Here is a 71,574-nt window from a genome sequence, read left to right as displayed (position 1 = left end):
AGTGCACCAACATATCGAGAAATATTGAATTTTGAAGTATTAAGAAACAATTTAAATCCAGGTTTCCAGAAAATATAAATTAGTTGACAACTAAATTTTAAGGGCGAATGTTAGTTGAAGACCATAAAGACCATAGAGTGAGGTTTCAAGTGTGCTAACACCCCTGCAGGCTTATTTGCAAGCTGTGAGGTTCTTGAGAAATTAGTCGACCAAACTTAGCTCCAAACACCAATGGCTTCAAAGTGCACGCTTAGCAAACTTTGGAAACGTGAAACATGCATCAAATTATATCAGATACCAACTCAAGTGATAACCCACGTGAAATATTTTTTTTTTTTAAAAAAAATAGACCATTCACGTAATTTTTGTATGAATATTTCTAAAACAATCAAAAAATAAAATATCCTTAAAGGACCGTGGGGCTGACCTTTGATCCATCTACGAAGTATCCTCGAATGTTCAACTACAAATTCAGCCATCCAATCTACACAATATTCGTCTTTCGAAAGATGTGACTTCTGATTAGGACTGTGCACCCAACAAATAGATTCATAATATTCTGAAAGAGAAGATAGAAAGCATGCCATCTTACACACCCATGAAGCTAAGATATTACAATTATGAAGTCATTATCTATGATTAGTTGATCAGCTCACAGAATATGCCGTATATACATAATTTCAGTTTAAATCATCTGAAAACTCAGAACTTTGGGCCGCAGAGATAGCCATGGCTCTAAATCCAAATCTATAAATTATAAATTCAGGGCTCTCATTAGTTTTTTTTAGTACCATCATCAAAATTAATTTTAAGATATATTTGTTCTGTCATTTCATGCGCGGCACCACCATCATCCACTGGACATATCACCATGCATAGGATCATGCCAACTGTACGAACAGACCGCACGCTTACGGTGTTTTATAAAGTAGCAACGAAACAAGCACCTAACAATTAGTACCATTACAGTCTCTCCTCCATATTTAAGCTTAAAAGGTACGCTTTATAGCACCCAAACAGTAGACCTCGGGGGCTCTCCTCCCTTTTTTTTTTTTTTTTTTGGGGTAATAGACCTCGAGGTCTCTCTTTACTCGCCGTTCCTTTTGCTACCTACCCTCTGGCGTGAACCTAAAGATCATGCCCTAGTGACAATAGTATATATTATAGGTGCTCTTGAACTATTTTTTGGCAGATCTTCTTCTTTTTTTGGTAAGTTTTTTTTTTTTTGATAAGGTGCAGATCTTCTTCTCCAAGCACTTAAGATTCGGCAGGGTTTAATATCATGGCATGTGTACTTGTACAATATTCTATCTCCTATTTTATGTTGTAACTCCTTGCTTTGTGCATTCTGTAGGGTGCAGCGCCACCATTGGTATTGGACTCTGGGGAATCAAATCCCCAAAAAACTTTCTTGCAACCCCAGGCATCATAAGATTGGGTGAGATTAACATGGGTCGGCCAGGAGTCACAGAGCCAGTGCGAGTCTGATACACTGAAAATTGATGTGCTGTTTGTGATATTAGGATACTGCTTTTTGAGTCAAATGTGATGGAAGAAAAAAAACAGCGTAATGACTTAATCCAACAAGTATAGTCTAAGGGTTCATTTTTCCCATGTTTTTGAGAGTTAAAAAGCCTCCACATGCGAAGAGATTCTCCGAACTTTTCTTTGCCACCAAATGTGATCGTAAAGCTATATTTTTGGATTCATGTATGCTCCATATTGAAGATGAAATATATATCAGTAACTCAATCAAACGTCACGATTGATTCTAAGTATGCCAAGCACTGTGCATCTACATGCAGTAGAAATTAGAAATATTATTTTTTTTCTGGTAAACTCTAGAAATATAATTTTCATTGCAAAGCAGACATGAGCCGTGCCCTTTTTTCAAGATTAATTTTTCACTCTTAGGAGGTGTAAAGTATGGAAGAACTAATATCATCTATGTTATATAATGAAAGATACAGGTGATGTGTAACATAGAATTATTATTTAGGTTATTATTGTATTTCTGAGGGTTTTTTTTTTCAAAAGGAAAGAAAAAAATCGTATTAATTAAGACATAAGTAATAGTTGAGCTAGTTTAACGTGACAAATTAAACTAATAATATTTGAGTAATTCTAAACTTGAACGAAACAAATGGTACCTTCTAATCGACTCGAGGGAATTGAAGTGAAAAGTTCACAGATTTTGACATTTTAGGTGGAGGATCTTCAATAAATCATTGAGAGAGATGGTATGGACTCCGGTATAAATTATTGTTTTTTTTTTTTTTCCTCGTTCCTTATTAACTATTAAGAAGGGATAACTCACCAGTGTGATGCAAGCTCTGATAAAAGCATTTTGCTGTGTGTGGAAGCAAGGGAAACTAGAAGGCCAAGGAGTTGATATGAATTCATCCATAGGCGAAAGAGCATCCCACTGCAGGGACAAAAGGACACAAGGAAAAAAAGGATATGCTGAGGAGGGATGGAGCACAATCCTCATGCACCGAGATGGCATTAAGCTCTCTATATGTTATTGGTTCATAACATTCAATCAGCATCAACTCTCTTTATATAGTTGCTGTTGGTGGAAAAATCCATCTGCGTCGAAGAAGTTGGAGTCGAGGGAGTCGCGGTCGCCACCGAGACCTGCAAAAGAAGTCTAAACCGGAGTTGGGGGTGCTCCGACAAGACCCTCCGATGCTCAAGTCAGTTCTCTACCTCAACAGGAATGGAGTGCTCGAACGAAAATTTTAGTAGAGTTTTGAGATAGAAATTAGAGCTTAGAGAATAACGTATCTGGGATCCTCCTTTTATAGGCGGAGGGTGCAACAGACTGATAGCGACGTTTGTAACCGTTTGGCAGTGGGCCGCTCGGGGCCAGGAGGAGTTTGTTACGAAGAGTAGTGGAGTGAAAATCTGGTCATCACCGTGGCCTGCCACGCGGAACCTGCCACGGAGAGTGGAGCGGCGTCCGTTGTCGCGACTTACCGGAGAGTGGAGGAGCCGCGCGGAATCCGTTGCAGGAAGTGGAGCAGAGTCGTGGCCATTACTGTGGCCTGCCAGGGAGTGATGGAGCCGTGCGGTATCCATCGCAGGAAGTGGAGCAGAATTGTGGCCATTACTGTGGCCTGTCAGGGAGTCCAGGCCTGTCGACCGAAGCTCGGTTGAAGCGTCTGGCGGAGAGGGGTAGCTGTCCCTCTGAGAGGAGCTCGGCTGTAGCTGGCGAGCCTTCTATCGTTGGGTGCTGTTGGGCGTTAATACTATAGGCGAGGGCCATCCGCTGTAGGAGCTCAGTCAGAGGCTTTCTGTAGACGAAGTTCGGTTTCCGTAGGAGTCCGGACGAAGACTTCCTGCAGTCGGAGTCAGGGACGAAGTCCGGTTCCCGTAGGAGTCCGGATGAAGTCTTCCTGCAGTTGGAGTCGGGGACGAAGTCCGGCTCCCGTAGGAGTCCGAGTGAAGTCTTCCTGCAGCCAGAGTCGGGGACGAAGTCCGGCTCCCGTAGGAGTCCAGACGAGGTCTTCCTACAGTTGGAGTCGGGGACGAAGTCCGGCTCACATAGGAGTCCGGACGAAATCTTCCTGCAGTCGGAGTCGGGGATGAAGTCCGGCTTCCGTAGGAGTCCGGACGAGGTTTTCCTGCAGTTGGAGTCGGGGACGAAGTCTGGCTCCTGTAGGAGTCCGGACGAAGTCTTCCTGCAGTTGGAGTCGGGGATGAAGTCCGGCTCCCGTAAGAGTCCGGACGAGGTCTTCCTGCAGTCGGAGTCGGGGACGAAGTCTGGCTCCCATAGGAGTCCGGACAAGGTCTTCCTGCAGTTAAAGTCGGGGACGAAGTCCGGCTCCCATAGGAGTCCGGACGAAGTCTTCCTGCAGTCGGAGTCGGAGACGAAGTCCGGCTCCCATAGGAGTCCGGACGAGGTCTTCCTGCAGTCGGAGTCGGGGACGAAGTCCGGCTCCCGTAGGAGTACGGACGAAGTCTACCTGCAGCCGGAGTCGGGGACGAAGTCCGGCTCCCGTAGGAGTCCGGACGAAGTCTTCCTGCAGTCGGAGTCGGGGACGAAGTCCGACTCCCGTAGGAGTCTGGACGAGGTCTTCCTACAGTCGGAGTCAGGGATGAAGTCCGGCTCTCGTAGGAGTCCGGATGGAGTCTACCTGCAACCGGAGTCGGGGACGAAGTTCGGCTCTCGTAGGAGTCCGGATGGAGTCTTCCTGCAGCCAGAGTCGGGGATGAAGTCCGACTCCCGTAGGAGTCCGGACGAGGTCTTCCTGCAGTCAGAGTCGGGGATGAAGTCTAGCTCCCATAGGAGTCCGGACGAAGTCTACCTGCAGCCGAAGTCGGAGACGAAGTCTGGCTCCCATAGGAGTCCGAATGAAGTCTTCCTGCAGTCGGAGTCGGGGACGAAGTCCGGCTCCCGTAGGAGTCCGGATGAAGTCTTCCTGCAGTTGGAGTCGGGGACGAAGTCCGGCTCCCGAAGGAGTCCGGATGAGGTCTTCCTGCAGTTGGAGTCAGGGATGAAGTTCGGCTCCCGTAGGAGTTCGGACGAAGTCTACCTGCAGCCGGAGTCAGGGATGAAGTCCGGCTCCCGTAGGAGTTCGGATGAAGTCTTCCTGCAATTGGAGTCGGGGACGAAGTCCGGCTCTCGTAGGAGTCTGGACGAAGTCTACCTGCAGCTGGAGTCGGGGATGAAGTCCAGCTCCCGTAGGAGTCCGGATGAAGTCTTCCTGCAGTTGGAGTCGGGGACGAAGTCCGGCTCCTGTAGGAGTCCGGACAAAGTCTTCCTGCAGTCGGAGTCGGGGACGAAGTCCGGCTCCCGTAGAAGTCCGGACGAAGTTTAGAAGGTGGTCGATCGTCGTGGAAACTTGGGTGGAGTCCGTCCATCGTGAAGAATCTGGTCGACGCTGGTGGGGGTTTATCCGTCGGCAGAACTTGGGAATGTTGCGGAGGCTCGACCGTCAGAGAGGTTCGGAAAGATGTCGCCGAAGGTCGGAAGTCGGTAGAATCCCTAAGGGGTCACTCCTGACACGAACTTCGGCTGGGAGGGTATTTTATACCCAACACCAGTCTCCCTACTTCCGAATTCGAGTTTCGAATGAAGGAAGTACAGAGAGAGTTTCACAGCCAAAGTTGTCCCCTTGAATCCCGTGCACGATCGCCCTCAGATATTCTGGCATTTAATGCACGCGTGCTGGAGTCTTTTCAAATCGGAGCGATCCGAAGGGACCTTTCGGAATTTCCGCTGGAGCGCTGGCCCAGGTACGACACAGTAATGGCTTTGTCAGCTGTCAGCCACTTTTAGCCGCCTGCCGTGGCGAGTGGGACATGTGGCGAGCGTGGGTCAGTCTGGGGAGATTCGCGATCATTATAGCGTCAGATCTCAGGGTCTATTTAAACCCATCTTTCCGCCTTCAGGAGTCTCATTCCGCCTGAAAGTTCTATCGGTGTCTGCCTTCTCTCCGAGAGCTCTGACCCTCCTCGACGTCTACCTTGGCCCTAAGCGTTCTTCGAGTCATCCCTGTCCTCGCACCTCTGCATCCTTCGGAGCGACTTAGGTTAGTCCCGGAACTTTCGTTCCTTTTCTTGCCATTTAGGTGCCCCTTCTCCTCCATTTTTCTTCTGCCGCATTCCTCTGGTTTGGTCCCCCGCAAACCTTTCGCCTCTTGTTCCGCCTGATTTCTCCAAAATTTTTAGGGTCCTTGTTTGAAATGTCTTCCGGCACCTTCGCCTCTAGTGGTTCCAGGAGTTCGTCCGCCTCAGCCCCCCAGAACCCCCACACTGTAGACGAACCCACATCTAGGGCTGGGCCTCGTCCAATTTTTGCGTCGGGTGTCATTCCCTATTTTCTGACTCCGGATGAACTTTTACTGATAAGGGTTCAGTATGGAGTTCCTCCGGAGTACGATCTGGAGCTCCCTGATCCCACCGACCGAGCTAGCACCCCCCCACCTGGCCGTTTCTGCCTGTACCAGGAGGCCTTTCGTGCCGGACTCCGACTTCCGCTTCCGCCCTTCGTCGTCGTCCTTTTTCATTTTTTAGATATTTCTTTAGCTTCAGTCGTGCCGAATTCTTTTAGGTTTTTGATAGGGTTCCTCTCCCTTTGTCACGTAGTCGAAGTTCAGCCATCTCTTTCTTTGTTTAGATATTTTTATACCTTCAAGCGCCACCCCTCGACGAAGGACTGGTGGTATTTCTTCTCCCAGTTTGGCAAGAAGGGGTTGCTGAAAGATGCTCCCTCTTCAATCCACAATTGGAAGGGGAAGTACCTCTTCTTCCAATGCTCGACCTTGAGGCTGGGATTGCCCCCTTGGGGCTCCCTAAGGGACTCTGTCCGTCAGGCTCCTAGCTTGGGGGAGGATGACCTTCAGGCTATCCGAAAACTTCTTAGTTACTCAACTCCTTCCCTTCCCAACCTTCTGAAGGAGTAGTTTTTGTTCAACATCGGCTTGAGCCCCCTGGATCCTGCGAGTATCCCATCTTTCCTTTCCTTTTCTTTCCTCTTACTCTTCTTCTCTCTCTTTTTTTTTTTTTTTTACGTGTCACTTCTTCCTTTTTCACTCTATTACTGATCTCTTTTCCTCTCTCTTCTTTTTTTTTCTTTTTCCCTTCTCTCTTTTTTTTTTTTAGGAATGGACGCCGAAGCAGCACGGATGCTCGCCAGGGGCCTCAAGGCTCACAAAAGAAGAGGCGCCGCGGCCTCCGGATCGGCAAAGAAGGTCTGAACGGAGGAGACGAGCTCGGCCACATCTGCCCAGGCAGCCCTCGCGGTCGACGTTCCTTCAGACGCTGAGCCTCCGGCTCCCCGGGCCTCTTCAAGGAGTTCTCCCGCTGAGGTTCCCATCTCAGGGGCCCGTTTCGAGGAGGTGCAAGGGGTTGAGAGGGGGAGGAGAAGGAAGACGGTGGCTCGCAGGGTGAGTAGCCGCCGAGCCACCATCGAAGAGTCCCACGATTTCGAAGAAGAGCCGGAGGAGAATCCCTTTAATGACAGGGACCTGATAAAGCGGCTAGTCGACGGCTGCGTCCTGCCCGAAGTCGTCCAGAGGATCGTTCGCGCCGATCCCGAATAGCGGGTTTGGGACTCTCTAGGGTCCTTTCTCGAGGTAAACAGATTCACTTTCCTCCTTTCGCACCTGCATTTAATTAGCTTCTCGACTTTCATTCTGACCTCCTAGCCGCCCTTGCAGATCGGGCACCAGCTTCTTGCCAACATCGAGGCGACGAACCGGGCGATGAGGGACGCCATCCAGGTGGAGGAGGGTCGCCGGGCCGAAGCCGCCCGCCTCAAAGAAAAGGCTGCCGAAGTAGCCAACCTCCAAGAGGCCCTTGAGAAAGAAAAGCAGACCTCGGAGGAGGTGGTGAGGAAGGCAGAGGCCGAGGTCGCGAATTTGATGGAGCAGATTCTGGTTCTGATCTCGGAGGCCAGGATCCTAGCAGTGGAGGAGTTCAAGGCCTCTGCGGAGATGAGGGACCTGAACGTCAAGTTCGGCCAAGAAGCATTCATCAAAGGATTCGAGCTCTGTCAAGAGAAGGTGGTCAAGAAATTTTTCGAGCTCGACCTCAGCTTCTTGGATGAGGTGTTTGAAGATGAAGTCGGGCCCTCTCCCACTGCCACTGCCACCGCAGCCCCCCTTCCAAGAACGTCGAGCTCCCCAACTCCCATTTCAGAGGTCTGAGACCTCTGACTTTGTATTTTTCTTTTATTGCACTTTTTCTTTTTCCTTTTGTCTTTAAAAAATATTCAATCAATAAAATTGGGTTTCTCCTTATGGAGGGCTTCTCCACTCTTCTCCCCCTTTCTTCTTTTTTTTTTCTGCGATGAGACGCGCCTTGACGCTTTTGTCTCCCGATGGCAGTGTCCTGCCGAAGCACTTCCCTTGCCACAAGAAATTTCGCTGAAGTCCACGATCCAACGTCTGAAGAAGAAAGTTCATCATTTAACAAAAAGGTCGAAGGAGATGGATGGCGAACTTCGCGGGTTGAGGGAGAGCCATTCTGAGGCCACTGCGGAGGCCACCTACTTTCGAAACCTCCATGTGAAGGGGATCATGGAGTACAGTCGGAGAAAAGCGAACTTCGAGAAGAAGCTCGAGGAACATAAGAAGCACGCCAGCGATCGATCTTGGGCTCAAGCTTCCAAGATCAGCTCTCTCAGAGCGGAGCTGTCGGCTGCACAGGAGAGGATCAGCCAGCTGGAAGGAAGCTCGTCTTGACTTTCGACTCGGACCGACTACGATCGAGAATGGTCGAAGAAGGTCTCCGACCTTCAGCAACAGCTCCAGGAGGTCAAGGCGAACTATAACGCGATCGGGCCGGCTGGTGCAAGCAGGTGGACGACTACAGGGGGAAGCTTAGGATGGCGACCGACGAGGTTGCCCGCCTTCAAAGGCAGTTATCTGAAGGAGCTCCGTTTGCTTCCGCTCGGGATCCCAACGAACTCCAATCCTTGGGAGAGACCGTAGAAGAGCTATCTGTCGCCCTCGGGGAGGGGAAGGCCGAGCTGTCGTAATTGAAGATCCAGCTGGTATACGAGCAGCAGGCAGTCAAGGATGCGAAGGAAGAATCCGAGGTCCTGAGAAAGAGGCACCGAGAGGCGGAGAACGAAAGCCAGCGGCTTCATCAGAGGTATGTGGAGATGCTAATAAGGGAGAAAGAATTGGAAGAAGAAGTTGAGAGCTTAAAGCGCTCCCTGATGAGGATCGAAGCCGAAAGTTCGAAGTCGGAGGAAGCCGGGCGCCCTTAGGGCTCTTTTGTCTTTTGTCCTTCTATATGTCTTCTTTTGCCGTCTGTTTGTTTGTTGTTGATTTTTTTTTTTGCCTTCCGGGCTCTGTAATGCATACTTTGCTAATGAAATGAAAAGAAGGTCTTTGTTATCTTACCCGTGCATCGTGTCGAATTGTCGTCTGCCGGACTTCTTTCATTTTTGTCCCGTGCGATGTCGATGTTGTTCGAAGGTTCTTTGTTCATCTTTGTATTAGGTCGTCATCACCGAGTTTCTTATATTTTTTGATTGGTTCGGCATCAACACCGTTTGGAGGTTCCTAACCATTGCCGTGTTGATTCGCCTTTTTGTTCGTGACCGTAGATCTCACTTTCTCTTCCTCCTTCTTCATGGAGACGAGGTCCTTTGTGCCTTTAGTGTAGTTTGACCTCCATTTTTCGTTGGGATAGCCCATCGCTGTTCCTTCACATCTCCCTCCTTTTTTTAGGCAAGGGTTCTCCCTAGCTCTTCACGGAGTCGCGGTAGCGTAGAAGGGCCGTCGAGAAGGTTTTCTTCTTTCCTGCCGGATCTCGAATGGCCAGACCTTAATTGGTGTCAGGACGAGATTCTTTTCCTATTTCTGATGTGATCGATTTTAGCTCAGATTAGGATGAGGTTCTCCTTCTGTTCCTAACAGGGCTGCGGGGGCACATATGGGCGCTGTATGGCCTCTCCCTCCATCCGGTCTACAGATAATCGGACCTTCGATTTTGCTCATGTTAGGGCGAGATTCCCCTCCTGTCCCTAACATAGCTGTGGGGGCGCATATGGGCGCTGCATGGCCTCTCCCCCCATCCGATCTACAAATGATCGGGCCTTCGATCTTGCTCATGTTAGGGCGAGGTTCTCCTCCTGTCCTTAACATGGATGTGAGGATGCATATGGGCGCTGCATGGCCTCTCCCCCCATCCGATCTACAAATAATCGGGTCTTCGACCTTGCTCATGTTAGGACGAGGTTCTCCTTCTGTCCCTAACATGACTGTGGGGACGCATATGGGCGCTGCATGGCCTCTCCCCCCATCTGGTCTACAAATAACCGGGTCTTCGACCTTGCTCATGTTAGGACGAGGTTCTCCTCCTGTCCCTAACATGGCTGTGGGGGTGCATGTGGGCGCTGCATGGCCTCTCCCCCCGTCCGATCTAAAAATAGTCAGACTTTCAACTCTGCCCACATTAGGGTTCGTTTTCGTTGTCCGAAGGGGTCATCCCCTGTCGTTACAAGTCCATGCCAAAAAGAGAAAGATGTGCAAATCTGAAAGGAATCTTGATTTAAAGCAGGGTCATTCGTAATACATTTACAAGTTTTTCAAATTCCAGGACTGTAGAAGGTCTGCTTCCTGTCAAGATCCTCCAGAGATGGAGTTGATGATCCCAATTGGAGACCGATCTCCGGGCTGCTCTTCCCTCCTTGGTGGATCAGACTGCGGTAGGGCCCTTGGTCGATCCTCTCTACCCTCAGGCCGGCGTCGAATGAACCTATCGAGCCGACCTCATCTGATGAGCTCCTCGATCTCGTCTCGGAGCTGAATGCATTCCTCCGTGTCGTGGCCGTGGTCACGATGGTAGAGGCAGAATTTTTTAGGGTTGCACTTCCCGGGGTGCGTGCGCATCCTTTCTGACCTTGGGAGCTGCCCTCTGACTTCTATCAGCACCTGGGTTTTCGACGCGTTGAGGGGGGCATAGCTGCAGAATCTTTTCGGGGGAGAGCCCCGCCAAACCCGACGCTCCGGGCTTCTCTGCCTGCGTGCTCGGGGTGGAGTCTGGACACGCTTGTGCCTGGGAGGAGTTCGAGAACGTGGCCGAGCTTCTCTCGGCCCTTTTTCGACTGCGGGCTTACTCGAGTCTCCCGCCTGCTGCTCTCTCGCGGTCTCCTCATCCTTCATTTTGAAGGCTTCTTCTGCTCGGGCGTACCCTTCGACTCGAGCCAGTAGATCAGCAAAATCTCTGGGGTACTTCTTTTTCAGGGAGAATAGAAGGTCATTCTTCTGAAGGCTGCCTTTCAGAGCAGCCATCACGATCGATTGATCCAAGTTTCGGACCTCCAACGCGGCGACATTGAAATGGTTGACGTAAGCCCGAATGGACTCCCCCTCCCTTTGCTTGATGCTGATGAGGGACTCCGAACCCCTCCGGAGACGCCGGCTGCTAACAAAATGAGCCGCAAACTGGTGGCTCATCTGATCAAAGGAAAAGATGGTACCCGACTTCAGCGTCGAGTATCAGTTTCTCGCTGCTCCCTTCAAGGTGGATGGAAAAGTTCGGCACAGAATGGCATCTGGTGCGCCATGGAGCAGCATCATTGTCCGGAATGCCTCTAGGTGGTCAACTGGGTCCGAAGTCCCGTCGTGGCTTTCAAATTGAGGGAGCTTGAAGTTTGGTGGGATCGGTTCTTGCATGATCATTTGAGAGAAGGGATGGTCAGTACAAATGTCCTCGCCATAAGCAGGGGGAGCGTGGCGGAGTTCCTCGATCCGCTGGTTCATCTCCCGGAGCCTTTGATCCAGGAAATCCTCTCGACTGTGGGTCTCGAGGGTCTTCTGGTAGAATGGAGGTAGAGATCTTCTAGGAATAGAATCGTGATCTGACTGAGGGCTTTCCACCCTCGGATTCGTCCTTCCGGGAAAGACGGGGCGGCTGGCCCAAGTGGCCCATCCTACCGTCGGATTTTGGAGTTCCGACGACGTTCTTTCCAATCGCACTGATGCCTACACCACTTCAGTGAGGCCTCTGACCTGCTGAACCAGTAGGTCGAATTGCTCTGCACCAACCGTCATTGTCGGAGGAGGAGGAGGAGCTTGGAAAATTGGAGATGAGGTCGGAGCTTGAGATCTGGCCGCGGAGGCCGTGGATCGTCGAGTGGATGCTCTACAGGGAGGCATCGGGCGAAGATCTAGCGGAGGGAGGGGAAGAGGATGTCGGAGAAGATAACCGGAGGCGGTCCCGTTGAGCGCTCCTTTAAGAACAAGGGTACTGCGAAGACACAGCCCCTTCCTCTAGCGCCAATCCTGTTGGTACAAAAATCCGTCTGTGTCGGAGAAGCTGGAGTCGAGGGAGTCACGGTCGCCGCCGGGACCTGCAAAAGAAGTCTAAACCGAAGTTGGGGGTGCTCCAGTAAGATCCTCCGACGCTCAAGTCAGTTCTCTGCCTCAACAGGAATGGAGTACTCGAACGAAAATTTTAGTAGAGTTTTGAGATAAAAATTAGAGCTTAGAGAATAACGTATCTGGGGTCCCCCTTTTATAGGCGGAGAGTGCAACAGACTGATAGCGACATTTGTAACCGTCTGGCAGTGAGCCGCTCGGAGCCAGGAGGAGTTTGTTACGAAGAGTAGTGGAGTGAAATCGTAGTCATCACTGTGGCCTGCCACGTGGAACCTGCCGCGGGGAGTGGAGCGACGTCCGTTGTCGCTACTTGTCGGTGAGTGGAGGAGCCGCACGGAATCCGTTGCAGGAAGTGGAGCAGAGTCGTGGCCATTACTGTGGCCTGTCAGGGAGTGGTGGAGCCGTGCGGTATCCATCGCAGGAAGTGGAGCAGAATTGTGGCCATTACTGTGGCCTGTCATGGAGTCCAGGCCTGTCGATCGAAGCTCGGTTGAAGCGTTTGGCGGAGAGGGGTAGCTGTCCCTCTGAGAGGAGCTCGGTTGTAGCTGGCGAGCCTTCTATCGTTGGGTGCTGTTGGGCATTAATACTATAGGCGAGGGCCATCCGCTGTAGGAGCTCAGTCAGAGGCTTTCTGTAGATGAAGTTCGATTTCCATAGGAGTCTGGATGAAGACTTCCTGCAGCCGGAGTCGGGGACGAAGTCCGGCTCCCGTAGGAGTCCGGATGAAGTCTTCCTGCAGTTGGAGTCGGAGATGAAGTCCGGCTCCCGTAGGAGTCCGGGTGAAGTCTTCCTGCAGTCAGAGTCGGAGACGAAGTCCGGCTCCCATAGGAGTCCGGACGAGGTCTTCCTGCAGTCGGAGTCGGGGATGAAGTCCGGCTCCCGTAGGAGTCCGGATGAGGTCTTCCTGCAGTCGGAGTCGGGGATGAAGTCCGGCTCCCATAGGAGTCCGGACGAAGTCTTCCTGCAGTCAGAGTCGGGGACGAAGTCTGGCTCCCGTAGGAGTCCGGACGAGGTCTTCCTGCAGTTGGAGTCGGGGACGAAATCCGGCTCCCGTAGAAGTCCGGACGAAGTCTACCTACAGTCGGAGTCGGAGACGAAGTCTAGCTCCCGTAGGAGTCCGGACGAAGTCTTCCTGCAATCGGAGTCGGGGATGAAGTCCGGCTCCCATAGGAGTCCGGACGAGGTCTTCCTGCAGTCGGAGTCGGGGACGAAGTCCGGCTCCCGTAGGAGTCCAGATGGAGTCTACCTGCAGTCGGAGTCGGGGATGAAGTCCGGCTCCCGTAGGAGTCCGGATGGAGTCTTCCTGCAGTTGGAGTCGGGGACGAAATTCGGCTCCCGTAGGAGTCCGGATGAGGTCTTCCTGCAGTCGGAGTCGGGGACGAAGTTCGGCTCCCGTAGAAGTCCGGACGAAGTCTACCTGCAGCCGGAGTCGGGGACGAAGTCCGACTCCCGTAGGAGTCCGGATGAAGTCTTCCTGCAGTTGGAGTCGGGGACGAAGTCCGGCTCCCGTAGGAGTCCGGACGAAGTCTTCCTGCAGTCGGAGTCGGGGACGAAGTCCGGCTCCCGTAGGAGTCCGGATGAAGTCTTCCTGCAGTTGGAGTCGGGGACGAAGTCCGGCTCCAGTAGGAGTCCGTCTCCAGTAGGAGTCTGGACGAAGTTCTGCTCCATTAGGAGTCCGGACGAGGTCTTCCTGCAGTCAGAGTCGGGGATGAAGTCCGACTCCCGTAGGAGTCCGGACGAAGTCTACCTGTAGCCGGAGTCGGGGATGAAGTCCGGCTCCCGTAGGAGTCCGGATGATGTCTTCCTGTAGTTGGAGTCGGGGACGAAGTCCGGCTTCTGTAGGAGTCCGGACGAAGTCTTCCTGCAGTCGGAGTCGGGAACGAAGTCCGGCTCCCGTAGGAGTCCGGATGAAGTCTTCCTGCAGTTGGAGTTGGGGATGAAGTCCGGCTCCCGTAAGAGTCCGGACGAGGTCTTCCTGCAGTCGGAGTCGGGGACGAAGTCCGGCTCCCGTAGGAGTCCGGACGAAGTCTACCTGCAGCCGGAGTCGGGGACGAAGTCCGGCTCCCGTAGGAGTCCGGATGAAGTCTTCCTGCAGTTGGAGTCGGGGACGAAGTCCGGCTCCCGTAGGAGTCCGGACGAAGTCTTCCTGCAGTCGGAGTCGGGGACGAAGTCCGGCTCCCGTAGGAGTCCGGACGAAGTTTAGAAGGTGGTCGATCGTCGTGGAAACTTGGGTGGAATCCGTCCGTCGTGAAGAATCTGGTCGATGCTGGTGGGGGTTTATCTGTCGGCAGAACTTTGGAATGTTGCGGAGGCTCGGCCGTTGGAGAGGTTCGGAAAGATGTCGCCGAAAGTCGGAAGTCAGTAGAATTCTTGAGGGGTCACTCCTGACACGAACTTCGACTGGGAGTATTTTATACCCAACAGTTGCTAAGACTATGTTACCGTTAACACATGAATTCTAGTTTCTACTTGATGAAACTAAGCCAACTTTTACCCTTATATTAGTAAATCTTCCATATGGCTTCAATTGTTATAAATCTAGTATTTTCAATTTATCTATTCAATATTATATTCGATACTGCTGATTTGAGTTTTTGTAATTAATTGAGATTTGAGTACGTACGCTAGTTTGTCTAAAAATTTGATGAAAATTTACTGGAAGGGAAAAGGTTGGCCGTCAAATAATCTTATCCAAAGTCCCCGTTCAATTAATTGTTAAGCCTCTGAAAAGATGTTTAAGGATGTTCATTATGGCGTTCCTCATTATACTTTAATTCATATAGAGTAACTGGCTAGGAATTAATTATATAGACATTTGCAAGATTTCTTATACCAATAGCCATATACTTCTTGCATTTTACAAGAAATATTATTTTGTAGCTTAGAAAGTTATGATGCATGAATTAATTAGTATGTTCATTGAATTATTTTAATAAAAATCTTTTTAGTTGGTTATCTGTTGAAATATATAAAAAAAAAAAAGCCACATAGGATGAAAGTGTATTCATTAGTTTTTGTTATCTTAAAAGTGGAGCCAGAGGATGCAAGTGGATTGGATAAATACCGACTTGGTTTGGTTTTCACCGGACCTCTTTGCACTCATGACGAGGGTGTTGACCAAACTTTGAATTGAAATCGATGACACATGATCCTTGTAAAGGTTGGATCTAATGAATCTAGACATGTGTCAGCTTGATTTTATTGAAAAAAAAATTTTCATTTCAATACTCCAAGTGGGCTCGCCTAATGCAGTTGTCTAAAGAACAGGAATCTCAAACCTAAACTAGTCTCGAAAGAACATTGGTCCAGTTAGATTCAAATATCATTCAATTAAGTTGCACTGCAATAACACCATCATTCACATTATTGATGAAAGGTTTTCATCTAGGCCCAAGTATATATTAATTGCAGTCACGTATTCTCATCAACCCTCCAGCGTGGCGGACACACACATAACCCTTGCCGCATCCCGTGGGTAGTATGGGCATAAAAAGATCGAATGCTTGCATTTCCGCGAGGGAGATTCGCCTCCTCCCGACCGCCTCCACCAAACCCCATAAAATAACCCACGGGTCCGAACACGCCTTCCCTCCGGTCAACACGGTATTTGACCGCACCCCATCTACTAACTTAAAGCACGAGGGGCAATTTGTCAAAATTTACATCTCAGAACCACTGAACCATTAGTAAAATGATTCAACGGGTAGGGGGATATTCGTCCAGGTGAACCGATAAAATGCACGCTGCTCTCTACCCGCCTCCTGATCGTCTCCACCGGGTGGTCTCGTTCCGGTTTTTCCTCTTTAGCGGCCTTGCTCCCCTGCTTCTCGATCTCGTCTCCCGATCCGCGCGTGGGATTGGGTCTTGGGTTCTCTCGATCCGTTTAGGGCGAAACGATCCGAGGATTTCCCGAGGAATTCGTTTTTTTCGCTTGGTTTTTCCGGTGTAAGTTGATGGATGTTCGAAACCTTTCGATCTCTGCCAAAGGAGTCGGTTCTTTTCTTGTGATTTATGCTCGAATCTCTGGTTTTATTGGTTTTTTCTAGGGATTTTCAACTAAAAATTGAATTTCTTCGTGCATGTGCTAACGAATTTTGGGTTGTTTTCTGATTTTTTTTTTCCCTCTCTGAGTTGATGGATCTGTGAAGCTTTTAGACGGAAGGTTAATAAATTGGTTCCTTTCATGAGGTCTGTGCTTGGTTATTTGAATTTTGTCGGTATTCTAGGGGAAGTTCCGCTCAAAATTGGAGCTTTTTAGGGGATTAGGGTTTAGAAGTGGTTTGATTTCTCGTTTATGAATAAAGTTTTGGTCTTTTTCTGATGTGGATTTCGGCGCTGCAAGGATCTAAGAGTGGTTGAAGAGTTTGAACAGCATGCGTCGGCTGAGCCTTTCCGTCGATGTTCTCCGGAAAGTTATTTCCTTGAACTTGTATTGTAGGGTTATTCTTTAACTCTGCTTCCGTTTCCCCTGCTTGTCTCTTTCTACTGCTTTCCTTCCTTTCTCTTGGTGCATGGCATCGAAGCCATATTCCCTTCCAACTCATTGAAACCTCGTAACGAAAAAGACGAGAAGAAGGGGACTTCTTCTTTTTCTTCTTCTGGTCTACTAGACTCGTCTAAATCGCCTTCTGTGAAGAGTTGCTGAGTTGTCTTGTCTTCCCATTTCTTTTGGTTTCTTTCCGTTTTCTGGTGGACTGGTTCGAGTTCGAGGGACAGAAGAGTAGTAATGGTGTGCCAAGCGGCGACGCAGACGAGATTCCGAGCATTGAAACATGAGAATGGGATCGCCGGTAGCGCCACCATAATCGTTAGGATCATAGCTTGCTTCCAGCCATTACAGGATTGCCAGGTAAAAGATAAGAACAAGAAGAAGGAAAAAAAAGGATAAAAGACGATTTCTGAGTTCAAAATATCAAAGCTGAAGTCTTTTGGCCTTCCTTAATTTCATAAGAATCTAATCCTTCCATTTTTGTCAGGCCCAGTACTTCCGCCACCTCCTGAAGCCCGTTACGTAGATTAGCTTCTTTTCGTCCGCTTCATCAAATAAAGTTGGAAATTTTACGGTTTCTGGAAGAGATTATTGTGGATAAGACATTCAATCTTTGCTGATTTCTGCCTGGTAATTCATGCTTTCTTCAGTTCACTAAGTTTAATCGTTGTGTTGTTTTATATACTCTTCTGATTGATTGGTGTTTATATCCAAAGTGGTGTTTTAGGTGATTGCTTTGTTCATTTTTGTCGATGGGGAAGGACTTTGATCCTTGGATCCACTTGCTGCACTCACCCTGGCGATTTGGTAACTCGAACTGTGTGAGTACTCACCGGCAACCCGATGTGAACACCAATTCTGCGGTGTTTCCAACTTACTTCAACCCTTATGGGTGTGCCTTCTCTGGCAATGCTGCCACCCCCTTCTCTGGGTTTCAAGCGCACAAATCCCTTGAGAAGACACCAGCATTGATCCCGCCCTCGATCCATGCTTTTGGACTGCCGGAATTCACTAATCCTGAGAAGAGATTCCTTGTTTTCGATCACTCGGGGAATCAAACGAACTTAATCTTCAGCTCATCGGGCGCTCTGTTTATGAGTCCAGGTCCCCTGAATCCAGGACTGGACCAGCAGGGGAGCAAAGAAACCAATGTTTCCGATGGGGATGGCGGCGAGGAGATGCACGAAGACACTGAAGAGATCGATGCACTTCTGTACTCGGACTCCGACGATGACCACAAGGAAGAAGAAGCTAGCACGGGGCACTTCCCGGTCGAGATGACGGCGGTGAGTGCCGAGGAGGTTGCTAGCTCTACCGTCCCTGCCAAGAGAAGAAGAGTTGATGTGGAACTCGACGCATCGCTCGTGGACACCGCAAGCTCCGCGGTGGCAGTAGCTGACCACTACCATGACTTGCACGCAGACGGTAGGAACAAGGATACCAGAGACGATGCCGAGTCGAGCTGCGTGAGGGGTGGCGAGAAAAGGGAACTGATAGAAGAAGAGCTAGAAACACGCCATGACTCGAAGGATGGAAACAAGCGGCTGAAGAGGGCGAGGATACAAGAGACAGTCGGCGTGCTGCGAAGAATTATTCCAGGCGGAAAGAGCAAAGACGTGGCTACCATCCTCGACGAAGCCATTCGCTATCTCATGACCCTCAAGCTGAAAACCAAGGCTCTGGGTGCTACTCTACCGTAGCACCAGCACCAGCAGTAGCCCCACCTTTAGCGGTGGCTAGCGCTGTGTATGTATGTGGTTGTGTTTGTGTGTGTTATTAGCAGAAGTAGAAACAGTAGGATGGGCTTTTTTCTCTCCTCATGCATAATGAGGGAGAGAGACGGGCAAATGGGGAGGTATGGATTGCACCCGTTGGGGTCCAAACGGAAAGAGAGAGAAGCCAACGGGTTTTCTCCACACGTCTCCAATGATTGAAGGTGGGAATCAGCACTCCAGAGCACTTATTTGCGGGGATGTGAGTCTGCTCTCTGTGTGTGTCCACGGGCTTTTGATGGTGGGGGAAGACCCGGAGAAGGGAGGATGATGGTCCAATAAAGCAGTCGTATAGTGTCTTTGTGTGCTCGTGCGTGTGCTGGGTCTATGAGTGACGGAAGGAGAGTGGGAGCAGTTCCTTTTGACCGAAAGGCCATGATGGAGGCCTTCAGGCAGTCCGCGCGCGTGTGGCGGTGGCTTCCGGAAGGGCGGGCGGGTGCGCGCGTGCGCGGGGGCCGCAGCCTGTCTTTTATGCCCTCTAGAGCTTGTGATTTACCTTGAATCTCGTTCATGATTTCCTGGGAACATGGTGATCTCTTTTCTGTTTCTTTTTTGACGTGGAGACTGTATCATTTGCCTTTGTTGGAGGCCGTTCTAGATGAAGAATGGATGCATGGGTGGTCTGGGTGGCGATCCGATGGGGATGGTTCTGTTTTTGAGCTAGTGCGAGGTGGGATGATTGGACCCTGCTGGAAGGCCCGCTGGATATTTGTGGAGTGAATGACCAAGGGCTTGAACTACTGAAATTGGGTTCCCATGCATTGTTCCATAAAGACTTTTGGATGAGTACCACTTTTGCTTCCACGATTGCATCTGCTGTGATCTATTTCGATGATCTATCTGTGCCTACCGTCAATTGTCATGTCTTGTTATATCATGGTGATATGTAAGGCAAGAAATTGGTGTTCTCGCATGGTCCGCAGCATATCCCCTCTGTGGTGTTGGCCTTGAGTGGTTCCGCGGTTTGATCGATGTTGCTGGTTTGCACTGGCAATTTGATCAATAGATACTGCTTCAAGTTTGAATGAAGATCTTGTTTTAATATCGCTTTTGATTCATAAGGAATAGCGAATTATGATTAAGTGTGATCTTGGCATGATTCATGAATATTTTCCAGAAATTCTTGTTTCTTTTCGATTGTTCTTGTGTCTGACAAGATCCAAGATGTTCTGTGTTTGATTAGCTGTTTGGTTGAAACACTGACTCAATGCTAACTTTGGATTTGAAATAGTACTTGCTCTTTTATTAAATCTCCAAGACTGTGTTCAAGGGAATTGAGGCGTGAGATTCTGAGTGCGGATCCTCTATGCTCAAAACTCATTTGGAGGTGCAGGGACGCCGCAGGTTGGGCCGCCAGCTGTTCGTAGGGACTTCTGCATTACTTGAAAGTGAAATTTTTTGTGCACTATGGGTGATGTAGAAAATCTAATGTAGAATATACCATCTCGTCTGATTGATACATATAATAATCATTTTTTAATGCATATTTAATGTCTGCTAATTGATTTTATCATTTAAAAATTTTGTATGGCAAAAATACTTACGTCTTTTGAAAAAATTATGATATTTTATATTCATATTATATCATTTTATATTTATAATATATATAGGATGTCATAATTTTTTCTAAAAAATAGGGATATCTTCGTCATTCAAAATTTTCAAGCGAAAAAGTCGACCAGCACACATTAAATGTACATTGAAAAGTAGTTGAACAAAAATACTTCTCTCATATTATGATATTTTAGATCATATTATAATATTTTGAGCTATATTACGTTACAGAATGTAATAATTTTTTTCAAAAGACAGGAGTATTTTTGTTATACAAAATTTTTAAATAAAAAATTGACTTGCAGGCATTAGGTACCCATTGAAAAGTAGTGATTATATGGATCAATCGAACAAGATGGTATACTCTATATCGGATTTTTTATATTATCTGCAGTGCATAAAGAATTTCTCTTATTTGAAATCTGTAGTTCAAATAAATGAAATTTTATAAAACCCATTGGATCTACCATTCGATGTGCAGGGTATCTGATGTGCATTGTGGTTGTGTCAGATCTAGATCATATCTTGTCCCCATACAGATATCATTAATTATTTTTTATGTTAGGCTATTTATCATGTGGTAAATTACACTTTTATCTATTGCGGCCTTTCTTCGATTTTGGTGGTCGGCTTCAAACCGACTAGCTGCTACATCTGGATGTGTTACACTGAGACGCTGGAAGATTATGTGCCATCATTGAAGAAGGTACATACAGTCAAGACCCAAGACGAGAGCGAGGGGTTATCGGTGTACGGTGGAGCTGGTCTTCGCTCAGCACCAGGGAAGGCGAAAATCCACAAAGAAAGTTTCATCGGAGGTGGCTCTGACAAAGACCCTTCGATGCTCAAGTCAGTGAGATGGCTTGAAGGGAAAGAGCAATAGAGTCTCTGGATTGCAAATAGTATGTGTACTTGGAGGGATCCCCGCTTACCTCTATTTATACAGAGAACAAAGTAGATGGTGAAAAGATAGGTGATCTTATCAATCATATCCTGTCATACGATGCCGCACGGTGTCGTGTGGATGTCTTTAAATACTGACGGCGGACGTGCCTTCTATTCAGTGCGTACATAGCGACTGACGCTATCGCGCGTGGATTGTAATAAATGATCTTGTGGGCACATTTAATGAATTCATAGCATCCCATCACGACGCATAGCTAACCAGTCAAAATATATCGTCTGAGTGACATGATCTTGATGTAGCCTGTCAGAATGGTATGACTGTCATGTTCCATACTCAGCTAGTCGGTAGGGGTTCGTGTTATCAAAGTCGGCAAGATAAAGCCGTGGGGGGTGGTATCCCACTGTCCAATGGTATAGTCAGCCATACATAGAGTATGAAGTCGGTTACAGACCGAGCATTATTCGACGTAGTGGACCGTGGATGGCATATTAAACCTAGTCGGCTTTGTACCAACTAGGAGTATGCTGCTCTTAGTCGGTCGGGCGTCCATGATAGTAATCGACGTCGACCCTGCTGGGTAGGATTCATCAATTTGAGTCGGATCGAGTGGCAGTAGCTTAGTCAGTGTAGTTCCTTTAATCGGCTTGGAGACGAGAAGACTTGGTAGTCGGCTAAGTGATGGAGATCTACCTCAACAGTTGCCCCCCAACTCCTGAGTTCGATTGCGTGGTTAATCGGATGAAGAAAGTTCGTCTTTGATCAAATTCGAGTTGCTTTTGTCGACTGCCACTTGATTGTCTTGTCACTTCATGGGGTAGACTGTTGCTTTGTCTTTTTGTAAAACGTACGGTGGCGCAGTCTCATCGCAGGTCGTGCGGCAGTTAATGCCGCGATGCTCAAGATGATTTTTCGTATTAATGGTAGAAGATTGGCTAACAGGATGATAATAAACATGCGTATCAGAGTCATCCATGTGTTGGGCATCTATTGGCCTGGCTTATCATCACGCGGACTCAGCTTACTCGATGAGATCTGAGCGGTGGTGCGTCGAACGAGCACCGAGATCATCGACTAATATTACTGCCACATGTCAAGATCTTCGAGTAGGGCTTGGTACTCGGTGTTCATCCCGACTGTCGAAGGAATCTATAAATAGGGACTTCCCCCCTTAGTCTTGCTTTCAATTCCAGAGTGTCCGCCCCGTCTCAAGTCTTATCTGCCCTCTTCTTAGCAAAGAGCTTAGGTTTCGCCGCTGGCGAGTCGTCTCCTCCAATGCCTGTTTTCTGTTGTTGTCATCATTGCCGTCAGTCTTTTCCTCTAGAGATTTTCTTCTCGATCTTTTTCTTCTCTTTTTGATCTTCCATTTAAGTCCCTTCTTCTCCTTATGGCCTCTGTTGATAGAGTTCGAAGATGAGAACCCGATCGGAGACTGTAGCTCTCGGACTCCAACCATCCAAAAAGATCGAGGAAGTTCCTTGGGATGAGCTAGAAGAGGTGACTTCTCGATAGGGTCATTCAGATTCTGAGGAGTTGGACGAACAGCCTGCTGCTGAGAACTCCTCCAGGCCTCTCATTGAGAGGTCCGAGTTGTCGGAGGCAGCTATTGACTGACTAAAGGAATATTATCATATCCCTAGTCGGTTTTGGATGATGGCGTCTGGCAAAGAAGGCTGGATTGTTCGTCCTCTTGATGGCTATATTGCCATCTATGAAGAGTTCCTTCGATCGGGACTCTGATTCTTTCTGCACCCCTTCTTTGCCAACATTCTCGACCTATACGAGATCGTTCCTGCACAGCTTATCCCCAACTCCTTTAGGATCTTAGCTTGTTTTGTTATTCTTTATCACCTTCTTCAGGTTAAGCCCCGAGTTTCCTTGTTTTAGACCATTTTTGTATTGAAGAAACATCTTCGGAAATGGGGATGGTGGTTCTTCTATCCTCGGCCCCATCAACAGTTGTTCAAGAAGCTTCTTTCTTCCATCTACGGATGAAAAAATAAATTTTTTTATATCACTGTCGATCATTTGTGGGGCTTTGATTGGACTTGGACGACTCCCAATCTACCCCAAATAGGAATGAGACAGTCTTGGAGAGAGATCGGGAGACATACGAGAAGCTCTATAAAGTCTAGGTTCTTCCGCATCAGGAGCTACTTAAGGAGCAGTCCCTTTACGACACCGGGATAAGCCCAACTAGCCATCTCAGTAGTCTTCTTTCCTACATATGTTTCATAGCTTTTATTTTGTTCGTAGACTAACTTTTCTTTGTTGTATCCATACAGGCATAAGGGTCACGACGCAGTTTCTCAAGCAAGCGGTCTAGAAGAAGAAGACAAAGATGGCATCCAAGCCTGGCGGTCCTTCTTGGCCAACAAAGAAGTCGAGAGAAGAGTCCCCTCCTCAGATACCGAGGAGTGCGCAGCCACCATTGCCACCCCGACTGCCACCTCTAGAGTGTTCTTCATCGGAGGTCACGGTTGCAATCCCTTCTCCTTCTCCTGCCGATGACGACATCGTTGTCGTCGAGCCGTCGGTGAAGCCGAATGCGGTCCAAGCTCTCCCAATCCAATCTGGGACCAGAGGAAGCCGAGTACCTAGTCGAGAAGGTGCCGACAAGGGGAAGGACCCTGCTGAGGAGAGTATCCCCATCTACACGGCCGACTATGGTGTGGATGCTCTTTTCGGAGAGGTCACAATCACGATCGAGATGCGCTTCAAGGCAACCGATCAGGCTCTCCACAACCACCGACTTGCTGAGGAGTTGGCAAGGATGGTCATGCTTCCCGCCAACTGGGAAATAAGGAAGGCACACCCAATCGGGGAGATCCAGCGGGAGCCTACACATCATTGATCGGGGTAAGTCTTTAGCTTTTTCTTATTCGGTTTAACTCCCAAATAGCTATTGGCCGAGTAGATTACTTAGTTGCTTTTTCTGTTTTGTAGATAATCTACGATGTAACTGTCTTAGCAGAGGGGGTTACTGGATTTGCCCGACTCAATGCCCAATTGGAGGACCCAGCCCAGACTGCTCGGGCGAGGGTCAAGGTCGTCAATGAGCTCCTCCAAGTTGCCAAGGAGCAGGAAAGGAAGAATAAAGGAAGATCGCTCTATTGGAGGTTGAATTGATGAACTCGACGATCCGACAGAAGAAAGAAAAGGAGGCGTTTGGCAAGTTGAAGGCCGACTATCAGAAGGAGATGAAGTCGACTGAGAGCACCCTCATCAGAGAGAGGGAGAAGAGGCAGAAGGCCGAGAAAGTGGCTGAGGAGGCCAAGAATGCAGCCTAGGAGGGTGAGAAGACTGCCAAGGAGGTTGAGAAGGTTGCTGCCGAGTTGAAGAAGAAACTGGCGATGGTAGAGACTCAGGCCCAGGAAGCTATTTTTCGGACATTGACCAAGTTTCAAAATTCAAAGGAGTATGAGAAGGAGCTTGCCAATGCCGGCGTAGATGCATACCAGCTCGGATTCATGGAATGTAGGAAGCAGGTCCGCTGTCTCGCACCCAAGCTAAATTTGAGCTCGATACAAGCTAACAAGGAATCAGATGAGTTGAACGACGAGGAAGCGGAGGCCAAGGAGGACCGTCCCCAGTCTACTTCTTAGATTTCTTTTGTACTCCTTTGCTTTTTGGTCTTCTATTTTATAACTTTTTGTCTTGCTCTAACTCTATAAGAAACTCCTTTTTAATGAAATGATCTTCTCTTTCAATTTTTTAATTGTACGGCTTGACTTGCATGCATGCTTTTTTCCCTTATTTATTTACTTATCTTTCTGCAAAATTGACTATGTAGCCGGCAAGAAAGTAAAATAGTCGGTAGGAAGCAGCAAATTGAGTAGGTTATAGCCGAACTAATGGACTTGAGAAAATTCTCTAAGTCATATAGTCTGTTTTTGTAGGCAAACTCAGTCAGATTGAAGTCATAGTCGTAGACCATTCACCATAGATTGATCCACTTAATAGAAACTTAGAGGAGATTTTTGTTTAGGATCAGTGGATCCTTGGCCAGTCGGTGTTGAGCCGACTTACCATAATTTTGTTTTCATCGGATGTTATAGCAAAATGCAGCTTCTGTACTCACGACCCTTGGACCGTTGCGAATATGTTTGCGGTTGCCATACCTCACAGCTTCGATGTCCGGTTATCAGCCGAACACCACATTTGTTTCATCGGGTTTTATAGCTCGTGGCTTATTGATCCCATCAGACTTGTAGGTACTCAGACAGGTACACCATCAGATGCTAGATCTTAAGGCTTCGTTAATCGGATATTAATCGAATAATGCAATGATTTTGCCTAGGTCTCGTATTCAACCGAACGCTGTGGCTCTTGAGCCTTAGCAGGCACCCTCGTGGTTGATGGACCCACCCATATAAAAATGGACCCACCCCCAGCTTTGTCAATCGAGTATCAGCCGACTAACGCTTAGTCAGATACTAGTCGACTAGGGAGTAGTTAAGTTATAGATTTTTGAGTACTTGAACAATTGGGCATAAAATTGTAGGAAAGAAGATATTTTTATTGATAAAATTTTTTTTATTGATAGTACATCCATAGATTCTCAGCATTCCAGGTTCGAGGGATCTTCGTGCTATTCAGGTTCTTGATTCTGTAGGCCTCTGGTCACAAAACCGCTGAGATCTTGTAGGAACCTTCTCAATTCGGAGATAGTTTTCCACACTCGGTCGGTTTGGAGATTTTGGCTCTTCTGAGGATTAAATCTCCTATTCGGAAGATCTTTGATTTGACTCTGGAGTTGTACAATTGAGCAATTCTCTGTTGTTAGGATGTCATCTTAGTTGAGCTTGTCTATAGATTTTCTCGAGCAGGTCCAGGTCGGCTCGTCTTTTGTTCGAGTTGGTAGATTCATCATAGTGTTCCACTCGAGTTGAAAGTAGACCAATTTCGACTTAGAATATAGCTTCTGTCCCAAATGCCAACTTGAATGGAGTTTCTCTGATTGAGATCTGAGGAGTCGTTCGATAAGACCACAGGATGTTGTAGAGTTCATCGGCCTAGCTTCCTTTGGCTTGATCGATTCTCACTTTTAGGCATTGTAGAATTATCCTGTTGGTTATCTCAGCTTCTCCGTTGGATTGTAGATGCCCGATTGAAGTAAGCTTGTGGATGATATGGTACTTCATACAAAATTTTTCAAACTTGATGTTGTTGAGCTGTCGACCATTGTTAGTGATGATTACTCGAGATAGATCGAATCGATAGATGATAAATTTTTATAGGAATTCGGTGGTCTTCCATTCTATTTTTTTGCTCCAGTGGCTCGGCTTTCACTCATTTAGTGAAGTAGTCGATGGCCATTATGAGAAATCTTCTCTGTCCATTGGTAGAAGGGAATGGACTGAGTATATCGACTCTCCATTGATCAAACGGCCAAGGTACTGAAACAGTTGTAAGATGACTGGATGAGAGTCTCTAAATGTTGATGAATCTTTGACATTGATCGTATTTCTGTACTAAATCGTAGGCATCGTTTTGCATAGTCAGCCAGTAGTATCCTTGCTGGAGAACTTTGTAAAATAGTGACTTGTCCCCCAAGTGATTACCGCAGATGCCTTCGTAGACCTTTCGGAGAGCGTAGTCGGCCTCGAAAGATTGGAGACACTTGAGCAAGAGTAAGGATGCTGACTTTCTGTAGAACTGGTCGTTAATGATCATGTATCGAGTCGCCAATCTCTTTAGCTGGCTGTCTTAGCAGGATCAGCCGGAAGGGTTTCATTTGTCAAGTAGTTGATGAATGGTTCAATCCAACTTGGTTTATGCCCAACTTGAACTTGGTGAACTTCCACCTTTGAGTCGATGCTCGGGCTCTCAAGATGTTCGATAAAAAATTTTCAAGTTCACCACAACTAGAGGTGGCGAGATGAGACAAGAAATTGGCTCAGGCATTCTCCGAATGAGGGATATGGAATATCTCAAAATAGTCAAAGTACGATTGTAGAGACTTAAGCTTTTATAGATATTTAGAGAGAACAGGATCTCAAACCGTATATTCTCCTTGAGACTGTCCGACGATGAGTTGTGAGTCGGTGAACACCTGTAAGCATTTCACATTAAGATTTCTAGTGATCTTTAGTCTGACTATTAGGGCTTCGTACTCTGCTTGATTGTTTGAAATTTTGAAACCGAACCATAGGGCATACTTGATCACCATCCCATCGATGTTGATTAGAATCAGGCCCATGCCATATCCTTGGGTATTGTTTGAAGCTCCATCCACATGTAAAATCTATACTGGTTCTTGAGTGTCTTCTCGGGAGTGGTCTTCGACTTGGCTGTCGTTGGTTGGAGTACACTTGACGATGAAGTCAGTGAGAATTTGGGCCTTCATCGAAGATCTCGAAATAAAAGAAAGGTCTAACTCAGTGAGCTCGACCGCCCACTTGGCCATTCTCTCTGAGGTATCTGACCGTTGAAGTAGAGTCCTCAGGGGAAGGTCGGTCAAAACTTTTACTAAATGGGCTTGGAAGTAGGGTCGTAGTCGGTGAATAGTTATTATGATTGCGAATATGACCTTTTCAATATGAGAGTATCTTATTTCGGCATCGTGCAGCACTTGACTGATATAGTAAATGGGCTTCTGTGTTTTGCCTTCTTCTGAGACCAATACCGAGCTGATAGTTTTAGAAGTTGTTGCTACGTACATGAGTAATTCATCACTGGTGCTAGGTTTTGTCAGGAGTGGGAGAGAGCTAAGATATTGCTTCAAGTCGTTGAAGATCTTTTGACACTCTTCCGTCCAAGTGAAGTCTTTTATCTACCTAAGGATCTTGAAGAAGAGAAGGCATCACTCTACGGACCTAGAGATGAATCAGCTTAAGGACGCGATACATTCTGCCAATCTTCGGATGTCCCGTCGAGAAGTTGGAGGCTTCATGTCAAAGACCATCTTGATTTTCTCAGGATTGGCCTTGATGTCTCGTTCATCACCATAAAGCCAAAAAATTTCTCCGACATGACGTCGAAGGTGCACTTAGTCGGATTTAGCTTCATCTGATATTTTCTTAAGACATCGAAAGCTTCCGCTAAGTCATCAATATGGAGGATAGCTTCAGTACTTTTTATAAGTATGTCGTCGATATAGACCTCCATATTACGTTTGATCTGATCTTTGAAGATTTTATTGACCAATCTTTGATATGTAGCTCCGATATTTTTGAAACCGAATGGCATGATTTTGTAGCAGTAGAGACCATTATCAGTGATAAATGTCATTTTCTCTTCATCTTCGGGTGCCATCCAGATCTGTTGAAGTCGGAGAAAGCATCCATGAAGCTGAGTAGCTGATGGCCGGATGTCGCATCGACTAGCTGATCAATCCATAGAAATGGAAAGCTATCTTTAGGACAAGCCTTATTCAAATCAGTATAGTCGGTATAGATCCGTCATTTACCATTTGTCTTCTTTATCATCATGATATTCGCGAGCCAATTTGAGTAGTTTACCTCACAGATGAAGTCAATTTCTAGCAATTTATCAATCTCTTCATCGATGGCCTTCTGTTGCTCAAGAGCGAAGCTTCTTTTCTTTTGCTCACCAGCTTGTAGTCGGGATCGACATTAAGTCATTGGACGATGACCTTTGGAGGGATGCCTGACATGTCGGATGCAGATCAGATGAAGACGTCAGCATTCTTCCTTAAAAAATCGATGAGTTTCTCCCATAATTCATTGCTCAGTGAAGATCCGACTTGAATGGTTTTAGTCAGGTCGTCATCATTGAGGGGCACAAAGACGAGTTGTTCTGCAGGCTCTCCATGACTTTCTTTCTCTATTTGATCCAATCCGTCATCGATGAGGAGAGTTTCAGTTGGCCTTGTTTCTTAAAGACTAGTTAAGTAACATTGTCGGGCTAGCTGCTGATCTCCTCGTATCTCATCAGTTTCTTTTCTTATCGGGAAGCGCACAAGCAGATAGTATGTGAAGACGATTGCTCAAAGTGCATTTAGTCTGGGCCGCCCCAAGATGACATTATAGGTAGATGGGACTCAGGCTACAAGAAAGTTGAGGCGCACAGTCGACTGTTGAGGTGGTTGTCCGATCGTGACAGAGAGTTCTATCTCACCTTCTATCTTGATCGAATCACTTATGAAGCTGACTAAAGATACATTGACTGGTTTGATGAGGTTAGAGGATAGTCTCATTCGGGAGAGGCAATCATAGAAAATCACATCAGCGAAACTTCCATTATCAACTAGACATAATTTTATATCGTAGTTGGCTATCGTCATTGATACAACTACAACATCATTGTGGGGAGTCTGGACTCCTCACAGATTTGCTTCAATAAAGATGATGTCATTCTCGATTCGCTGATGCTTTGAGGTGTTTTCAAAATTGTCTGCTCCCCAGTCGCGATCCTGCTGAGATCATATTGATAACGCCCGCTGTACGTTAAGTGTGCTTCTTCTTCTCAGGTCGAGATCATGGTGGTGGATCGAAAGGCAACTGCACAAGTCACTCTCGCATGTACTTCCCGAGATACCCCCACCTGATCAGGTCTTCAATCTTGTTTTTCAATTGGTGGCACTCTTCGGTATCGTGACCATGGTCGTGATGGAATCAACAGAAGCGCTTCCGATCATGAGATGTTGGCTTTGATCTTATCAATTGGGATCGTCGAAGGAAGTTCTTCCCTTCAATTTTCATGAGGATCTGCACAAAGAATAGTCAAAAGAGTGTAGGAGTTGTACCTATTGATGGGATTCTTGGGCTTTGGATTTGATTGGGGAGGTGGAGCCTCCTTCTCGGTGCAGACCCGACTAGGTTCCCTGGAGATCCCCTCACCTTCTTCTTCTGGCCCATACCCTCAAACTCACGTCGGTCAACCGCAGCCTCCTCAGCACGGATGTATTTCTGTGCGTGCTCGAGGAGTTTGGTGTAGGATTGAGGAAGCGTCTTATTTAAGGAGTAAGTGAACTTGGAGCTTCGCAGTCCCCGCTTCATGGCTGCAATGGTTGTCGATTCATCGAGGTCCTTGACCTCCAAGGTGGCGTATTGAAATGCACCATGAAATTGCGTAGAGATTTCCCATCCTACTGTTTGATGGAGAAAAGGCTATCAGTGGTCTGAGTACTCTCCGGTTGGTATCGAAGTGTGCCACGAGCAATTGTTTGAATTGCTCAAAGGAGTTAATACTTCCTGATTGAAGTTCGAAGTACCATGCTCGCGTAGTTTTTCAGAGCGTAACTGAAAAGACAATGCAGAAGAGGGCATCGGATGCCTCCTATAAGAGCATGAGAGCTTTGTAGCTCTCGAGATGGTCGAGTGGATCGGTGGACCCATCATACGGCTCAATCTATGATATTTTGAACCGACTTGAAATCGGTTTGTCGAGAATCTGATGAGAGAAAGGCAGATTTGTACTGATGCCGAATTTGTTGTTGGGGTCCCGATGGTTTGCTTGGAGCTGTTCCATCCGATGATCCAATTTCTTCAGCTTTCGATCGTACTCGTCCAACCGTTGCTGCAACACGTCGGGATGCCGTGAGTAGCTTGGGGTAGAGCCTTCCTCAGAAGAAGAGGATTTCGGTGGAGATCGCGGCCTCTTCCCTTTGCGCGAAGCTCGTTGAGGGGAATGAGGTCGGCAATCGCCGGAGTCGGCATACAAAGCACGCCGAGAGTTTGGATGTGGTGACCATCAGGTGGGTCGAGAACTCACCTGATGGGAGCGTTGTGTAGGGTGGTGGGTTGGAGATCGTGATCGGTGACTATGTCTGGAAGGTGCATCATGCGGTGCAATCTCCTCCGGCCATTGCTGCTGTTGCTATTGTTGTTGTTGGAGACCATGGACGGCCACCGTTAGATTTCTCACTTGCTGCACGAGGGCAACGAACTCAGGATTTGCCGTCACTGACGGTCGTGAAGTGCTCGATTCTTCGAGAGTCGTCAGAGGCGCGTCACGCCAGGATGAACGTCGAGAGGAGCCTGCAGAAGCATTTTGCACTCTCATCTTAGCCATGGAGGTCCTTGAGAGAGAAAATTCTTCTTTGCTCGATTGCCTCCCCTACTTGGCGTGCTATGCGGCCTTTCTCCGATTTTGGTAGTCGGCCTGGAGCCATCTAGCTACTGTGCCTGGATGCGTTGCACTAAGATGCCGAAAGATGATGTGCCGTTGCTGGAGAAGGTGCACACAATTAAAGTCGAAGACAAGAGCGAGGGGTTGCCAGTATACGGTGGAGCTGGTCTCCGCTCGATGCTGGAGAAGGTGAAAACCTGCAAAGAAAGTCCCACCAGAGGTGGCTTCGACGAGGATCCTCCGATATTCAAGTCAGTAAGATGGCTTGAGAGGAAAGAGCGACTGAGTCTCTGGGTTGCAAATAGTGTGTGTACCTAGAGGAGTCTTCGTTTATCTCTATTTATAGAGGAAGTAAAGTGGATGGTGAGAAGATAGGTGATCGTATCAATTATGTCCCATCATACGGTGCCACACGGTGTCGCGTGGGCGTCTTTAAATACTGACGATGGATGTGTCTTCTATTCGGCACGCACATAGCGACGGACGTTACCGCATGTGGGTTGTAATAAATGATTCTGTGCACACATTTAATGAATTCATAGCATCCCATCATGACGTGCAACTAGTCGGCCAGAGTATGTCATCTGAGTGACATGACCTTGATGTGGCCTGTCAGAATGGCATGGTAGCCATGTTCCTTGCTCAGCTAGTCGAGGCTCGTGTTGTCGGAGTCAGCAAGATAAAGTCGTGGGGAGGTGGTGCCCTGCTGTCCAATGGTATAGTCGGCCGTACACAGAGTATGAAATCAGTTACAAGCCGAGCATTATTCGGCGTAGTGAGCCATAGATGGTATGTTAAACTTAGTTGGCTTTGTGCCGATTAGGAGTATGCTGCCTTTAGTTGGCTGGGCGTTCACGATAGTGGCCGGCGTGGATCTTGTCGAGCAGAATTCATCAATTCAAGTCGGATCGAATGGCAGTAGCTTAGTCGGTGTAGCTCTTTTAATCGGCTTGAAGATGAGAAGGTTTGGTAGTCGGCTAAGTGACAGGAATCTACCCCAACATTATCTATTAGGAAAAGTTCATTAACTAGTCTCTAGAGAAGTCCACCGGAGAGCTCAGTGGGAGACATAAAGTGGCAAATAAGGTTGAGGTTCTTCGTTTTAAAGTACCACCATTGTTGTCCGGAAACTCCCGCAACCAGATTTTATTAAAGTTAATTTCAATGGTTCAGTTGGGCCAAATGATGCGGCTGCTGGTGTTGTTATTTGATATTTGAAATCACACGGGACGAGTTCTACAAGGTGTGGCATTTTTTATCCATGCAACCTCTGTTTTATGGGCAGAAAATTGCTATCAATATGCTTCAGAATGGCAAAATTCTGTTGGAAGGGGACTCAAAAGCGGTGCTTGATTAGATTAATTGTAACGGCCGTTCACAGCATCTACCTTTGAGAAATATTAAATTGCTCTATTCCACATTATTCTTCTCCTCCCGTTGTCATGTATTAATTTATGGGAAGAGAATCATGTGGTCGATTATTTCACACATCCAGCAAACTTCAATCAAGGTTTTCAAGTTTGCCAATGAGGACTTTCCTTTAGTTTTAGCTCAATATGATTAGGGATAATTGATCCTTTTGAATGAAGTTCTGAAAAAACAGTAGATGTTTTTTTTTTTGGATGGAATTGATGATGTGCCTAATAAATTGAGTGCAAATCTATGAGCATTTACCAAAACCAATCCATTCCTTGATAATTTCTAATTGATCATATGACTAAGTAAGGAGAAGTATGGAAAAAAGAAGTTCCTTTTATTATTGAAATTAGATTCTCTTATCAATTATCCTACGTGAATATAGTCGAAGCAAAATGTAAGGCTATAATGGCTGCTTTAGAGATTTTGGATAATTTTTATATGATTACAACAAGCTTCCGATGTTTTTTTTTTTAAATTTTTTTTACAATTGTTTATCATATTTTTAGTGAAAAAAATTATTTTCTTGAGTATTTTCAGTGATAAAAAAAAAAACCTCACGCACGTATCAACTCTCTTGATTTTAAGAAAACTAAAGCTTACCTATTCGGTTCTTTTTTGTTCACAGAACCTCCAGCAAAGAATCAAGGACTTGGCGGAGGGTTATACAAAAGAAAGAAGATGGTTTTGTTACACGAATTGTGATGTCATGTGAGCTTTCTTCTTTTGTTCGGTCAATGTTGATCATTATTTTTCTTTACAGAATTTTAACTTGTTTGCTGCCACTATACCCTCCCGCCATGCATGACCTTTGCAACTATTGCTTCATATCAGTCTTGCTGTAGCATCATCCGATGTGAAATTTGGAACTCAGATGTTGGAGTGGACTCAAAGAGGGTCACAGAGCATGTATATATGACATCTTAAAATAGCTGATGGAGGTGCCTTGATAAGGAAAGAGAAACAAAGAAGGTAAACAGCCACGGTCCATGGTGATTTGGTTCATGAATTTAACTAATGGTTTGCAGTCAAGCAGCTCCTTTGCAATTTTGCAGATCGGTCCCATTATGTTGCCTGCTCCTATTACATTTTTGTAAATATTAGAAGCAGAATCTGCTCTTTTGCTGGAGAAATATTTGAACAAGAGTTTCGGGTTATCGAAATTGTATATTATGTTACTGTTTTGAAGACTGTGGTGCAAATGCACAAGAGGAGAAACAGGGTGAAATTTTGGTGACAGGATGAAAATTTTGGATGTAAGTAACGGATGAAAGGTCCGCTACCACCGGGTTGGTATCGTATCCGGTGGGCCGCTTCCAGAGAGGGCTCGATCGTACCAACTCGGGGGTTGTGAGGGTGGATGAGAACAAACCAGTGGCGTCAGCCCGGAGTCTGGCATCGTGTCCCCATCTCGCTTCTCTTCCCTTCTCTTCTTCCCCACCGCGCCCAAACCGACCTAAAATGAAAAAATAAAAAAGGAAAGCGACAGGGTTACGGAGAGAAGAAGGCCCTCTCCCTCGTTTGTGAAGGAGAGGAAGAGCTAGGGTTAGGGATTCCCCACCGCCATCTCTGCCCTCGCTTCGCGGCTGATGGAGTCGTGGAGCTTCCCCGACGGCAACTTCGCCAATCTGGTGGAAAGCCGGCGCATCGATTCCCTCCCGGTATTCTTGCCGTCTCCTCCCAATCTCACCTCATTCCATTCCGCCATATGCAACAAGTTCTTCTTTTCTTTCTGCTTCTTTAGCGCTTTTCGTTCTTGTTCTTGTTCTCATTCATTGTTTCTTTTCTTTTTTTCTTTCTTTCTGGATTTGCTGTGGTCTGGAAGTGTTTCTGCGAGCTGATGGGTTCCTAGCTTCTTGAATTAGTTGAATTGTCGTTCTTTTCTGTCCTGGAACCGCCGAGAGGATGTCGGACTATGAGTTTTGAATTGCTTGATTTTCTGAGGTCTGATGGGTAGAATGATAAGAAAAATTGCCTGTTTGGGGGATTCTTTAATTATTAGAAATGTTTCCCAGACGAGTGGGTATATGCCGCTTTCTTTTTCTTTTTTTCTTGCCCCAGTTATTGGCATATGATTACTGATTCTGGATTCAATTTTAAGAGGTCTGCTAGTGTTTGGCTCCATTGAAGGGTTAAAATCGGACTGGTGGTAGGGTGAAAAATGGAGATGTTATATGGTTGGAGGGCTTCTTTATGGTTCTTTGAAGCCGAGGCATCTGCGATTATTCTTGTTCATAGATCATCCAATCTCTATTTTAGGTTTTTATATAGTTTGAGCATGATCAAAGGGGGGGATATGATGGATGTGGAGTGGAAGGGGATGTGAGTGTGGAGGTGTTTCATGGAGAAAGAAAAAGCTCACGAGTAGAAGCATATGTGGATGCCTACAAATTTTATTTTTTCATTGTTGCTATTGCTGAAAAGTTGTCAAAGCTAACATTTGTTCTATCGATGTTTTTTTAATGTTATTGAAATTTGATGCATGTACGTGTTACTCTTGTCAAGCCTAGGAGGTTATACTTGCCTAGTAATCATGATATTTCTAAAGAAAACTAGATCGTCCTACACAGATGGCATTTTTATGCTAAATAAAACCTTGTCTCACAATTTCAACACGGCCATCTAGATGACAGATAGCATTATAAGAGTTGATGATTATTTATATATGTCAGGCTGCAATTGTTGGTGAAAAGGTATGGTGAACTTATTTAATTGGATTTGTGAAGTATTTCTTATATATTTGTTGTCAAATTAATTGTTTAGCTGTGCTTTGATCCTAAGGCTATTGTGGAAGAGGTGACAACTTTATTTGTTCACCTTTCAAAAGGTATTTTGTGCAACAACCTTGTTATGTTAGCTTGGCTAGCGGGACATCTTATGTCTGCCAAATTTTTTTTACCTCCATTTTTTAATAGTAAGCGATAATCTTCAAATGGTGTTGAATTTATATACAAACTTAAGGGGTTGGCTATGAAGGGGAGACATATGGAATATAATGGAGAGTATTTTATCAAGATGCTATTGCTTTTGGGCTATGATGGAAGACTATTCGGTTTATGAGCCTATCTTTGTAAATTCAGATCTAGTGGGGGTAGTTTTTTATGAAATAAAAAATACAGGTGAAGTATAGGGGTATGTTTATCTTTTTAAGGGATGACCTGTTTTATTTAAATTACAGAGGAAAATCTTTTTGTTTACAAAAGGATTTGTTTTTATTCCCCTTAAAGGCAAATTATAAGTTTAAACTGAACAATTCAAAGCCTTTATGTTGATCGTATAAACCTGATTTACAGAGTAATTGGTCAATGGTATTTGATGTACTCCAATACCTCCATTTTAAGAATAAGGGTAATGAAACTTGGAAGCCACTTTAACTCATCTTACCAAAGCATTTACATCATTAAAAATTCTTATACCGTTATGGGTCTATAACGTTGCTTAGAAGTTCAATCAAACAAAACAAGCAGGATGTAAACATTACTTCCAAGTCATCCTACCTACAAAGTCTTAAATTAACCCTTTCCAAAATTCTTCTCCAAGCTCCAAGACTCAATATTTTGAGACCTTATATGTTCACATAGGCACCTAATTCTTTGTTTAGATAAAATTATTTTTGATGTTTGACAGCTCTTAAAGAAACCAATGGCCCTTCAATTCTCTATCTCTGAGCAGTTTTGATTTGATGTTTATCCATCGACATTTTTGTGAAGAAGGAAATATGCTTATTTGCTTTTTTACGCTAGATGACCCTTGATGGAAAAATCTTCTCTCAAATCCGATTCTGCATTGCCTTTTAATGATCAAAATTTGTACTTCATTGAGGCACCAAAAGTTCTGACAAATCTTTTTATTGGAGAGGGAGGTGGAGAAGGTGAAGAAGAGAGGGAGGGAAACCCCTAACCCTAAGCCCAGGAGAACCAGGGGTTGGACAGAAGAAGGGGACATAGGGGAGAGGGAGGAGGAGAGGGAGGGAGAAAGAGAGAGGGCCATGCCTGTGCTGCCACACAGGAGTGAGAGTCAGAGTTGTTGTCTGGGTTGATTAGCCATCATTGGTGGCTTTTGGTGTTGGGTATCGTGGAGCTTTGAATCTCCCATCATGGCAGAAGGGTTTTTTTGTGAAGGGTTCAGGACCTTGGGGGGGTTGGGTTGGGGGGGGGGGGTGTGTTGGGGTTTAGTAAGTGTCAGACCATGCGCATTGCACGAACCATCCCAGTTCTTGACTGATTTGTTTTGATACGGCCTGAACTGCCCGGTTTGGTATGGTTCGTCTAACTCTATATTGTCGTTTTATTTCTTTGTATATTAAGTGAAACAATTATGGAAGTACAACAGTTTCTATGGTTATTTTAGGTATGAAAAATATTCTGAAGCAGCCTTAGATTCTCGGGCTGTATAATTTCTTCCTGTTTCAGTGACAGTTTGGTTGTTGATGCTACATTCTCTTCTTTTTTACTTTTCTTTCTTCCTGATCTGTTGTCCTTCTTTTCTTCCATTGAATTTTGTTATGTAATAAAAGCGCTTGCTTGTTCTTTTCTTTTTTTTTTTTTTGTGTGGTTTTTTTTTTTTTTGGGGGGGGGGTGGTGGAGGAATGCTCAATGCAAGTAGCTCTTTTTTACGATCATGCTGAACTTTCCAGTTACCATTGCTGTTTCTTCCAAATATGTAAAATTAGGTATTTTTTTATACAAATGTCCTTCACACCCCACAATGGCTAGTTCTGTGGGCTCTGTAGTGCATGCTGATACATTTATCAGCATTCTAATCACTTTGAAGGACGTCAACAAGTTAAACCTGATTATTTATTTTGGTGGCTGATGCTCCAGCTTTGTAAATTGGTTTGATCTTGGTAGAGTGCATTGCTGCTTCGGACTTACACAATTTCTTGCTGTTACATAGGATGTGAATCGCAGGTTACAACTTCATTCATCTTTGATACAAAGGCTTGCCCTGGAGGAAGTTATGGAGGTATGAGTTGTTATAGAAGAGCTATTCTGCTTTTCTATGGTGTTTTTCTCCAAGCAATGTATACTTCCTGGACCCTGTAAACATTAACAAGTGAATGCTATGCCAAAAAGAAAAAATAATGAGCTTGACTTTATTTCCTTGTAATTTCTTGTGCCTTGTGTGCTTGATGTCTTGTTTGTATATTTTTAGTTATCAATTGTATAGTTAGGCAACATTAGCTAATATACCTTACGATGACCAATGAAGTCCTAGAACAATTTGTGAGGCTTGGGGCCAAAAAAAGGAATTTGTTACTTTAAAGAGAAGTAGTTCACAAGTTAGAATGGTATTTACTTTGGCAAGATAAGACGGTATGAAATGTCCCGTTTTCCTAGCTTTATTTGTAGTTCTCATTGGATTTGCATTTTTATAATGGACTAGAGTCTTTTTTAGTGCTTCCAGCATTTTTCGTCTTTTAAATTTGTACATATGTTTTTGTAATCAGAAGTCAGCTAGACAGCCTTTCTTTTTCAAAATAGTCTATTGCAACTTGATTTCATATTTATAAAAGGACCTGTATATTACATCCACACTTATATGGAAAAGGTTTAATCATGTGATTCTATCTACACTGTCAAGCTGGGTTGAGCATGTAGTCGATCTTTTTCTCATGGTGTTGCTGCCATATTTTTTTATGTTTGTCTTCTGACTCTTTAGAAAATCCCTAGTCATAGATATTCCAGCGGGCTCTACCTTGCATTATGTAGAGAACTTAATAATTTCAACCTGAAAGGTAGTCTCATATGCTGTATTGTTGAGGTTCCTATTTACTGCCATGACATTTTTGTTTTGTCCTTCACCAAGAATACAAAGAAAAGAGGAAAGAGGCTTTTTGATGCTTCTTTGCTTCTAATTCATTGTGCAAAAATCTCTGCTGCAATTGTAAGTCCGTACTAGAAAAGCAGAACTGCATTGTTATCATAAAATTTTTAGTTTTTAACCAAGTTTTGCCATGCATCGTAAGAACTGTGCCAAGGTATTTCATTTCATGTGTTGTAAATCAACCTATAATCATGTAGAGAATACGAAGATGCCAATTTTATGATCTATGCCATTTTGAGTTGGTGTAAATATGAAAGTGCAATAATGTGGTCCATTGTGCCCCAACTTTTTGTTTTTTTTCTTCCATGGGGAATCTTTGAACAATGACATATGCGAAGTCATCAATGGGAATTTAGGGAACAGTTGAACAACCCTCCTGCTATAAGTGGATCACCTTAGACTCTTCCTGTACTTGCCTAACAAATTGATTTACTTGAAGTTTCTGCTTTATTGTTTTACTTATTCATCGGACTAGAGAGATCTCTAGCTTACACATGATTATAATCAATCTAAATAATGCCATTCTTGTTGAAGGTAAGGTTATTTGGTCATATATAGGGACTTTGCCGGCACTAATAACTTAGAGAGGAAACTTACCATGTTGAGATTGATTATATATATGGATCACGGATCTTTGAACCAACCTGGCCCACAACTTGGGGTTTGAAATTGCAGTTCGTATTGAGATTTTTATTCTAAGCTACATGGTCTCAGATTCATGTGTTGGGTGTGTGTCTAAGTGTTGGATCTTTCAATATATAAGAATTTCTCTTATGGAGCCATGTCCGAGTGTCATACCAAGGTCTGTGTTTACATGTTGGATGTGGGTATTTTTAGCCATATCAAAGGATCTGGCTATATTTTGTTGAGGTTGAGTTAATCACAGATCTTTAAACTAATGTTGTCCAGAATCCCGAGTTGGAGATTGTGGTTAATATTTTGGTTTTTCCATTGTTAATAGTTGACTGACAGTCTTGATCTTCTGTGCTGGGACAAGCTACAAGGAATAAATTTTATGTTCATTAGGTGGTTTCTCAGGCCTTAAGGTTCTAGATGGTTAAACACATTAGAAGCAGCATGCATTGGAAGGAGAAAGAAGAAGTATAGAACTTTAGACTTCATTATAAAATCCTATGACTCGAACTATAGTCCAAGAGCCTACAACATAGACTTTGTAGAACCCGATGGCTACAATATGAAGAGAAGGAAACCTTTTGGAGATGCATGATTGATAAGAAGGGAAGGATATCTGGATTGAGTAGGTTACCTTCCTTTCTTCTTTTTTTTCTCCCCCTCTTTTCACCCCTTTTTTCTCTTCCCCCTTCTCTTCCCATGTTTGTCACTGGTATGATAATTGGTAGCAGCCATGCACCTCTTTGCTTTGCAAAAATTAGGGTCCATCACAAAACATCTAATCTATGATATTCTGAACTTGGTAAGTTGTGGTCCAATGGTCAAATATGGAACACTACGAATAAAAGAGACCATGATGGATCCCTAATTTGATTTGACAATTTGTGGACCAGTATGCTTAAAAAATTTAAACAAAGTTAATATACAAACCATTAGGATTTATAAAATATCATAAACTCAACTAGAACATTTAGCCTAAAATTTGACCTCTAACTTGTGTTTTTTTTTTTTTCCCATTCCTAATTCGAAAACTGTGATTCTCAATTGAATAGCATCAAATAGAAGAAAAAAAATAGTGAAGAAGAAAATAGGAGTAAATGATTTCTAGACCTGGATCTTCTGATATTTGAAACATAATCATGGAATTGTTCCTCATTCTTTGATGTTTAAGAACCTTGAACCTTTTGAATTTTGAGATTTTCAGTGGATATTTTTTTTTGTTTCCTTTTGATTTTAGTGGCCTTTTGGTTTCTTGCAAATAGGTAGTATGAAAACCCAATCTTAGCAAATGAGTGGCAGGCGGCTGTTTGCAGTTGTTTGGTTTTATGCAACTTATTTGTGATGCTGCAACTAAGTTAAAAAAAGGGGCCAAAAATTTCCTGAAACTTATTGCAGTAAAAATTGATAGCAAAAACTTTTCCAACATAAGTTGCAAAGGGGGTGGGAAACCATTTCCACCCACACGATCGAGACAACTTTCCCTTCTCGTAGCACCCAAGCTTGCAAGCATGCTCCCCCTCCAATGACTTGTTTGGCAAATCTTCTATGATTCCCTAGTCCTCTTCCACCACCAACATTGCCTCCCTTCTCCACCACCACTGGTGACCCATTATTGCCCTTCTTGTCCACCTTTTCTCTTTCTTATACTGTTGTCTGCCTCCTCGACTAGTAACTGTGCATCATCAGCCTCCTCTTATGCTTCTCTCTCTCTCTGCCCCCTTTCCCATTGCTGTCTGCCACCATCCTCTTCCTCTCCACTACCAAACTCCTCCTTCCTCCTCTTCCACTGCCGCCATTAGTGGCTGCCCATCATCCTTCTCCTCTGCCACCTCTTGTGTGCGTTTCTATATATACATGTGTGTGTGTGTGTATGTCCGCGCGCGTGTGCGTGTGCGTGCAGTAATCTGATCTCAACCATGCAATGAAACAACACCAAATGCATTTGCAGTTATAGTTGCCGACAGCTAAAAAGAAAACAGTTCTTGCTGTTGCAAATGGTGTGCAACATTCCTTTATGTAACACAAATCCTTTCACATTCAAATGGATGTGCTGGCTACCAATAGTTCTTGAAGAAATTATTGCACTTGTTTTCTTACAAGTTAAAACAAGTCAGTTCCTTTTGGTATTGAGTGGCTGCCTAGCACTTATTGTTTATTCCTTTCAAGCATATGATCTTGGGTTTGAACAATTTGGTTTTGAGCTTAATGTTAACCCTCTTCTGCAGTATCTACTTTGATTTGGAGTGGAGTTAGTCATGTCTTCTAGCAACTAATTTTACTTGTTTACAGTTACTTGATTATGCACCTTGCTGCTTGCCTTCATTTTCATTGTCATTATTCTTAATTATTAATACGGCATTTTGTGACAGGGCCATCAAGGTTGTGTTAATGCAATTGCTTGGAACTCAAAAGGCTCTCTTCTGATATCTGGATCAGATGATACAAAAGTATATTTCTCTAAACTTATTTGTCAGAAGAAATATTTCATGCTAACTAATCTGAAAGCATTAAGTCAATTTGTTGGTTTTGATGTTGGCTTATATTCTACAGTATTTTTAACTATTTCCCTGATTAAATTAAAAGATTAAAGTGAGTCATGCAATTCTTTTTTGGTATATGATAGAATGTTATTTTATACTGTTGAAATGCTTTATGGTATATCCATTGATTGTGCTAGAAATCTGGTAAAATTAGAGTGAATAACCCACACGATATCCTGCATATGTATGGAAGAATGCAAACGTTATTCTTTAGGTCAGAATGTTCTTTTTTTTTCCTGCAAAATTATTAAGACATGAGCAATGTGCACTATTTGATGATCATATGGTGATGTTACTTTTTCTTTTCTTCATGAAGTTGATTCTTTGACAGATGTAGTGTTATACACTTATACTCTTGTAAGCCTTGTAGCGAGAATTTAGGTTCTTGCAGCAGGTGGTTGTGCCAGCCACTGGCTGGCATGGCATATACCTTGTCTTCCTGTATTAGCATACATGCTGCACCATGCCATAATAATTAAAAAAAAGAACTTGGAACTCTTTTTTAACAAAAATATTGTAAGAAAAGAATTACTAGGTGTGGTGCCAACCCATGCTGATTGACGTACTGGACCCGCTGTGCTGGCACTAGAAATTTTCCTTGTTTACAGAGTTGTGATTGGGTGGTGATTAGAAGGCTTCGGGTAATGCTAAGTATGTAGCATGGTATGGTGCAATCACCATGATACATGCTTTCATATCCTTGCTTGCTTGCTTGGTTGGTCAATACTGCTTTGTATTGAATCATATAGACATGCCTGATATGCATGAAACTTAAAAGCTATTATATGTTTCCATAACCCTAATTTTTTTATTAATTGTAATTTATAGGGTAGATTTTTAGAAGCTGAGACTGCCAAGTGATGTTGTCAAAACCTGTATAAGAACCATATTCTTGTTTTTACCTCTTGTGCTACTTTGAACCATGAGCAATATCAAATTTGAAAAATTTGGTAACTTTCATAAAACCCTTATTTTGAAAAAAATCAGCAGATAAGAGCTTGTTTTCCCCCTTAAGTTGGATTCTTCTTCTTACAATGTCTATTCTTACCTCTGCATTATTTTCTTCAGATTAATATATGGAGTTACAACAATCGGAGGCTTTTGCATAGTGTTGAGACTGGGCATTCTGCCAACATATTTTGCACAAAATTTGTTCCTGAGACATCTGATGAACTTGTTGTGTCAGGGGCTGGAGATACAGAGGTTATACGCATACTGCCAGAAGATTCTTGTTTATATCATTTGAGATTGTTAGTATGTAATTACTAAATTCTTGCTGTAGGTTCGCCTTTTCAATATATCTCGTTTAAATGGGAAAAGATCTGAAGAAATTGCTCTAGAACCTGCAGCATTGTACCGGTGTCACTCAAGGAGGGTCAAGAAGCTAGCTGTAATATTCCAACTTTATAGATATATATGAAATTTCGTGGTTCATCTGGAGATTGGTCATTCCATGACTCATGATCTGGATATGCCACTTTTGCTTGAGGCATCAGCATCATATTTAAACATATCTTTCAATTTGCAATCCTTTTGATGTGTTGGACTTGATTGGTTTGAACTGGATTTTCTGAATTATGCTGAATGGACATTTATTATGTTGTCATCTTCTGTTATCTAGGTTGAAATTGGGAATCCTAATGTAGTATGGAGTGCGAGTGAGGATGGAACTGTGAGACAGCATGACTTTCGCGAAAGTGGCTCATGCCCGCCTGCTGGATCTTCAAATCAGCAATGCCGTAATGTACTAGTAAGTAAATTATCTTTTCAGTATGCTATAATTGGTCTATGCAAATAACCATCCCCACTGCAGGAGAAGTATGCAAGCATATTAATGTTAAGTTCGGTTCAACTTTCTTGTCAAGCCAATGCAGAAAGGAACTTAGTTTTTCTACACTGAAGGGATTTATATTCTCAGCAATCAATTCTGCACATTGTCCTACTGGCCTCTTAGTTTTAGTCAAAGGTTTCTAATAGCTGTTTCCTCTCTGTTCTTAATGTTTTCCTATATGGTTTTAAGAATACATGAAGTCTGATTTATAGGATGTATTCATGCATTACTGCTTTCACTTGACTCATGTTTATGAAGGAACAGTAGAAAGCTTTTTTTTTCCTTTTACCTTTCTTTCATATTTTATTTAGTAACTTGGAAACTCCAGTTTACTACATGCCTATATAACAGTTGCAAGAGAAGTACAAAGTATTAGATTCAAAATGGGAATATTATTTATCATGAAACATGGGAAAAATAATTCCTCCACACTCAAGGGGTTGGCTTATTGGATGCCATGTCTTCGTCATTCCTATACATTGCCATATCCTTTGAAGTGGACATCAAGTTAGGTTCTATTTTGTCATTTAAAGGTTTTTCTACAGCCATGGGAATGATGTTAGGATCCTGAATTCGTTTGTAACTGGCAGAAATTTATAAATGCAAAAATTTTGTGAAAAACTAAAAATCTTCTGCTTGGAAAGAAATGACTACAATTGCCTCTTAATGAGTAGGCATGATTGAACAAGATACGGAAAAAATCATCCAAAATAACAGATTGTTCATTAAAATTGTGGATTATTTATGAAGTTTCTGAATATCAAATGGCATGATGTATATATATTCTAGGGATAAATTAGGGAAAGAATGTTTTGGTTATAAAATTCAAGTGCAACTGTGAAACATTTCTCTAATTTGGAGATAATTGTAACTTGGTCTACAATTGCCTCTTAAGTTGATATTTTCATGCCATAACCTGTTACCAGTTTTTTTTATAAAGAAGTCTAGCTTCCAAAAAGTGATGCCATGCTTATGATGCAAATCATTGTTGGTTGCCTGATTGAGGCCTACTGGGAAGAGGTTAGAGATCTACCTTGATGTATGTAACAAGAAAAAAATAGAATTATATTTATATGTTTGAAAAGTAGTGCAAAATTATGCACTAGAAAGGTTGATGTTGACTTGCTTTGGAAGGAAATGTAATATTTTGGTCCTTGTATGGAATATGCATTAAATATCCGAACATCGTTTTAAAATAGAATATCATGGAACAAAGAATTGCGATTTGCTAAAAAGTGAATCACCAAAATGAAGTTACTATTTACCCATTGGGTGTACACTGCTGTAGGTGGACCATCTAGCTAGGTTGTTACTATCAATAAAGCACGCCTTGTGTCAAATTCAATGGCAAAGCTTGTGAGTTCAGATGGAAGAATTGAAATATTGTCTTAGGTAGATTTTGATTGAATGAGATTATGAAAACATGATATTTTCAGTCCAAGGCCATGAAAAGCCATAAAAACTTACTGAAACACAATTAGGATGGCATTGATTATCTCATCGTAATAGTAGGTCCTGAAAGAAATGTTAAAAATTTAAAAAACGTTTAGGAAAGTTGGCAGTCCCTTCATATAAAAACCAAGTGGAATACAAGGAGCGGTTGACAAACTCCACTCTTCACTGAGATGGAAGTACATTCCAAACTCTTGCATGGGGCAGAGACAACAGATGAAAGTATATTACCGTGCTGATCCTTGTTGTATGGCACATACTGTGTGGTCAAAGTATGGGTTTGGCATAAGTTAAATCACATCTAATGCTTCATGGCTCATGCCAATCTTTACTGGTCTATTGGACGTTACAAATATCTATCTGTTCCCATGTTGTTGCCAACTTGCTTAACTGGGTGAGCTGTCAATTCTGCAGTTTTGCACGTCACTGTTGAGTTCCCAATATTAAATTGTAGAGCTAGTATGTCCACTAATTTGCATTATAGATTATCAATGGGATTATAATATTTTCACCCATTCTTAATGCACCTGTATGGCTGTACCTCAAGTTTGAGCCTTTTTCGGGTGATCTCTTGTATCTTTCTTCATCGAGTCAGGTGTGGTTTAGCTATTTGTGAAGGAAACTTGCTTGGACTTTCTTGTTTATCTGATGCTCGTACCATTGGCATTGGGATCCTTCTATTGCGACATGTTTCTTTACTTTGACTTAGCTTCATCCTCTATCTCATCTTTTGTGCTTTTGCTGTGAAGTTTCTGCTCCCTATAAGTAAGCTTTCCAGATTTAGCTGAAGTAGTCAGACTTAATGACCCTCTATTATGGTTATTGCCTTATTGGCTCTGAAAAGATCCACAAACAATCAGTCCTATCACTTTTTTGTGTCTATCATTGTCCAGTAGTAATGAGGTTTCAGAAAGTGCGATATTCTCTTCAACATGCAACTAACTTATTCAATGGTGCTTCATTTTCCATTATGCTACTCTGACTTTGTTGGATAGGCTTCTGTTCTATCTATACACCATGAATTGCAGCTGCTAACTTGCTTTTGGTAAGGAGAATTGTATTAATTTGCTTTTGAGTATCTAGTGTTTTTTTTTTTTTTTTTGTTATATTTAAACTATATAAAATTGTTCGATTCTAGTTATAACTTTGGTGCTTAATGTGGGGTACCAGATTTTTCTACAGTTACAGTTATCAACATCAAGATACTCCGTGGAGATGCTTGGATTTCATTAGTCAATCATGTTTTATGATTCTAAACATATCAATTTTAGTGTAGGATCCCTAAAAGTTTTTTTTTATAGGTTATCTATCTTGTGATGTCATTTGTTCATGTGTTTAGCCTACATATCATGATGTCATACATTTGTTTTGGTGCTTAAAGGATTGCTATGGAAAGGGCCTTCTTATGCTTTGATGTTTGTGAATTAATTTTATATTTGTAGCTATGGTTCGTTAAACTATCCCGAACTGGATGGTTTTGTACCGGTAGCCAGTTGGTGTTGTTCAGGCATTTGATTTGGAACACTAGTACAAATGGAGGGAGGGAGAATGAAAGAGAGGAAGAGAGAGGGAACAGGAAGGAGAGGAAAAGGCCAGCGGTGGATTGCTGAGGTTGTCGGAGGCCTCTCGAGGCTGTCGGAGCTCTGCCATCTTTCGAAGAGACGAGAATAGAGAGAGAGAGAGAGAGGGAGGGAGGAAGGGAGAGAAATGGAAAGAGGGGGAGGTGGCGGGGAGGCCGGTGGCTGTCGGAGGGCTGTCGAGGTCTTTGGATGGCCGGATTCCCCTCCAAGGCCTCCTTTGGGTTGAAATAGGGGTGACCTGTCCCTATTTCATTGCGATTTATTTTTTTGCATTGCATCCCACCGCCTCCCCCTCTTTCGATTTTTCTCCCTCCCTCCCTCTCTCTTTCTCTCTATTCTCATCTCTTTGGAGGAGGGCGGAGCTCTAGAAGCCTCGGCGGCACTCCGAGGGCCTTTGTGGTCCTCTGGCAGCCACCATCGGCATCTCCGCCAACCTCCTTTTCCTTCCCTCCCTCTCTCTTTCTTCCTCTTTGGTTCTCCCTCTCCATTTTCTTTGCTGTCTCGGTTTGGGCCCGATATGTCCCATTACAGGGGTATCAAATTGTACCGCTGGCCGACCGGCCCAGGTTTCGATTCCGGTTTTGTGGACCTTGTTTATAGCTATTGCTTCAATTTCTTCCCTTCATGTTTGGCTTGTTGTGGCAGCTTGATCTTAGGTGCGGCGCAAAGAAATCACTGGCTGATTCTCCTAAGCAATGTTTGGCATTGAAGTCTTGTGACATCAGTTCCACTCGTCCCCATCAACTCCTTGTTGGTGGCAGGTAACCTGTTTGGGTTTCTTCAACCCACCACACTTGTTTTGAACTTTCAAATGAGGACAGTTACTAAATATATTATTTTCTTTTTTGCTCTCCTGCCCTTGGTGCATGCACAGTGATGCGTTTGCTCGGTTGTATGATAGAAGAATGCTTCCACCCTTGAGCTCTTGCCAGATGAAAATGAAGCCACCTCCTTGTGTTAATTATTTCTGCCCAATGCATCTTTCTGAGCGTGTATGTTTAGAAGCTTTCAGCATTATGTATTGATTATATATGTGCTAACTGCTAAGTATGAAATTATAAATTTAACATTCCCCATTTGTCACTATATCTTATTTACTTATTATGGTTGTTGATCATTATCTTTTTAATGCTTGTTTTATCTTTTTGAAACAATTATCAGCCTTTTGAATTGCTTCCTCCACTATATTGCATCAGATTATTATAATTTGGTTTTTAGGTCAATCCCGTTAGTCTCAAGTTTAAAATTGTCTATTTTCAGAGAAAGTCAACCTTGCATTTGACACATGTAACATTCAGCCCAAACGGTGAAGAGGTGCTCTTGAGTTATAGTGGCGAACATGTTTACTTAATGGATGTTAACTATGGTATGCTTTATATCTTGCATTCTCTACTTCAAGTCTTTATATAGTCTTCTCAAGGCATTACTAACATGTGCACATATTTAGTGTTCCCAGTATATTGACTAACATGTGTGCCTTGTGCCAAGATGCATGATAGGTAGTCAAAGTCTATTATCTACAGCATTATTCATGTTTTTGCATATCACATATAGGTGTAAAGTTAAATGCACTAAATACTTTCTAACCATTAATTTACACAACTAATACTGTCAGTGTTGTTCATTCTTACGCTATGGCATGTTGGTAGCAAGTATCTAAAGCATTTGAAATATTGTTTTGAGAATTTTATGTGATGTTTAATGCGGTGAAAACATGGTTTAAATGTGGGAATCTTACATACTTGCTTAAAGATGGTGGCTGGTAAGGTAGATGTGGGGAGCTCGAAAAGGCCTTTGATAGGAGAAATGGGATACCAAGAGTTTTAGTAGGAAAAGAAGACACATGAAATGGAAGAATTGGCACAATGATTGACTGCTTTAACACATATGCTTCCTTCAATAAAATGTTGATGCAAAGGGGTGATCAACTTATTTGAGAAGTCCTACCGTGAGAAAATTTTCATCTTGGTTTGAAATTAACTAATGAATTTGTATCATGATATTGCTCTTCTTGTATCAGAGTATTTGTTGCGACTTGTTAAATTTCTGTTCGACAAACCTAATAAATACCCTTGCACAGGTTATCTATGATTGCGAGATTAACCCATTTTCAGATGAGGAATTCTAGAATTAGTCAGCATGTAGGATCAAAAAAGAAACTTATCATGTCCTTGCTTTGCATGTTGCCTGCACAACAAGGGGAAATGTCATTGACATACATCTCTATAATAATCCAGGCTATCTAGCACTCCTTATTTCCTATATAATATCGATTGGCTGTATATATGTATATAAAAATTTATTAAGAAAAAAATAGTATCAAGGAGGATAGGGAAGAGAAAATAACAGAGAGTTTGCTGGTTTGCTGTTAGGAGCTGCCCTGCACAATTAATTCTAGAAATTAATTAACTTTCAACTGAAATTATAGCATTCCAGGAAACTTTAAGAAACTTCTTCCAAGTGGCACAAGCTAGGTACAATCTGATACAATACAAGAATGCCTTTTGTCCTCACATTTCATATCTCTTAGGGACTGCACAGAGTAAATTAGTATCTAGTCTCATAAATGTAGTAAAGTAAGTGCACCTTAAGGATCCATCCATATGTAGTTTTGGTTTAATCATTTTCTGCATCCTTCCCTGCCAATATTTGCTAGTAATTTGACATTGCACACTTACTGTTGATCCCTTAGCAGCATTATGATTTCTTAAGACAAATTTCTTGAACAGAAGGCCTTTAAGTAGTTAATATCTATATATATGGTTGTCATAATCTCTTTACAAAATATATATCCTTTCTTGACTACATATAAATACATACATGCGTATGCATGTGTGAATGCTCATAATTTTAAGGGGAAATGCCTGTAAGTTGGCATACACTGGAAAAATTGGCATGATCAGTGGTATGGTGGACATCATGTATACAGCTAATTATGATATATTTTTTTTGATTCTTTGCTTGAAGCGTTATTTAAAACATGGGAACATCATTATCTTGATAACTTAGTAGTCATAAGAGCTGGGTGACCTCCATTTTCCTTGTGAATAGGAGGAACATTCGGTATCAAAAACTTTTGTTAGTTAAGGTGCTGAGATTATTGCAAGTGATACTAATATGTTAAAAAAATATTTCACATCTGACTGCTAATATTCCTTTTCTTTGTAACTTCTAGATGGTCAGAGCGTTATGAGCTACACTGCTGATGATGTTCCAAAGCAATTGTGTATAGCTCCTTTATTTAAAGAAACAAAAGTACCTTCACCATCAGCAGTTTCCTCAGACAACTTGCCTGAAAGAAAATATCATTTGCGCAGGGTGGGAAAAGTTTGACCTTTTGCTATTTAATGACTATTCAATATCTATGTCTTTGTATGTAGATCTTTATGCCCATGCTAATACCCCATTGTAGCTTGGTTTGTGCAAGAAATTGGTTCAATATGCGGCAAAAGCATTGGATGAAGGCTCAGACTTATTTTATGGAATAGAAGCGTGTAATGAAGTACTGGATGGAAAAGGTCCTGAGATTGGCCTTGCCCTGCGACATGAGTGCCTGTGTATTCGAGCAGCATTGCTTCTTAAGGTTCAGCATAATCTTATTTTTCTAAGTATAAAACCCAATTTTGTCAAAATGTGCCAAACATGACATCTTGGTTTCAGAGGAAGTGGAAAAATGATGTTCATATGGCTATAAGGGATTGCAACAAAGCTCAACTTATAGATGCTTCATCATTTAAGGCGTACTATTACATGTCAGAAGCACTTCTTCAGGTATTTCCTTAATGCTAATATAAATCAGTAGAGGTTTTTGTTGACTTAGATAAGCTTCTTTACTTCTCAAAATAATCATTTGGCTTCGATGTTAGATCCTTCGTGATGGTCTTCCTTTGAATTGCTTGAAATTTGGTGCAGTTAGGGAAAAATAAAGAAGCTCTGGAGTATGCAGAGGCAGCTCATAATTTGGCTCCATCAAATTCTGATGCTGCTGAAATGGTAAAGAGAATAAAAGATCGTCTTGCTGCAGGTTAGTCAGTAAAATTTAAATATTTCAAATCTTGCCTTTGCATTTTATTTTAAGCCTCTCATGCTTTTACTGTTGTTGTTGTTCTGTGCAAGCCTTTAAAATATTCGGAGTTAAATTTTTCTACCATTTTCTTATTTTTGCCTCATTGTGAAAAAAAATACCTTTGAGAAGCAGCACCTGCTGTGCTCAGTACGACGAATCTTTGTTACCAGAGGGCACATTCCTTAACCCCTGTTGGAACAGGATAATTCTGTGATGTTTGAATGCTGAAATGTTACTTCAGGGGGTTCATTATTTGTTGTTCCCCCTAGGCTTGCAATAGATGCTTGTTCATCCTTTTCATCAACTGATAAGTGGGACTCCTAGCTTGTCTAGGGGTCCTTTTTATATCTGCTTACACCATAGTTGCCAACCTCATGTTGAGGATTGCATAAGAATAGTATGTGGTGGTGGTGTCTGATTGATTAGATTTTTCATGCTACTATTTATGTCATTTTTCTTTATAAGAGCCTATTATTATTTTATCTAGAGCTCATTATGCCTCTGATAGTTTGATGACCTTTTACAAGTTACTTTTCATGTTAGGTAACTGTAGGATTCACATGCATTCATTTTTTTCTTTTTTGTCTGTGAATATTGTTTTTTTTGGGGTACTTTCTACCATCACCATGTGGAATTATAAGCATCACAATTATTTGTCTCTGTATGCAAAATTTGTAGTCACTGGAGTATGAGATAGAGGAATTGAGCCTATTTGCCAATGGAGAGACCATGCAGTTAATTTTTTTTTATTTAAGGAACTAATTTCAATTGAAGCGAGTGTTGTGTCTATGCAATTCATGGATTAAGGCACCATACTGTACTCAGTATACTGTACTACATATTGTATGTTTTTTACCATGCTGGATAGGTATGGCATGGTACATAGGAATGTGCCTCTGTATCTTGCATGTCGGTCTCGATGATATTGCACTGGTGGACCGATTTTCTTGGCCACAAGTCCTACAATGTGACCAAGCATATGCATGGCAGTCGGCACAACATGTTACAGTATGATACCATGCCATGCAACCCATGACTGGCAGAGGTATGTCAAACAGTTCTTATTTCATGCAACTGAAAGGATATGCATTTAGCATTCCTTGTAGATAGAATTACCATTCATGGGCTGGAGTAACCTACCTGGTGAGGTGTTTGCTTTTTAACTTTTTTTAAACAACTTTTGGAATTTCTTTAGTTATCAGTGTGCCTTTCTCCTTTATCCATATATTTTGCCTAGCATTGTATCCCTGTCAGGGTCGCATCTCCTTAGCTTTCTATTGTTTTTCTTTTTCTCTAGTCCTTTGTCCAAAATGAAGTGCAAGCTAGACAATTTCTCTATGTATTTAACTTCTCCATGTGTAAAACTTATAATACTTGTCATTCCTTCTTGTGTTTTTGAGTGCCCATCGAGACTAAAGTTCTGATGTTGGAGTCTGCTATACTAGGTAGCTTTTTAGATGCATTGCCTGTTTTCTTTCTTTTTTTTATTTTTATTTTTTTTTCTTTTTCTGTTTTGTTCTTTGGCTGGGTTGGGGAGGGGGTTTTAGATGGATGGATATATTGGTCACTTCTGCATATGTGTACAATTTCTTGAAATAGTGGACGGTGTAACTTGGTCGGGAATTGCTTCTATGTGTGTGATCAGTCCTGAATCCTGATCGTTGTAATGTGAACTATTAAAATATATTATAGCTACAGAGCCATTGCATATATAAATTCTCTATGCAACTTGTAATTGAGGAATTCTTCTTATTGTCCACATACATGTATACACAGCACACTGTCACATGCGGGAACAAATGCGTACTTGTGTGTTTCACTTCACACATGCATTTCTCGGGTCTCTACTGAAGTTTGTGTCTCAAATGCGTTATATTACTGATACAGCTGAAGCTGAGAAAAGCAAAAAGGATAATGAAGACACAGGTAAGAGTGAAGTGCGACATGGAAGGTTAAGATCATTGAGTGATGTACTCTTCCGGTCAGAGTTAAGTAGCCCATCTCAAGAGGATTGGCACGAAAGAGAAGATTCTGATTATGAGGAAGAAATGGAATTGGACTTTGAAACATCAATATCAGGAGATGAGGGTCGTGATAATGAGCCAAGCATTCTTCGTGGAAGTTTAAATTTGAGGTTTCATCGAAGAGATGACTTAGCTAGAGAAAACTGCAGTACAGATGGTTCACATGGATCTCCTTCATCTTCCTCTCAACATGAAAATTCTTCTTATCAGGTTTTCTATCCTCCAAGAACCTTTAGCTGAATCTCACTTGTTAGTAATGACAAGTAGTTTGCAGTTTGCACTGTGAATGCATTTAAATTTGCATGCCATACATGTCAAGATGGTCTGCTGTAGTGGGCCCTTCTGTTCCTGGCTGTTTTTTCTTCTCTCTCTCTCTCTCTCTCTATTGGTCGCATGCTGGGGTAAAATAATTATATTATTACAGAGATTTATTCAGTTCAAATTTCATGCAAGTTTGTGGACATCCATTCAAAAATCCATGTGCCAGTAAATCATGAATGACCTGAAAATCTTGTTTTAACAAAGCTACATGTGGAACTGTACCACTTTTCACTGTCATCATTCATTGTTCCAACAGTCAATTGCTCATCATACCCTTCAAAAAATTGTTCAGTGACCTGTAAGAATGAAAATTTGTACTGCACTATTTTATGCATGCGATGGCTATTTTAATATTTAATTGTTCTCCTTTTGGTTTCCCTTTCATTTTATTTTTTTCTTTTTCAGATAATATGTGACTTTTCTATATTCTGCAGCCTGAGGTTGTGATTGATATGAAACAAAGATTTGTTGGCCATTGCAATGTGGGGACAGATATAAAACAAGCTAGCTTTCTTGGCCAACAAGGTGCACGAAACAAGCAAGTTTTTTGTTTTCTCTTTATTAATAAATGAAAATTTACATTGCAAAGTAGTTGAGCTTTTCTTGCAGCTCATATGCTAGGTTCTTTATGTACGAGATTGCCCTCTTATTTACATTTTCTTCCTGTTCCTATGTGCTGGATTAGGTTCATCCAACAATTGAGTTCTCTGAGGGTTGTTTTTTCAAAAAAAAAAAAAAAAAAGCTAGATTTTCATGTAAATATGAATTGCCACTTCACTGCACCAGAATGAAAAGAAAACATGGTATGACACTTTCTTGAATACTTGGACTTGGAAGAGGGAAAGAGCAAGAGTCATTTTAAGACCAAGCAATGAGACCTGGAAGCTGAAGCACCACTGTAATTGTGGAAAAGTGACTATTAATAACACTATGCATGTTGCATATACTTGCTCTTGCCACCATTTCCATTTAGATTGATCTACAGGATAATAGATGAAGATACAATGCACTGCATAGGATTATCTCATCTTCATTAATGATCAGGATGTACCAGTTGGAATGTGGTTCTCCATATCATTTAATGTGACGTCTGGAATGAACAAGAGTGGATCCTTAATGGAAGGGGCAGAAGCAGGTTTTATGTTGAGTGCTTATGGCTGTGGTTCTTGGTTCTACAATTAGGTCTCTAATAAGGAAAGTGACCTAATAAATTTTCTTGACCATACAACCCATGAGAGTCACTCCAACTTTAATCTTGTTCATCCCGATGACCAGTAAGCAGATTTGATCCTTCAAACCTGTTAAAACACCTAAAAACAGAATCAAAGATCACCCATTTATTTTTAGAAAGTCTTTGCAAATTGTGAATGCTTTTTTTTTTTTTTGTTGAAAAAAAGAATGTACTTATGGTATATTTATTGGTCTCTTGGCTAAAGTCAAGTGCAAGACATGAATGTATTATCAACAAGTGGAACATAACTAATTCAATCAACTACTTAAACCCCACATTAGTACTTTACTTCTGTGATCATAATCCTTTCTATAGAATTTATTAACATTGTCATGTCATATGTGAAGAGGGAAATGATGGATTGTTTTGCTTGTGATCTTTTGTTAGAACTTAAATTTTCATTTTGGTTCCAAATGATAAGAACATTACAGCCTGCAGTCATGACACTGATTTTTTTTTTACCTGAATTACTCTTTTTTTTTTTAAATCCCATTTACATTCTCATAGGCTTGCTTTTTATCTATTTAATGAAAAAAGCTTCTTGCCTCCTTTTATGTGGTAGCTACTGATGCAAGTGTATGCTGTACTCATGTTTTCAGTGTTACACCTAACATTAGTAAAGCCAATTTAGTTCCTCCAGATGATATCATCAAACAGCACTTTCATTCCCTTGATTTGAACTTGCCAACCATTTTATTATATCATTTGGCTATTAATGGGTATATATATCTTTATACCTGCTACCTCCTGACGTGGGACAGACCTGAAGAAACACTTACGCCATACAGGATGAAATTCAAGAATGGAATAAAAAATGGTTACAGACATAATCTAGTATCTGAAATATTCTGTATGATAACAAGGAAACCTAATATGATGCAAGCATGCTTTTCAGCTCAGATCTATACCTTAGTTTTATCTTAACTTTAATTTCATTATGCGAATCATAAGGAGACCTAGCAAATGGTTGCATGATCACTTTGGTTTGTTTTCGGGTGGGAGTGGGAAGCTCCAAAAGGTTGTGATCTATGACAATCTTAAGTGGACCATGACTTTTATGATGGTTGATTCATGCTTGGATTGTCATGAGAAAACTCAATTAAAGGCAGAATCTTGTCCCAACTAATCACGTTGTTAAACCTACAAGACAGCTAAGTCCCCTATTAACTACCTCTGTTGCCAGTGGTAAGGAATGATAAGCTGAAGAAAATTGGAGGGATTAGTTTTCTAAAAATTGCTTACATAATGAATGTCCCCACTAGTGACAGTGGTCTTAGAAAAACTGTGCAACCCAACAATATTGTGAAGGAATAGTTTGGCGACATATGATACATCAGACATATTATTGTAAGAAGCAAAACATGCCACTTTTTAAAATGCATTTCATTATACAAACAATTGAATCTCATCACAAAATCCATGCTGAATACATGCTATGGGGTTTGTGGCACTGTTAGTGAGTCCCATGTTTTGCCCGCTTCCCTCTAATTTGCTATACTAAACTGCAAAGAGTATATGCCACACCTTTGTTGAGGCAAGCCCAAATAGTAATTGTCCTCAAACAAAGCAATAGTTATCACATCCAAAATGACATACCATACCCCACCGTTTAACTCTAAGATGAGATAATGTCTTGATGTTTAACAATGAATGCTTAGGTAACATCTTAAAAGTTAACCATCTATGCTGATGTCCATGTGTTCCAATCAAAGAAGTGTAGATTATGTAAACCCAGACGGCAGTGTACATGTTATTTTTTCATTCATATTCGACGACTGCAATGTTTCTCATGCAAAATGTCTGTTACTCCACTTAATGTATTGCTGCTTTATTCTTGGCACTAGAACAATGTTAAGAATTGAAAGCGTATTAAATGAATTAAGCCCATTTGTGGTAGTCATGCTTTCTGATGATTCATCTCATACATCATGTTTTTCGTGTAGGAGAGTATGTTGCTAGTGGAAGCGATGATGGTAGGTGGTTTATCTGGGAGAAGAGAACGGGAAGGCTTATTAAAATGCTTGCTGGTGATGAAGCTGGTAATAACTTCCTTTCTGTTTTAGTTGTATTTTTTGAAAAAAAATTCCTTTTATCTTTTATGACTTGTTTTGCATCTTTTCTAGTGGTGAACTGTGTACAGTGCCATCCATTTGATTGCGCTATTGCAACTAGTGGAATTGATGACACAATTAAGGTAATTATGGTAAACAGGAATCTGCAATGGGTACTTTTGGCTGGAGATTCTAACAGTAGATATTTGCAGATGTGGACACCGCATGCAGAAGTTCCATCAATGGTTGCAGGAGGAACAGCAGGACCAGAGACTGCTGATGTGTTGACTGCTATAGAAAACAATCAGCGGAAATTGTGCCGCAACCGTGAAGCTATGCTGTAAGATTATCATAACTGTTGCTCCAATACGAAATCCATGCTTTTGACGTTGTATTTTTGTAAGAGCTTGTTTGGTATTGATTTAAAAGGTGTTTTTGCAACTTTGAGAGGCAAAAAGACCTTTTTAGAGGAAAAAATTGTGGTTGGCTAAGTAATTTCTAAGAGCGCTTCATTAAAAAGTAGAACTTTATATATTACTTTCAGGAGACCTTAGGATTTGTGGGTTGCCTTAGCTGGAGACAACTTTTTGGTGCACATATCTTGCCACAAGAGCTCATTTCTCGCAAATGTCTGAGCCATAGAATGTCTACATTGGGTTCATAATTCATAATATTCAAAAGCAACTTATTTTAATGTGAAAGGTTAGAAAAGTTATTACCTACTTAAGTCTACCAAAAAATGTTTTTTCGTAGAGATTCTATTTAAGAAAAGTACTTTTGTCATTACAATTGACCAGATATATTATGTGAGCACAAGTTCTCTCTGCAGAAACACTTCTCTGGATGTGACTTTTAGAATCTAGTGGTGACTCTTCAAGTGAGATCAATGTGGTGATTATTTTCCTTATGCTTGCCTGACTGGGATTATGGTGTATTTTTTCCTTGGGTGACCATATTTGCAAATTTACACTGACATTATGTAGGAAATTTAAATTCCATTGGAGGGACGATGAGTCATCTAAGTCATCTTGTTGCATATCAACATAAACAGCAATCTTAATATTCATCCTTTTAGCTAGGAAGTCGTTTGCTGTGAGCTATATTATTTTGATGCTTACCATTAGCATGTTAGAAAATTTGGCATGATTGCCCCCCTTTCCTGTTCAAATTTTGGCCATTTTTTGTGGCAACAAGGTGGTGGTTGCCTTCCTAGAATCGACTCTGGGCTTTTCCTATGTTGATTTGCACTTTGGGTGGTCAGATATGAAGAAATAGGAGCACTTGCTTGCTCCCCCTCGCTCATCTCTCTTTCATCATTCAAAACACAGCAAATGAAGAGAAAAAAAGAGTCCAATACCCTTTCCTCACTCAGTACCCACCAATATTGGCTGGAATTGGCAAGTAGTAGTCGGTACTACTCAATACCAGTTGATACCGACTAGTATGAACTGGGTCAGCCTGGTATGCCCTGGAACTAGGTATTGACGCCCAGTTTAGTACTGATCTCTCAGTGAATTGGTACTATATGAGCTGTAGCAAGCACTCAGTTTGTCCAGTACCAGAATCTCTAATCTTTGACACATTTTATTTAGCTTAAGAGTTCTTCACTTAGAGCTATTATATGTTGAGGCTTAGTGCTATCATTTTAGAAGACTACAACAACTATAGCTTTCAAACTTCTTTGTTAGGCAATGTGAGATGTTGATTCTTGCTATTTTTATAGGCAGCATGGGCCAAAAGAAGAAAGAAACCACCACCGAAAAGGAATTTTCTGAATCACTGTTTTAAGAACCCTTCTAAATGGGTAATATGGTATGTACTGAACTGAGCTGACAGGGTATTGGTACATACCATCCTGGAAGGGTCTTGGCACTGGAACAGGGCCATTCATGCCCTGCATACTGACACATGATACCATTAATTTTGCCGGCTGCAAAAGTGTACCATGTCTCAGTGGGGGTGTTGCCAATCATACAAAAGCATACTGTACCATACCAATAAGGTATCAATATGGAGCCCAATATTGTGATTTAAAAAGATAGTTTTGAGCCCAATGTTGTGAGTTAACAATATAGTTTTGAATGCTATTGTCTTTGACTACAATTGTCAAGTTGGATATTCGGATTTCTTAATCTCCTTTATGGATACACTGATCTGGTTTTACGAGGTGCAATTGGATTTATTTGGTTTGGAACAGAATTGACATGGAACTTTTGGTCCACATCAGACCAGCTTGCTTGATATTACAATTCCGGGCTGCTACCAGCACATCAAAGGGATCTGTATTGATTTGAACCATATTAGGAAGCTTCATGCTATATCTTCTTGTGGTGTCACTAGAAGTATACAAGGTGACAAGGGCCAATAAGATGGTCAAACCAACCCAAAGTTCACTATTTCCTTAGTGTGAGTTTGTTTAGTTCTTATTCCACTCCTGAACCTTCTCAATCTCCTTGAGTGTGTCATCTTTGTTGTTGTTTATGACTTTGATGTAGCTCTAGTCCATCTCAACTTACTTTTAGATTTTTTTTTTTTTAAAGAAGTATAGTGGCTATTATTTATCAATTATTAGAATGCATCTTTAATATTATTTATACTGATAGACATGCATAGATAGGTCAGATATCTTATTTTGTTCAAAACATGTCTACATGTCACTGTAAAGGAATCAAAAGTTGCACAAATGATTTTTTTTTTTTAATGTGAAAACTTCTTTTGTTAGTTGCTTGTATCATTGCATTGTTGCATGTCATTACTCATTTGTCAATACATACATCTTAGAATGGTATATGATGATGGTGTCTAAGCTTTCTAGTCCAAATACAAGCCATGAATTCAATTGACTATTGATCCTGCAAACCTTGGGGATTTGCCAGAGGCATTAGAACAGTGGACTGTAAACTGTAGGTGCAGAATAGACTGCATATGAATCCTTGAACAAGACATCCATTATTTACAGAAATTTGAAGGGTTATTGACTAGCAGTTGCAAAAGGAATGGGGTTGAGTAATTCTAGAATTTCCTGATCATTTTTTACCTAAACATTCGGTGTGTCACAACATTTTAGTGGCCATGTTACAAGAATCTTGATGATCCAATGGGCAAAAGTTTGCTGAATCTTAACTCTATGTGACCATCATGCTAGTTGCAGCTGCTACTTAGGATGCAGGAACTTCATAAGATGTAACTGCAAATTTAGCAGCCATGAATGCTTGATAGGAGAGTTGTGGGTTTTGTTGATTTAAGCCTTGATAATGGTTCGCCAAACCAGTACTAGAGGTGGTACTGGTCAGTGACCGGTTCGGGCATACTGACACGGAGAGAACTGGAGGGAGGGAGGGAGGGAGGGAATGAAAGACAGGGAGAGGGAGGTGGTGGTGGGTGGGTGGGGAGAGGATGGGGGGAGAGCGAGAGAGAACTTGAAACCCTTCATTGAAGGAGGATTGCCCTTGTTTCATTTGGAAACAAGGGGATGCTGGCTCTTTTTTTTTTTTTTTTTTTTTTTTGTGGGGAGGGGGGGTGGTAAATTTTGAAGTGAAATCGGCAAACCTTTTGCCAACTTTCTTCTGAGTGAAGTTGGTAAACTATTTGCCGATTTCAATTTGAAGTTTACAAAAAAAAAAAAAAAAGGGCATCCCCTAGTTTGAAATGAAACAGAGGCGACTTCCTGTTTTGGCAGTGTGGGGAGAGTGGGGGAGAGGGAGGGAGGGGCTCAAAAGTTCTCATCGTCCCCCCCTGGCACCTGATATGTAAGACTGCTGAAATTGCAAAAATAGCAATCACATCGCTGCTATTCCCAAACAAAATTTCTTTTCTTAAGTTGAATCAGTCTTAGAATTGGTGCAACAAGTAAACTACTTGATAAAAAGGTAAAGGAAACTCAATTCAGGTCAAGCAAATGCTGCTTACTGAGCTTTCTAGGCAAATACTGAGAAGCACGTCACCAAAGAAGCGCTTCTTATGGATGCAAATCATTTAATGGAGGGGAACAACTTTTAGTTTTTATTTATATTTTATCCTGTGCCCGTGTGAACAAGGCCTCTTTTTTTTTTCTGTTTTCTGTTGAGCATGTTGCTTCAACATAAACCCATTCTAGAACTGTCCTAAAGGACTCCTGACTTGTCCCTTTCTGAACCTACTTCTGGAAGTAACAGAGAACATAAAACAAATGAACCAGGAGATGACTGACTTGTGATTTGGTTTCTCTTTTAGCTGCCTGCTTTGTGTTAGCTGTCATTGTGCTGGCTTCCTCTCGTCCCTATCAGTCATAAAGCAGAAAGCTCAAAAATTGTGTTTATTACTTTTTGTGGATGACCTGCTGAATAATTTTTTCTTGAACTATTGGAGATTAACTGAAGGCATGATGCTGACCAAGCCACATATTTCTCCATCTCTCAGACAGAGAGGATTCCATTCTTTGAATCTTCTTTCTTTGGAACTCATTAGGTAGTCAACTTCCTTCTATAGCTTCTCGCTTTGAGCTTTCTTTTCCATCCTTTTGACCATGCAGAGAAGAGGCCTCTAGGTGCCGCTCTCCATTTTCATTACTTGTTTGAATGTACTGGCTTAGGAAGTGCTGTATTGGAAGATCTTTTAAATGGAAAGATCATCTATCGAAACAGTGGAAGACACACCTGATCGATCTTGGTTATCCACCGGGTTGTTTTGAAGAAGCTTTGAATCATGCTGAAATCATCAATTGGTTAATGCAAAAACTGTCTGACCTATTCTTTTAGTGATGTTTCTTTAATTATTGCTATTACACATATAATGACAATTATAACCATAATCCATTAGGTTGAAGAGTATTACAAATATAAAATCGATCCATGATTTGATCTAATGAAAGAAAAGACAAGCTGAATCTTCTGTAGAACATTAAAAGATTCCAAACACAAATTGACAATCTTCTAGTTGCGAGTGTAATAACTATAAATCCATATGCAAGTCATTACTTATATGTGTTTATATAATGTTATGGTTACCAAATACTTAATAATTACAATGTGTTCTCTTTTTCAAGTAATAATAATGTTTAAAATTGACCAAGTTAGAAATGTCAATTGATTTAGAAATGATATTGTGACTTGGACAAGTAACCTGCCCAGTCATTTGATTCATGCTTCTTCTCTAAAGCAAAGCTAGCCCATTGAAGTGAATTTTTGACTTATCATCCTTGGAGAATGAGACTGAGCCAAGTCGCAAGTTGACTTTCCAGGATTTCCAACCAAGTATGCCACAATTAATCCTTGTCTGAACAGAAGTCCTGCATATTCCATGTGTCATGAGGACAGTCTTTCATAAACAGTCCTCGTAGGTTATCCTGCATCAAACCAAGGTTCACTAGGTGTAGCAAGTAATGTTGGTCAGGATTTTTCCAAACTGCTTTGTATATGGTTTAACTTGGTCCATCTATAATTGTTAACCTTTCATTGGTGCTAAATGATGTTTCACATACATGTTAATGGATTTATGAACTTCACCATGCATGTAACCAAGAGGCATTAGACAACATGAAGATAGCACTTTGAACGAAGAGCTTTTCTGTAATTCTCAAGATCGTCAACTGGATAGTTCTTAAAAATCATTAAGATAATTTTTTTTAAAAAATGTTGTGGAGCTTTTGTTTTGCTGGTATTGTGGCTCCTTGATACTGCCCAAGTTCCATGATCATTCTTTTTCCTCTTAATGGGCAAAGGCATTCTTTAATCTATTAGAACTAGTAGCCTTTCTTACATTTTGTTGTTTATGTGAAGCTTCTGTTGTATTTTTTTCATTTCAATTGTTATTTCCTTATGAAGCTTCTATCTATTGCCCATACTAATCATATCAAGTTAATAATGATTATATCCTATTTAGAAGTATATTGAAGCATCCAAAGTACATCATGGCACCTGATCACTTGTGCAGAACAAGCCATTGGCATGCACCATTAGATCATGTGCTGTTTCTTTAATAATTTCAGTAGTAATCTTGAAAGACGTTCTACATCATAGTTCTCTTTCTTGGAGGGCATTTTTCTTGGTTTCTTATTATTGCCAAAGGTCGATAAACTTTCTAAGTCTTCCTTGCTGGCATTAATGTTAGTTTAGCTATCAGAGCCAATAGTTGTTTTTTTTTTTTTTTTTTGACTTCTGTGTAGTTTCTGAAGTTTCTCTGGTTTGTCAATACTCTGCCCTTGACTTGATAAATGTTTCAATTGTATCCTCTCTTTTTTTCTTGTTTTCTTTTTTCCTTTTATCTATCAAGCAAGCTTAACTTTCTTACTGGTATAAACTTATAGTGAACCTGTTATTGATTAAATCCTATGTAGAATTAATTTAAAGGATATAAAGTAAATCCCACGGGCTTGATCTTATCCTGACTCCCCATTCTTATAATTTCTGAGTATAATTTGTCTGCTGGCTGGTTATATATTTTTTTTTACATGTGAGCAGACACAAATTTGTATGGATTTGCTATTTATTTTAAAAATGTCAGAATGTGATCATGTGGACCGAGTTTATAAATAAACTCTGCCTCACCCTATACCTCTCTATCAGTCCATTTTAATTTTGTGGCTGGATCTGTATGTGCAAAGCCAGGCTTCCTGAATCTTTGCCAGGTGTCATAGCAGGCTGGAACCAGGTTGGTATGGTATCATACTGTACCATACAGGTGCCAGTCAATGATAAATGAGAGGAGAAAGGCTTCAAGATGGCCATTCTCTCCCTTTCTCCTCTGTGCTTGTCTATGATAGACCTGGAACTGGCTGGAAGTAGTTTGAATTCAGATCTTTTCCTGGCTTTTTCCAAAAGCCAAGAACCATCCTGGTTCTGCACCAATTTGGTTCGATACGCCCCAAACCTGGTGGTTCATGATGGTTCTGCCTTCCTTGGTGCACAGTATACTTGTTCATATAATTCCTTTCTTCATATAAGTCCATATCAGAGTATTTCTTTAAATAATAAGGTCATATATCATGCAGGCCTTTCGAATTCCTGGAGCGATTTAGGATGCATGAGTTTGCTGAAGGAACTTTGCATCCTTTTGAGTGTGCCCAGAGCTGATATGTTTTGTCTGCTCAATGTGCAGGTATTCCCCCTTCTTTTTTTCCTTTTTCGAAGAGATGTTACCTTGCAGATGCTTCAGTTTGTGTGAGTTCTGGGTGTCATATTGTCTCTTATATGTTACACTATGTTGCCATTACTAGAACGGCAATTCCACTGCAATTGCACTATTTTGGGAAGAACTACCAACATTTCCTGTTACCTAGGTGCCTGGTTTTTCTTATAGGGCATGGTTGGGCACTGATGCAATTCCCAGTGGAAAGACCTGATTTATTTTCAACTATAATTTCCATTGTCTTTTGCTTATATGGTATTCCTTATTTTTCATACAAAGCAGGACTTGAACCAAGTTTTGACTGTTGATAATTGAAGATGTTGGGGAAAGGAAAAAAGAACGGGAACAATCTGGTATTTGAGATTGCTGCAGTAGGAGCAAAGCATTCACTCAATATGGTTTTCGCGTTCTGACAATATGCATATTATACAATAAGTGCTAATTGCATGATTATCTTACCAGAAAATCCCAAGGCTTGTAATTTGGAGGAGTTCGTGTACGGCAATTGTTGCGAGTTCTTATGTTGTTTATAAACATCTTCATGGTGATTTTGTTGGTATATTTTTCCACCTGTTGGTATCTTTTGTAAAGTACATGGAAATTTTTGTTTGCGGACCTGTGTACAGAATTGTAAAAGAATAGTATATAATATTTGCTAAATTCAATTAAGACAATGCGATGGTGCATGAAGCATGTCGTATGATTGTGCTGTACAAATGAATCAATTAAATTAAAATAGTTAAAGAACGATGGGTGAAAGCCCATTTTTTGATGAATGATGTGTGCAAACTAGTTTCATTCTCCTCTCTTTCCGGTTGCTATATATTTTAGTAGTGAATGTCCACACAATTACTGAGTATATCCTTCGTAGCACTAATATTCGTTTGATCTGAGTTTGGAATTGCATGGTTGCCGCTATATTGTTGTTAAATTACTGCCATGTACAAAGAAATTTATGAACACACACACACACACACACACATACATATTGTTCTGGATTAGTTCCATGCCCGCTCACTAGATTCCAAGAACGTAGCTAAAACGTGGGTACAGGTAATATTTTATATCTCCAGTTATGTATGCCAATTAAATCAAAACAATTATTAATCCCAATCTAGTGATGTTAAAAATACGTTGTCGTGGACGGCTGAAAGATTCCATGAGTTCTTACATGAGAGGAGAGAAGTTTAACCATTTTCACATAAGGATATTCTCGTCTATGAAAGTAAAAGAGAGATCTTCCTCCGGTTACCTGCCATCTGTTCAAGCAAAGAATATATTTTATCCACCCTGGAAGTCTTGATAAGCAATGTCATCAGCAACCGAACAATAAAGGGTAGTCATCCACGACTGTTAGGATGGCTATCAATAGTTAAATACATTTTGGGGCGTTTGATTCGTAATCGAAACTAAAATAAGAATGGTTTGAAATCAAAATTAGAATGGTTAAATCCTTCGAAATATTTGATTCGTGATCAGAATCGAAATTGAAATGAAAAATTACATCTACAGAGAGTAGGAATTGAGTTCTATATAGATTGATCTATTTCTATTTTATTCTAGAATCAGAATTGGAGTAGGACTTTTTCTAATCAAATGATGGAATGGAGTCACCCATTTCGATTTCAGATCTCCATTGTCCCCAATTAAATATTTTCTTGTTGTCAATTAAATATTTGGGAAGCAAATGTGGCCTTACCATCTACTAATCTTCTGTGTGATGCGCGTTGTCAACACCTGTTTTGCAAGGTATCCTCGTTCCTCTAGCACAATGTTTTTCGAAATGACAGTTTTTATCATTGAAATTTGTCATTGAAAAGAATGAATGGAACAGACAAACAATAAATTATATTATTATTTAAGGACGGTTTGATATTTCAGTGGGATTGTAGTTGCACCGTGAAGTACAGCACCATCTCCTAGTCCTGAGTATCTTTCATTCCATGAGTAGGCAAAGAGAGGAAGGTTTTAACTGGCTTTAGACTCGTGGTTAGGCATTTTGCTAAGAACTGAGAGCTAGTCCTATATAATCATTGTTGTAGGCAATTCTAATCCAGCTGTGTAGCAAAATTCTGTTGGTTGTATAACCTTCTTTTATTTTTTCCAAATATATTAGTTATTCATCGTATGCAGGGTTGAATACGAGACTTTTACCACCAATTCAGCTACTAGTTGTTGCTTGTTGGTTGGTTGTGCCCATATTCGGTACATGGAATGCTTAGATTTAAACGAAGATGAAATCTAAGTGAGTTTTGATTGGCAAATCAAAACGCCATGAAACTTTTTACGATTAGAGTAGTGGTTGGAAAAAAAATTAAATTTATTTTCACATCTCTCTGAGAGAAGAGAGTCTCTTATCTCTTCTCACTTAGGTACTATTTGATATATCACCAGTGATGTGATCACTAGGGTAATATGATCATTAGAATGATTTGAATACTAGGATGATGTGCAAATACTAAGATGATACGTGATCACTGTATTTAGTATATCATTGGAATATCACTGAGAATAGAAATTTATTATGTTTGGTATATCACTAAAAAGTGACAATGATAATGTATAAAATACTATAAATAGTCTTATACATTAGTACATAATAATTACTCTATAACTTGATTAAACATTCTTCATTCATAACTCCCCACAAAAATATATAGTAGTAGTAGTAATAATAATATTTATTATTATTATTATTGTTATTACATATATCTATTTTGACTAGCTATTAAAATGATATTACGATAATATTATATATAATTAGGTTTGGCTAGGCTTAGCTAATTTTGACGATTAATATTATTGTCCGTTAGGAATAATTTAATCCATCAAAATAAAATGAGAAAAAAATATGAAAGATTTAGCATGATTCATCCATACTAATTAACCATACCAATCTGTAGAAATAAAATAGATATTCAATAAATAAACAAAAGGCATCAACGTCATTTAACTAAACCTGCTAATAAAAATAAAATAAACATATAGTAGATAGACATGTATAGAAAGAGATGACGAGGATTTTTATTTTTTTTTTAAATTTATTTACTAAAGATATTTTTGTCCCAAAATAACTTCAGCATATCATCAATATCTGGTGATGTGTTATCACCTAGGGTATGTGTGGTGATAGCATCACTGCATATCCTAGATAATAGCATCACTGCACAATATAGTGATGCTATCATCGAATTTATCATTGGATCCTTACAGTAATGTTATCACCAAATTTATCAGTGGATAAGATTTTGCTTGGCCAAATAAAATGATTATATCATCTCACATCACTGAGGTGATGCGATATATCATCCCCTACAAAACAACACCTTAGGATGCAAAACGTGAGATGATGTGTCAAATTTTTACTATCAAATCCATGGAACCCCATCGAGCATGCCATATAGAGTCATATACTTCGTAACTACTGATAAAGCTCTCTACATGTACATTTAAAATACTATAACATAATTTTTGTACAACTAAAACCCATTTTAGATGCTATACAGATCATATAAAATCCTTCTTGTTCATTAATAGTGTCGAAGATAATGGTGAGAGAAGGGAGACCATTCTTGCCCTGCAAGAAGATAATGGTGAGAGAAGTGAGATAATTCCAGCTCCACACAAACACATGTAGGTCAAGGATGTCGTGGTGAATGATGTGCCCAAGTAAAGACATCAGATGATCGAAAAAAATGAGGCCCACCTCCTTGTAGAGGCTAGATGTGTGTGCGACCATCGATGGGTGTTGCGGCAGGTCTTCAGCTCGGGTTGGAGAGGTTAGAGCATGGTGGCACCCGACCTAAGTGACAGCAATCGGACCTGCAAAACAAGTTCTGGACTGGAGTTGGCTCTAGCGGAGACCCTCTGATGCCCAAATCAGATACTTGAAACAGATGAGAGGAAGAGAGTATAAAGGATGCATTACCTTTTCTGGGAGTCCCTATTTTCCTCTTTTATACCAGAGTTATGGAGAAGAAAAGTCATGGGAGACCAATCCGACTTCTCCTAATGGGCCATTCTTGACGTTTGTCTTGATTTTCGATGGTCCGTATCGTACAACCAGCCATTTTGAGGAGTGACATGATGTGACAAGACCTTATGCGATGCACAATCAGTCATTCTTAGGAGTGACATGATTTGACGTTGAGTGACGTGATTTGATAGGACTGCTTGAGGATTCTCAGCCTATCATTCTAGATACATGGATAGGGCTCAATATCCCACCATGTGGATCGCTGGGGGATGAAGATCAGTGGCTGATGTCATTGGGATCGGGACCCTTTCGGGGTCAGTGCCCAAGGCACAGGTGTTGTTGCAGTGATAAGGGGTACTAAACATAAGGTTGGAGATCCATTTGTAGGACCGCGGTTGATGCGAGGGTCGGTGGTCGACATGTGGATTAGCCACGATCAGGGTTTATTTTGCTTCTGAGTAGGCCATCAAGGTTTTACTGGTGGCACTGGGGCTGAGTCCTGAGGCTCACAGCTGGGGAGAAGTGATCCCACAAGACTTATCCCCCCACTTTTGAGTTCGAAGCGATCAGTTCGGATGATGGAAGTAGTGGTCCTCTTGAGCTTGGCCGAGTAGACGAATTTGGGATGGTTGCACTTTTTGAGTCGATAGCCTTGGATGAGTTGCCAGCAGGCTTCTGGTTGTGGTTGTTCTGCGATTACAAACTTTGACTCGGACCTTCTAGATATCTCCAAGGGTTTCTCTGGATATGTTTTGTGGGTACCAACCTAGGTGATCTTGAAGTCTGGATGCCCCCAAAGTGGCCACGGTCACACCAAGTTTAACTTCGGAGGTTCTGATTGGGAATCAAATGTCTTTAGGAGATTAGGTCACTGGTTTGTATGCCAAACTCTTTTCGTTCTATCTACATGCTACCCCATAACTTTGATTATTTTTAAGAAAAAGATGGAGGTTTCCAATTTGCTGGGAGTTGCCTAGGACCCATTCAATTTATCACGTTGCAAATTAAGATGGATTTTGAAGCATCTTCGTGAATTACTTTTCGAAGCTATAACTAGATAAGGTCATCATTATGGGCCGCAATGTTAGGTGCTTCAAAGTCTGACGGGTGGCACAACCTGATTGCTTGAAGGTGGGGTGCATATCATTGGGGTCATATATAAATAGACCCCCTTGCTAGATGTGTTTGTCAGAGAATATTTCTTCTTCTCATAGCCTTGTGGTCATGGAGCTATCACCGCGGTCCATAAAGGAGGCCGTCAAGAAAAAGTCGGCTGAGTTTCATGGAGAGCCTTCATCCAAGAAGGTGAAGGGGGTTTAGCTTGAATCCTCCTCTTCGGGCCAAGCCCCATCCTTCCCCCAGCCACCGGGAGGTCCGACTGGGCCGAAAAGAAGCACTTTCCCTCTACGTGCAAAGAGGGGTCCACATTAGAGGCCTTCGTTGAGGCCAAACTCCACTGTATCGAGGATTATAAGGCCTTGGCATATTTTAGAGAGGAGCTCCTCAACACCTCTACTGCTGCCTTCATCTAGGGCTTCGAGAGTTATAAGACCCATTTGGGGCGTTTGGTACTGAAGTTAGATTTCATGCACCTTTGCCCCGGCAATAGTGATGAGAAAGTAGGGGTCTTCTCTTCGAACGAGGATTAGTTCTTCACCCATTTATGTCTTGCCGCCTTTCCGGTGCCCTGCTAGGCACCATTTATGGAAATATTCGAATAAGAAAGTCTTTTGTCACATGTATCTTTCTTTTGAATGTTCTTTTTTTTCTTCCTCTTCTCTTTTCTTTTGTGTATCCTCAAATCTTTTTAAGGACTACTCTTTGGTATCCTCTAATCTCATCGAGGGTGGCACTTTGGCGCCCTCAGATCCGATTGAGGGTGGCTCTCCTGCACCCTTGGATCTTATCAAGGGTGCTATGTTGTTGGTGCTCTACCATCCATCGTCCAGAGGTCTCAGCCCCCAAGCTGAGGTAGCTCCATAGGGATTGGTCTACCGATCCAGTCACTGGGGTTTGGACATGTTTGGATATCCTGTGTCGCATTCAACTCTATTCCAAATACCTTTCCAAAGGTTTTTGCCGAAGCTGAGATATCCTTGATGAACCATGCATTGGAGCGTAGTACTAATTCAGCATTTCATGCTTGGGGCTCTAATAACGATGTCCTATTGAAAGGTCCCATCAGAGCGCTGCTTTTCAGGAGGTGTAGTCTCTGAGACTTCTTTTTTAGCAACATGCATTTTGCGATCAGAAGTGGCAGTTGGGGGTGATTGGGTCCGATTCTTCCATAAATAGGGGTTCATTTGCTTGAGGCTGGGCCCATTCACTGCCTTCCACTATGTCATTTTTCTTGATGCCATGGGGTCATTGTCGCTTACTCTCATTCGGTGAGAGCTTTCCGCACCATCACCCAATGAGGGTTCACCTCATGGGAGCAGGTTGGCAGTCGGTCTTATTCGGGATGCATGGTAATGGGAAGATCCATCGCCCCGTCTGCTAAGTCATGGTGGTAGCAATCAGGGGTCGTTCTAGGATTCCACTCTTGCAGGGAGGTCTTGGGCCTCTCTCGAGAGTGATTTTGCCCCCTCTGCTAGCATGGTCTCCCGACCGTGGTCGAGGGTGTAGCTTCAAGGTGAGCATGTCTTGATCCATGGGGTCGACATTGCGGAGGCTTACTCTTCATTGCATCAACCCAATGTATGGCTCAGATGGTGGTGGAGCTTGTATTCTTTTGCTGTAGTAAACTTTATTTAGCTGGAGTTGTATTGTTTTGAGCTTTCTTCTTGAATGAAATGTTCCTTTGTTGCATCGATCCAACATTTCTGGCTTGTTTGTGAGCTTGTCCGAAGTGATTGTGCATGAGCTTCCATTTAGCTTGCCTGAGAGCAAGGAGCTGCCAGGCTTGGATGGAAAGCATTATTCAGTTGAAGTTATCGATACCTTTGCTTGGTCTACCCATTGGTAGGGATTGGAGTTGACTTGGCCTCCGCTCGACCCGCCTTTTGGCAAGAAGCAGGCTGAGGTCATTGATATCTCTGCTCGATCTGTCCATCGGTAAAGATCGGAGTTGATATGGTCTCCGCTCGACCTATCTTTTGGTAAAAAGCAGGCCGAGGTCATCGATACCTTCGCTAGACCTATCCGTCGATAGGGATCAAAGTTGACGTGGCCTCCACTCGATCTATCTTTCGATAAGGAGTGGATCGAGATCATCGATACTTCTGCTTGACCTATCCATCGATAGAGACTGGAGTTGACGCGGCCTCCACTAGACCTAACTTTCAGCAAAGAGTGGTTTGACGTCGTCAATACCTCCGCTCGACCTACCTTTTGGTAGGGATCAGAGTTCACATGGCCTCCGCTCGGCTTGTCTTTCCACAAGAAGTAGGCCGAGGTCGTTGATACCTCCGCTTGACCTATCCATCAGCAAGGATCGGAGTTATTGCAGAGTATCCACTATTAGCAAAAACTTTCTTGTTGTCTTGTCTTTTATCTCACCGACCTCATGTATAGTTCTAGTGTCAATGAGGGTCACTCAAAGTTTGTCCAAGTTGCCACTTGACTTGTCCGTAGTAAGTGGCATGTGGGTCCCCAGAGGGTTAGCCTCTGTTGTTATGTGAGATCCCTGGAGGGTTAGTCCCTATTGTTGCATGGGGTCTCCGGAGGGTAAGCCCCTATCGTCATGTGAAGTCTCCGAAGGGTTAGCCCCTATCGTCACGTGGGGTCCTTGAAGAATTAGCCTCTATCGTTGTGCCAAGGATTTGCTGATTTCTGTTGCCCAGATGTAGACAACCCAAGAAGGGGGATGGATTGGATTTTCAAAAAATTTGTATGACTTAAACTAAGTATGTGCTCAATTATAATAAACTAAGTAAGTGTGCAGTAAAAGCAAAAAATTAAAATAAAAAATATGTTGAAATAAATAAGAGTAAAATAGAAATAAGCAAGAGCACACATAAACACAAAATTTTATTGTAGTTCGGTGTCAAATCCAGCACTTACATCTACTTTTCAAATTTTTTTATCTAAAAATTCTACTATAATCCTCTAGATTATAGCATGATTATTTTAACTGGGCTCACAATCAACCCAACTGATTATTTTAGTAGGTTCACAATTAATCCGATTGATTTTGCATAAAAAATTAATCAAAATCTTTCCAACTAAATCAATCCTAGATTTAGTCAATACAACATCTAATTATGGGCTTAGACAAGCCTATCTCATAAGTTTCTATTTCTAAAAACTTACAAAGAAATAAGATATACAATAGAAATAAGAAAGTACAAATAAGAGCACAAGAAGAATAAAACTTATTGGAGCTTAGTTGAAGTCGATGATAGTTGCTCTTTGAAGCTTGAACTTCTTCACTTGGATGAATGAGAAGCTCATTCTTGATTGTTGAAGATGTTCTCTTCGAAGCATACTTAATTAATTATACTTGATTCTTCTCTTTTTGATTTGCTCAAAGATATTCAATGCCCTCATCAAGAAATTAGATTTTTCTTTTTTCTTCTCTCTTTGATCTACTTCCCTTGGCTCTTCATTGAGCTTGAAAGTTTTTAAATCCTTTAAAAGAGCCAAACTAGTCGTTTCTAGTTGTTGGAGACTGAAAACTAGCCGCTAGAGGGCTTTTGTATAAATCTACAATTTTTGAAAAATTAGCCATTGGAGCTGGAGTCGACTCATGAAAAATATTTGTTGATTTGAGATCTGCACACAGAAAATATGTTCTCTACTTTTTTGAGAGAGTCGACTCGTAGACAGTATGAGTCGACTCATGAATAGTATGAGTCGACTCAAGTTCTATGCCACTTGATGCCTAAGTGCCAGAATCGACTCGAAACATCCTAGAGTCGACTTTAAGCCTTTTTCACTTGATTTTTCATGAAAATCTTTGTCTAATCATCCTCTTTTGCTTCTAAA

General features: G+C 42.1%; 2 protein-coding genes across 14 annotated transcripts; both read left to right on the top strand.

Annotated features, from left to right (window-relative positions):
* The first annotated feature begins 15,600 nt into the window (after positions 1–15,600).
* LOC105048659 (transcription factor bHLH143) lies at positions 15,601–19,239 on the top strand. 2 transcript variants are annotated; one of them, XM_010928052.4, is made up of 3 exons: positions 15,601–16,692; positions 16,820–16,962; positions 17,060–19,239. In XM_010928052.4, the coding sequence occupies exon 3, from the start codon at positions 17,085–17,087 to the stop codon at positions 18,030–18,032; it is 948 nt and encodes a 315-aa protein (XP_010926354.1). In that variant the 5' UTR covers positions 15,601–16,692; positions 16,820–16,962; positions 17,060–17,084; the 3' UTR covers positions 18,033–19,239. The 2 variants fall into 2 exon arrangements, with proteins under 2 accessions (XP_010926354.1, XP_010926353.1); XM_010928051.4 differs by having other exon boundaries at positions 17,049–19,239.
* A 14,153-nt stretch (positions 19,240–33,392) lies between these two features.
* LOC105048658 (protein ALTERED SEED GERMINATION 2) lies at positions 33,393–63,448 on the top strand. 12 transcript variants are annotated; one of them, XR_012142973.1, is made up of 21 exons: positions 33,397–33,674; positions 36,910–36,978; positions 40,842–40,919; positions 42,081–42,215; positions 42,295–42,402; positions 42,634–42,762; positions 46,521–46,636; positions 46,750–46,867; positions 47,136–47,241; positions 49,051–49,193; positions 49,288–49,458; positions 49,536–49,646; positions 49,788–49,899; positions 51,829–52,175; positions 52,721–52,811; positions 55,461–55,556; positions 55,641–55,711; positions 55,781–55,908; positions 57,766–57,974; positions 62,643–62,704; positions 62,955–63,448. XR_012142973.1 is itself a non-coding variant. In XM_010928050.4 (20 exons), coding segments are annotated over exons 1-20 (2,265 nt in total). In that variant the 5' UTR covers positions 33,397–33,602; the 3' UTR covers positions 62,957–63,448. The 12 variants fall into 12 exon arrangements, 5 of the variants coding, with proteins under 5 accessions (XP_073117450.1, XP_010926352.1, XP_073117448.1 ...); XR_012142974.1 differs by having other exon boundaries at positions 62,952–63,448; XR_012142977.1 differs by lacking the exon at positions 62,643–62,704 and adding an exon at positions 62,536–62,642 and having other exon boundaries at positions 57,796–57,974; positions 62,955–62,973.
* The last annotated feature ends 8,126 nt before the right edge of the window (positions 63,449–71,574 follow it).

Source organism: Elaeis guineensis, chromosome 7 (genome assembly GCF_000442705.2).
Source record: "Elaeis guineensis isolate ETL-2024a chromosome 7, EG11, whole genome shotgun sequence".
NCBI classification, from domain to species: Eukaryota; Viridiplantae; Streptophyta; class Magnoliopsida; order Arecales; family Arecaceae; genus Elaeis; species Elaeis guineensis.
This window is presented reverse-complemented; position numbering and strand designations above follow the sequence as displayed.

Coding starts and splice junctions, on each gene's coding strand:
- LOC105048658 (XM_073261347.1), top strand. CDS start 33,603: ATGGAGTCGTGGAGCTTCCCCGACGGCAACTTCGCCAATCTGGTGGAA. Junction 55,712..55,780: donor GAATTGATGACACAATTAAG/GTAATTATGGTA, acceptor AGATATTTGCAG/ATGTGGACACCGCATGCAGA. Junction 62,705..62,951: donor TTGCAGATGCTTCAGTTTGT/GTGAGTTCTGGG, acceptor TTTCATACAAAG/CAGGACTTGAACCAAGTTTT.
- LOC105048659 (XM_010928052.4), top strand. CDS start 17,085: ATGGGGAAGGACTTTGATCCTTGGATCCACTTGCTGCACTCACCCTGG.